Consider the following 72089-nt stretch of genomic DNA (forward strand, 5'->3'; position numbering starts at 1 on the left):
GTTTGCTCTTCAAAAGCAACTGAAGGCAGAGTTGGACAGGATGGAAAGCCTGAACGTGATTCGGAAGATAGATGAGCCAACTGAGTGGGTGAGTTCCCTCGTCGTAGTGGACAAAAAGAATGGAAAGCTCAGAATTTGCCTGGATCCAAGAGATCTAAACAGAGCAATAAAGAGAGAGCACTTCAAGCTTCCTACACGTGAGGAAATCATGGCACAGTTTGCAAATGCAAAGTATTTCAGCAAGTTAGATGCATCATCAGGATTTTGGCAGATGAAATTGGACGAAGCAAGTTCAAGACTGTGCACGTTCAACAGTCCATTTGGCAGATACAGATTCCTAAGGTTACCATTTGGCATTGCCTCAGCTCCTGAAGTGTATCACAAAACTATCCATATGATCTATGAGCACCTGGAGGGAGTTGATACATCAATGGATGACATCATAGTATGGGGAACCACGAGAACTGAGCATGACGAGAGACTGAAAAATGTGCTGGAAGCAACAAGGAAAACAAACCTGAAGCTGAATAGAGAGAAATGCCAGCTCGGGGTGACAGAACTGACACTCGTGGGAGATATCCTTAGCAGTGAGGGCATCAGACCAGATCCCAGAAAGGTGTCTGCCATTGAGAATATGCCAAAGCCACAATGCAAAAAGGACGTGCAGAGGCTTAATGGAATGATCAACTACATGGGGAAATTCATATCCAACCTCTCAGAAAAGATGGCGCCACTGAGAAGACTAACTGAAAAGAACATAGAATGGGAATGGAATCATGAGCATGAGAAGTCATGGAGCGATCTAAAGAAACTGCTCACGGAGGAACCAGTTCTGAGGTTTTATGACCCAGCGAGACCCATCAAGATATCATCAGATGCATCACAGAGTGGGCTCGGTGCCGTTCTTCTGCAAAAATATGACTACTGGCAACCTATTGCATATGCATCGCGCTCAATGACAGACGCAGAGACGCGATATGCTCAAATAGAAAAGGAGCTGCTCAGCATCACATACGCCTGTGAAAGATTTCACCAGTTTGTGGCAGGACAAGCAATCAGTGTAGAGACTGACCATAAGCCCTTGATTGCATTGTTCCAAAAGCCACTAAATAGCTGTCCGCTTAGAATACAAAGAATGATGATCAGGCTGCAACGCTATACACTGAATGTTGCGTACACCCCGGGTAAACTGATGTATACAGCAGACACGTTGTCCAGAGCTGTTGACCCAAGTGAGCCCGCAAACACCACAATGGATGAAAAAGTGAACGCCTACGTGGACATGATCACAAGTGCACTGCCCATAGCAGATGCAAAAATTCAGCTCATAAAGACTGAGACAAACAAAGATGAAACAATGAGACGACTGAGAAAAAGCATCTTGGATGGATGGCCCAACATGAAGCAAGACTGCTCACCTGACATGGCAGAGTACTGGAACTGCAGGGCGGAACTATCAGTGGTTGAAGACATCATCTACAAAGGAAGTAAAATAGTTATCCCAAAGAGTCTGAGAAAAGAGATGTTAAAAAAGATCCATGGAGGACATCTGGGAATCGAAAAGTGTAAGAAAAGAGCACGAGAGGTGATGTACTGGCCACGAATCAACCAAGATGTGACAAATGAGGTGTCAAACTGCACAATATGCCTGAAATATCGAGCAAGCAATCCGGTAGAACCACTAAAGCCACACCCAGCACCAGACAGACCTTACCAGAAGGTAGGCGCTGACCTATTCGTATGTCAAGGGAAGGACTATCTTGTAGTCACAGACTATTACTCCCTGTATCCAGAGGTTTGTAGACTGTACACCACCACTGCAGATGCTGTGATAACATGTATGAAAGCCATATTCTCCAGACATGGCATGGCAAGCGAGGTCTTCACAGACAACGGACCCCAGTTTTACAATGCAAGTTTCCGACACTTTGCCAAAGAGTGGGACTTTGTCCACACAACGTCAAGTCCTCACTTTCCATAGTCCAATGGTCTAGTGGAAAAATTGGTCCAGACAGTGGAAAGACTGATGTACATGGCAAAAGACAGTGGAACTGACTTCTACCAGAGCATGCTTGTATACCCCACAACGCCGCTCGAGTGTGGTATGTCACCAGCCCAACTCCTGATGGGACGTTGGCTAAGGTCAAACCTACCCATCCCGGAAAACCTCCTGAAAACAAAAGAGGGGGAGAAAGTGAGGAAGTTCAAAGAACAACAGAAAGAAAAGCAAAAGTACTACTATGACAGAGGAACACAAAACTTACCTGAACTCCACACTGGTGACCAAGTAAGGTTCAAAGACAAAAGAAACACATGGACTCAGAAGGGAACTGTCCTGAGTGAAGTTCAACCAAGATCATACACCATTCAGACAGATGAGGGTGCTGTTCTGAGAAGAAATTGTCGAGATCTTCTCATGGGACCAGCCACAGCAGGTCAAGAGACTGATACTGTTGAACAACCTGATCACACAGCTGAGAAACCATCATCTGAGGCAACAACACAGATTCAAGGACAATCAATCAGAAAATCCTCAAGACACGTGAAGCCTCCTGAGAGACTCATCGAGCAAATTTAAGGACTATTGTTATAGAAGGAAGTAATGTTATCTTATTCTTTCTTCAAGTTCTCGTGTATTGACATATTTCATATGAACACACAAAGCAAGGTTAAAAAACCTTGATCATGATAATGATAATGTAAGTTCATTAAGTGTTACAGTTAAAATGCAGATTAATACAAAGAAAACATGTTGTTAGTTAAAAATAAAATACTTTTGTTTTAAGAAAAGGAGATGTAATGATATCAGCAAATAGAGATGGTATTTGCCTGTTCGATTATGATGCCTTAACAGCATGTTTGCATGTATTGATTGCTTGTGCCTGACCAGCAGAGGGCATGTGACAGAGACAAGCAAGGCAGTTCAGTTTAGTTTCAGTTTCGTTCTAGATGCATCACTAGCATGATGTCTCCTGTAAATGCTGTATAAAGAGTTGAACAGACTTTAGATTAAAAGACATTCTCTTTCATAAATGTCTCGTCATTGAACCCACAAAGAAATCAATACAAACCCCTACTGAAGTTCTTCTGCCCTAAAAAGAGGACGAAAGTGTCCACAGATGCCTCTAAGAATGGATTAGGGGCTGTCCTTCTACAGGAAGATGAAGGAGAATGGCGACCAGTGGCGTATGCGTCACGCTCCATGACAGCTACAGAGTGCCGGTACGTGCAAATCGAGAAGGAGTGCCTTGGCTTGGCATTTGGGTGTGAAAAATTTCATACCTACATCTATGGTCTTCCCAAGGTTATCCAAAAATGAACCATAAGCCACTGCTAGGGATCGCAAAGAAGAATCTGTGTGACATGTCACCACGGATACAACGCCTAATGATGAGACTTCAATGTTACGATTTTGAGCTAACATATGTACCAGGGGGGCGGGACCAGACGCCATCTTGGCCATGCTTGAAGTACTGTACTAGGAGACACAGAGTCAGGACTGAATAAATGGCACTCCACTACAACTACTTGGGAGACTCGTAATTATGTTATTAAGATAACATTACACAGACCTTGCCTTCCTTGTACCAACAGGGGCTTTCACTATATCAAGGTGCTAGTCATCTCAGATTATTAAAACAGGATCGTGAATGGCTGGGTTCCTGGCAGTAGTCGTGATGCTGTAATTCTAAGGCAACCCATAGTCCCAGGATATGTGATGAAGAACAACTGCAACATTGGTTCCAATAGAACCTGAGCGACCCTCATGGGCCTTTACTCATGGCCCCTCTGAGGCAGCCACAGAAAGTAGCCAAGCGCAACAGCAAAAACAACAACAAACAACAACAACTTGTATTTATATAGCGCCTTTAACATAGTAAAACATCCCAAGGTGCTTCACAGGAGCATTATTAAACAAAATTTGACACCAAACCACATAAAGAGAAATTAGGGCAGATGAACTGTAAGGGGTTTTAGATCGCAGAGGTTTCTCTCTCTAGAGGCCTCTCTCTCTTGCACAGTAAAACCGTGAGTGGTTCGACCCACTCGCCCCTTAGATTCTGTACTCTGGACTTTGGGGCAGGAACTACAATGTAGAGAAAACTCTTATAGATCAAGTTTGATGAAACGAAATGGAATTTTATTGCATAAAGTAAAACAAATCAAAATGCAAGCAAATAAGAGGGTACATGGGAGGGGAAAACACAAACAAATCATAACGACACAGTACTAAGGCAAATACAGGCATATTATACTCTACAAAGATCATCATGAAATGGGGAAAACACACGGAACATCGAGGGACAACAACTCATGTTAATTATACCCTTAAATGTCCACCCCCTTAAACCTATCTAGATCCGATTAAGAAGGGCCAGAAACATGCTCACCAAGCCAACTAGGAAGTGTAAGGTTTTGAAACAGGTCTGCGTTTGATCCTTTCAGGTGCCCCGTCTCCACGTGGTTGGTGGAGCCTCAGCGAACTGCGCCACACCTCTCTCCTGAGGTGGGGGTCGGGGACGGCTGGACACCGGCTGGTCTGGATGTCGGCAGGGTCGGGGATCGTTTGCTCGACCCCGGTCAGAGGAGCCTCGGGCTGGCCCCCATCATTTTTTCTGTAGGTTTTAATTGTCTCTTCTCCCGAGCCGGAGTGGGTCGATGGCCTCTCATTTCGTCAACGGCCTGGGGTTGGTCGATGATCTCCCGATGTTTTACCCCGGGGCGGGACGCCGGCTCGAACTGTCTTCTTCTCCTTCTTCTAGTGATGATGCTACCGATACGATGGTAGCACCACGATGGCTTCCCTCGATGGCTTCTTTCCACGATGGCCGCTCTGTCTATGGCTTCCTCCGTTCTCTTTCTACCTCTGGGTTCCCAGATATACTTCTCATCAGAAGCCCCTATCTCGCGCCAAATCAGGTTAGTCTTTTGTTTTAATTTTGGCGGGCTGGGAGCACAACGGGGTAGTTATTATATTTTAAACTGTTCTTGGATGGCCGGCAACAGGCCATCTCTGGTCTGGAACGACCTTCATTGTTTTTAATGTCCTGGTGATGTCCTTAACGCTCTTCTCATGAATATGAAACTGTTCCCTTTTGTCTGGGTAAATATTTAGATGGCCTTTATCTACAGGCCGATCTTGACTGGATCTGCATCCAATCTATATGTATATGTGGGTGTCTGGTTTCGTTCTCTCAGAAACGGCTTCCAGAACTTACTGTGGGCTGAATCCACAAAGCTGTCTGAGGACTGTAGGAACCATTTTAAAGTATCCCAATAAGTTGGTCACGGGGTCTGGCAGCCATTTTGAATGCCCCTTTTTCCTAGGCTTCTTTTAAAACTGTCTTTAAAATCATGGCCTCTTCTGCCATTCGACCCTTTATAATATAAAGTTCAATTTTGCGAATCCTACAGAACAGAAGCTTGGTCAAAGAGGTAGGTTTTAAGGAACGTCTTAAAGGAGGAAAGAGAGTTAGAGAGACGGAGAGGTTTCGGGAGGGGATTCCATAGCTTAGGGCCTTGGCACCTTGGCACAGTCACCAATGGTTGAGTGATTAAAATCAGGGATGCACAAGAGGCCAGAATTAGAGGAGCACAGATACCTCGGAGGGTCGTGGGGCTAAAGGAGATTACAGAGATAGGGAGGGGTGAGGCCATGGAGGGATTTGAAAACAAGGATGAGAATTATAAAATCGAGGCGTTGCTTAATGTAAGTCAGCGAGGACAGTGGTGATGCGTGAATGGGATTTGGTGCAATTTCGGACACGGGCAGCAGAGCTTTGGACGAGCTCAAGTTTGTGTAGGGTACAACGTGGGAGGCCAGCCAAGAGTGCATTGGAATAGTCAAGTCTAGAGGTAACAAAGGGATGGATGAGGGTTTCAGCAGCAGATGAGCTGAGGCAGGGGGGAATCGGGGATGTTACGGAGGTGGAAATAGGTGGTCTTAGTTCTGGCACGGATATGTGGTCGGAAGCTCATTTCCAGGTCAAATATGACACCAAGGTTGCGAACAGTCTGGTTCAGCCTTAGGCAGATGCTAAGGGAGTGGGATGGAGTTTGTGGCTAGGAAACAATGCAGCCACCTCGATCATAATCAAACACATTATCGGTATCCTGGAAGCAGTGCTTCAGATGCCTGGACAGAAGGGTGTCATACTCTACAATCCTGCCAATTGTAATGTGCTGCATGGAAAGAGGTAGAAACATGAAGCAGCTGGAGGATGATGACGACAACCTGCAGCCAACAGTTGAACAAGAGGACGATGAAGAACTAGAAACTAAACCATCTTTGCAGGGAGCTAGGGCAATGCAGCAAGCCCCCATAAATGAGACCTTCACATAAGTGGCCCACCAATACTGTGAATTACAAACCTCTCCACATCTGTACCAGACAACACGCAAATATATCATCACCAATGTTGGCCTCTGCACTAACTGAGCTACCATAGGTCCCAGTCCTCTCATCTGCTAAATTCTATACTTCACCATTGCAAGGAAACTCTCTGGACAAGCGAAGCTCCCTATTTTGGAAGTTCCTGCTTTTCTAACCCTCTGTGTACGGTTGTCGGAGGAACACCTGGTAAGATTTGACCTACCTACCTGCTGAAGGGGACATGGAGCCCACCTGGGCATCCTGTTTCGGATCATGGCCTAGAGCCGAAAAAAAGGAAAATAATTTTCTTTTAATTAGTAAGATGGGCCACCGGGGGTATATTAAAGTCCACCCCAGTGGTCCTGGTTCCCCACAAAACTGCCAACCTCCACTGGCACAAGGTGAGTGCCCTGGTAGCATGGATGCCTATTATTGGTATTATGATCAAGGAATCCATCCTTGACCCCGCCAACTTTGGTGGGCTCAGCAATGGTAATCCCAGGCTGTTATTCCCATATGTGCCCTTGCCCCTGAACAACCCCCCCATCAATAAGTGTGGCAAGAGTGGTAAAGATATTGAAAGTTTGATGAGCTCATAGATGAGTGACAACCAAATGGTTACTTGTGTGAATAAATGAGCACTAACTCTGCAGATTATTTGTGTGGTAAGCGTGCTTTGTGTGGGGCCACCTTGCCAAATGGTCAAACAACAACAATTGCAGTTTTAAGTTTTGGCATTAATGTGTGTCTTACTGCAGTGCAGGCATGTATATGAAACTTGGAAAGAACTGTTTCTGGGGCCATTGCTTGCAGCCTCGGTCATGGTGTATCTGGATGACAGGAAGCTGTTAGTATTCTGCATACTTTGTTGATATAGTATAATACTGGCTGGATTTCCTCAGCAAACTTCTCCTTCTTTATCTTTCTTCAGATCCTCTGTATGTTGGAGACAGTAATTTGCTCTGTGAACCTCCTCCTGCCAAGTAGCACAGTTATTTTCTCTTCAGCAAAATGGTGTCCTGGGTGGCTAAAGTGGACATGTTTGTCACGATTTGTATAAAAGAACACCAAGCTTCCATCAGAAAAAATGTAGCTGACCTGCTCCTTACTGCATGCATTTGTTCCTCTGTGGCCAGCAAAAAATAAAAATCAGCCCCTTTAAATAGCAGCCACAGCCTTTAAGAGCCGCAGCCTTTAAGAACCATTTCCCACCCTCCAATGTCAGCGAGATCCCAGTACAAGGTCAATCCATGCTGGGAGGTAACTATTTTTGGGTCAACGCTGTACACTTGCCCTGCCAAGGTTCTAACATTTAAGCATTAGGACCAGAAAGCTCCTCCAGCATCCCCTGCGGAGCAAACTTACTCGAGCAAGCAGCACGGCAGACTCTGAGGGAAATCATTACAGTGCGAACCATCTGTTGAATGAGCCTGTTTGAAAATCCACTCAAGGCAGAGACAGAATGCACTTTAAAAGTGTTGTAGTGCCTCCTGGATTTAAAAAAAACACAGTAAAAAACTTTCCATTGCGTGCAATACTAATCAACTATTTTTACTCCATGTCTGGAATCACTTAGACAGTTATCAGTTTTTAATTAAATGCAGAACCATTCAAACATTCCAAAATCAAAACGAATTGAAATTAATGCTTTTCACTGATAATGACACTTCATTAATTATAGCTTGCAGTTTCCAGAGCCACAACACAGTTTGATCTGATGGCTACACAGAAGCATGTATTTAATGTAATCAGATACTCGCATCAAGGTGATTATAGTTTATAATAGGATATTTGAACCTAAATGATGGATAAATGAGTAAATACTGAAACAATTTAATATTACTGATCGATAGGGTGTTTCTCAATCTTAAATAACATTGTCAACTAGTATAAAATAAACATGCGTAAAGGAATAAACAATGCAGTATAGTATTTTTTTGCACTTAAGCTGTTTGATTAATAGCACAAAGATTAATAATGCTTTAAAGGAAAATAAGCACTTGCAGAGGTTTCTATGTCAAACACATGATCAGCAACATGGAATAAACAAACAAATTGTAGGTTTTAAAGAACATTGTAAATTTTCAGTGGTCTTGTACCCTTCTGTAAATCTGTAGTGCACGTATGGCCTGTGATATTGCAACTGGACTTTGGGGCACTTATCTCCTCGTTCAGCATTCCTTGGCAAGACTTCCTGTTGAAAAGCATGAGACACACCATTCCGGCTTGAAGGAGGGATTCTTGCACCATCGTGGGAGCACCAAGACCACAAGGACGGCAGCAGTTCAAGGAGAAGGCCACCAACCTCCACCACCTTCTCATTGCAACCAGGGATCACCAATAAATTCAACGCCGCCAGTGTTGCTCACATCCCGAGAGCTAAATGTTTCAAAATAATCCTTCTCAACATGGAGATAAATAGCTCTAGGTGTAATTAGAAAATATTTAAAAATCAACCCAGAGAATGTTAAGAAGAAATATCATAGGAATGGAATACTCTGATTGCGAGTGCATGCTGCAACTTTCTCTCCTTCATTAGGAGTGCCTGCTAAAGGCTCGAATGGGTGCTCCCAGTTTGTCTCACAGTAGTTTTTTAAACAAATACAAATGTGTAGAGAATTCTTTTTCAAAAGATTATTCAGAACGGGAATAAATGCCCCCATTTTGAAGACTTGAGTGGCCTCAACTTGAAAGCTTTTGTCAGAAAATCTAATGCGAATGTTACATTGTGCAATACCAGGATCCCTAGTCAATTGAGATGACTGTCTGAAATAGAGGGAAATCATTTCTAAGGAAGTAATAGACACATAGAACTACATATGAAGAGCGCTCACTACAATATCATAAGGTAATTACATGGGCCCATGAGAATCAAGGCTACAGCGTTGTCGCCCTATCATTGAGTCACACTTCCCACGAGCGCAATCCCCCCTGGAAGCACAGCGTGGCAGAATCAGCCCTCATAAGTATCTCAATAGATAGCAGAAGCAACTAGAGTTTAAATCAAAAACCTTTTGGGAGTGATTGGTGCATTGGATTAAAACAATATCCTTTCACCTCAGAGACCTGGGTGTGAGGATCCTATAGGTGCATTTATATAGCACCTTTCACGACCACCGGACATCTCAAGGCGCTTTACAGCCAATCAAATACTCTTGAAGTGGAGTCACTGTTGTAATATGGGAAACGCAGCAGCCAATTTGCACACAGCAAGCTCCCACAAGCAGCAATGTGAAAATGACCAGATAATCTGTTTGTTATGTTGGTTGAGGGAAAAATACGAAAATGCGAATGTTACATTGTGCAATACCAGGATCCCTAGTCAATTGAGATGACTCTCTGAAATAGAGGGAAAAACCAGAGATAACTCCCCTATTTTTCTTTGAAATAGTGCCATGGGATTTTTTATGTCCATTTGAGAGAGCAGATGGTTTACCATCTCATCCGAAAGATAGCATCTCCAACAGTGCAGCACTCCCTTAGCACTGCACTGGAGTATCAGCCTAGCTTTAATGTGCTCAAGCCCCTGGGGTGGGACTTGAACCCACAACTTTCTGACTCAGAGGTGAGTCTGCGACCCACAGAGCCTTATAATGATCTTTTAGCTTATATTTAAAATACTCTTTTAGATTGATTCTCCTCCCCTTAAAAAACAGAGCATTCCTTCTTTCACGAATCTAGCCAAACTGAACATTAAATTAATTACCGCTCCGCTAGACTCGGGCAGACTCTCCTGCAATCCCCATCTCAAAATTGAGTCCCACGGGGTTCCCATTCTCGCTCTTCGGTCCCCACCCAGCAAAAAAGCTTCAGACAACTGTCGAACATAGTACTTAAAGTCATTTAACTGCGGACATAACACCAGTAAATGGGACAGAGTCTCATCCCGTGTCCCACACACTGGGCAAGTTGCCGCCTCCACTCGTTCAATCTTACACAAGACCGTCATGGTAAAAATTCGGTTATGAGCCAATTTGAAATCCAGTTCAATCCATTCTGGACATTTAAAATTCACCCACACTCCCAAATCCTGTTGAAGTCCAGCTGTGGGTATATACTCTGCCAAAACTCCTGACCAGCAGGTGTCTTGAATCTCCATTCTCTAAACACCTCATAGAAATCTCGAGTATTACAGTTGTCAAATTGGACCAACTCTCCCTCTTTCTCCAGTACAAAGCTTGGAAAAGCAGGACGCATTTTACTTCCTTTGGAGATTTCCGCATTTATTTCTTCCATCTAATCCTGTGGCATTGCCCTCACAATCTTCACATACATGATTCCTATTGCTTTTTCCTCTACCTCCTGATCCTCCTCCCACACCATGTCCCTCACTATCGCTTCCGGCAACCAACCTGGAATTACCTCGTATAATACATCTTTCACAGATATAATCCCAGTTTTTATAAAAGCTTGATTAAATAAAACCTCTCCTTCGATGTTGACCCACCTGTTCAAAAATAAGGGCTGTCCTAAAAATTCCTCAGCCCCCTTGGGCATAAACTGCACATTTAAAAAAAATTGGGCCCAAGTCTCTCCAACCCCCTTATAAAACCTAGGGAGAAGTTTAATCGATTTCAAAAACATATTATTGTATTCCATATACAATATCCCCTGCCCTCCTATCCCACTTCGTTTTAAAAAATGCTCAAAACAACTCTTCCAAAAACTTGTATTTGACTTCTGAAGAAATCTCTTCACCCATTTGATTCTACAGGATTTTATCTTCAAATCAATATCTGGGAAATTGAGTCCTCCCTGATTTCTCCGCCCACTCAGGAATATCCTCCACCGTCAATAAGTACCATAGTGTGGCGGAGCCACTGAATGACTCTGGGCAACTGTATATAATTCCCTTTAACGATGTTCTAACACCAGCCTAAGCCTGTACCATGGTGTTAGACATTACTTTGTTTCGTATATAGTGTTTTGTATGTACGGGGCGTGGCCCCTTTAAGAGCGCGGGAAAACACGGGTAAACGCGATGATGTCACGTCGCAAACCACGTGACTGCCCAAGCAGTCCTCGTGGAATCTCCATCTTGTTAAGACCTGTTTTCATGGTTCTCCTGTATCGATCTCAACAAACTGTTTGAACTAGTTTAGTCTTACATTAAAGACCTGTTTGATTGATCTCCTGAGTTGACCTCAGTTATTAGTTAGGAATTCGTCAATTCCTACATTGATGACCCCGTTTTTTTGTGAACGTTTTTCGCAAAAAGGACACAACATGGAGGCCAATGCCGTTTTGCTGAAGCTACCGCAGTTCTGGGAGCAGCAAGCGACCTCGTGGTTCATTCAGGTCGAGGCCCAGTTCACCCTGAGGGACATCGTTGCGGATCAGACCAAATATCTCTGTGTGGTCTCCGCACTCGACAGTTCTACTGCCTCACGGATCGTCAGCCTCCTCGAGAACTCTCCAATGGAGCACAAGTATGAAACCCTCAAGGCGCGGTTGCTGCAAGTTTTCGGGCTCACTAAATCAGAGCGCGCCCGTCGATTGCTCGCTATGCCCGGGCTCGAGGACTCCAGGCCTTCAGAGTTAATGAGCCAAATGCTCACACTCCTTGACTCAGAACCGGAATGCTTCCTATTCTGTGAACTATTCCTCAGCCAGCTGCCGGAACAGGTGCAAGCTGCCCTGGCCAGATCCGAAGTTGAGGACTGCGCAGCACTCACGGCAGAGGCGGACAAAATTTTCGCGGTTACTCATCAGTACTGTGCCGCCACGAGGCGCCCATCCCCCACAGACGCCGCCCCAGCTCGTCAGCCTGCTGGGCTGTGTTTCTACCACGCGCAGTTCGGCGCAAAAGCGAGACGTTGCCACCCTCCCTGCAGCTTTCCCCCCCAAAAAATGACAACTACGACCACCGAGGAACGGGTCTAATGGGCGCCCCGCGGCCACGATGGCAATCGGCAACGCGGGCAAGTTGCTGTTTATCACCGATACTCGCTCCGGTCGTCATTTTCTGTGCGACACTGGAGCGCAGTGCAGCATTTTACCCGCGTCCGCCCTCGATGTGCAGACTGGGATTCACGGCCTCGCCCTTGAAGCAGCCAATGGCGGAGCAATTCAGACATTCGGCAGACGGCGAGTGCAGGTGTGTTTCGGGGGCCAACGTTTTCACTGGGAGTTTGTTACGGCTAAGGTTTCGCAACCCATTCTCGGCGCGGATTTCCTGTGCACCAACAGCCTCCTGGTCAACGTGCGGAACCGGCGGTTGATCAGCGCGGCAACTTTTCATTCTATCCCTTGTTACCGCAGTAACACTACGTCGCGCACCGTCGCCTGTGCTTTTCTGACTCCGGATGAGTTCGCTCGCCTGCTCGGTGAATTCCCCGACCTGACAAGACCCACGTTCTCCTCCACGGCCACGAAACATGGTGTGGAACACCACATCACCACCAACGGCCCCCCACTCTACGCATGGGCCCAGCGCCTGGAACCTGGCAAGCTGGCGGTCGTAAAAGCAGAGTTCGCGACCATGGAACGGTTAGGGATTATTCGCCGGTTGAATAGTTCCTGGTCTTCACCCCTCCACATCGTCCCGAAACCTGGCGGCAGATGGCGGCCATGCGGCGACTATCGACACCTAAACGACGCCACCACTCCTGATCGGTACCCGATCCCCCACATCCAGGATTTCTCCGCCCATTTGGAAGGGAACACTGCCTTCTCGAAAGTCGACCTCGTCCGGGGCTACCACCAGGTCCCAGTTCATCCCCAAGACGTCCAGAAGACCGCAGTCATCACCCCATTCGGCCTTTTCGAGTGTTTACAAATGCCGTTTGGGTTAAAGAACGCCGCCCAGGCTTTCCAACGCCTAATGGACTCCATGCTGCGGGACCTCAAGTTCTTCTTCGTCTACCTGGACGATATCCTCATTGCCAGTCCCACTAAAGAAGAACATATCTGTCACCTACGCACCCTTTTTCGACGTCTCAGCCAACACGGCCTGATTATCAACCCGGCCAAGTGTCAGTTTGGCCTGCATAAAATTGATTTTCTGGGGCATCGCATCACTTCAGAGGGAGCGGTTCCTTTACAAGCGAAGGTAGAGGCAGTGATATCCTTTCCACGCCCACAAAACATTAAGGCCCTGCAGGAATTCCTAGGCATGGTAAACTTTTACCACCGTTTCGTGCCTAAGGCATCACTACTCATGCAGCCCCTGTATGAGGCCCTCAAGGGCAGACTGGCAAGAATACGGTAGACTGGACGGATGACATGGCCCGGGCGTTCGCCGACACCAAAAGTGCCTTGGCCAACGCGACTATGCTGGTGCACCCGCTGCCAGGAGCCACCATCGCCCTCACCATCGACGCATCAGACTACACAATCGGCGCCGTGCAAGAGCAATGGGTGAACGGGACGTGGCAGCCATTGACATTCTTCAGCCGTCGACTACGGCGGAACGAGAGAGCATATAGCACGTTCGACCGGGAGTTGCTCACCCTTTTTCTGGCCATCCACCATTTTCGCTTCCTCCTGGAAGGACGTCCCTTCACTGCTTTTGTGGACCATAAGCCGCCCACCTTCGCCATGGCGAGGACCGCCGAACCGTGGTCATCCCGACAGCAACGTCAACTGACCTACATATCCAAATTCACCACGGATATACAGCACGTGGCCGGTAAGGACAACCTGGTGGCCAACTGCCTCTCCCGCGCGACCGTCAATACGGTGCATTTAGGCATCGATTACACCCTCATGGCAGCGGATCAAGCCTCAGACCCAGAAGTCCAAGCCTGCAGAACAACCGTCACTGGCCTCCAGTTGGCCGAAGTCAAGTTCCATTCGGCAGGTACCACGCTCTTGTGTGAAGTCTCCGTACGGGACCCTCGCCCTGTCGTACCGGTCATCTGGCACCGCAAAGTGTTCGACGCCATACATGGGTTGTCACACCCAGGAATGAAGGCCTCTCAGAAGCTGATGGCAGCGAAATTCATATGGCACGGCATGCACAAGGATGTCCGCGACTGGACCAACACCTGCGTGGTCTGCCAAAAGGCCAGAGTACAGCGTCACATCAAAGCTCCGTTGGCCACCTTCACAGTTCCGGAGCGACGTTTTGACCATGTCAATGTGGACCTGGAGGATCCACTCCCACCCTCCCATGGTTTTTCACACATCCTGACCATGGTTGACCGCACCACCAGAGGCCCTATCATCCGCTACTTCAGCGGACGTGGTCAGGGCGTTCATTTCCACCTGGGTCACCCATTTCGGAGTGTCCGCAGATATTTCTTCAGACAGGGGACCGCAGTTTTCCTCCGAACTCTGGAATGCAGTGGCCCAAGGACTCGGTGTCAAATTACACCGCACCACAGCCTACCACCCACAGGCGAATGGTCTCTGTGAACGTTTCTACCGGTCACTGAAAGCCGCCCTGAGGGCCAGCCTCCAGGACGGGCATACAAGCTACCGTGGGTCCTGTTGGGCCTTCGCACGGCCCCCAAAGAAGACCTTCACTCTTCATCAGCGGAGCTGGTGTACGGTCAACCGCTGCGAGTCCCAGCGGATTTCCTACCAGTATCGACGAAGCCTTGGTCCGCGTCTGACCAGCTTACTAGTCACCAGGAGGCGGCCAGATGTTTTGCGCCGGTGCCCACTTCGCACCACTGGCCGCAGAGTTCGCACGTTCCCACGGAGCTTCACAAGGCGGAATACGTCTTTATTCGCCACGATGCACATAGGGATCCATTCAAGGCCCCATACACTGGTCCCTTCCGCGTGTTGGAGGCAGGGGACAAAACCTTCACGGTAGCTGTCGGTGGTAAACCAGACCACATTTCAGTCAATCGCTTAAAGCCAGCACATCTGGACCTCGACCGCCCCGTCGAGACAGCACAACCGCCGAGACGAGGTCGGCCACCCATCACCGTTACGGCAGACCAAGCACAACCGCCCGCCAGACCGCCAGCTGCCCAACAGCCTCCACCTCAGGAGTACAGGAGTCATTCCGACAGGCTCATCAGACCCCCTCACCGTTTGATTTTGTCTGTTAAAGCGAATTCTGGGGGGGGCGCATGTGGCGGAGCCACTGAATGACTCTGGGCAACTGTATATAATTCCCTTTAACGATGTTGTAACACCAGCCTAAGCCTGTACCATAGAAACATAGAAGATAGGAGCAGGAGTAGGCCATTCGGCCCTTCGAGCCTGCTCCGCCATTCAATGAGATCATGGCTGATCATCCAAATTCAGTACCCTGTCCCTGCCTTCTCCCCATATCCCTTGATCCCTTTAGCCTTAAGAAATATATCCAACTCTTTCTTGAATATATTTAATGAACTGGCCTCCACCGCCCTCTGTGGCAGAGAATTCCACAGGTTCACCACTCTCTGGGTGAAGAAATTCCTCCTCATTTCAGTCCTAAATGGCTTACCCCTTATCCTTAAACTATGACCCCTGGTTCTGGACTCCCCGGCCATCAGAAACATCCTTCCTGCATCTAGTCTGTCCAGGCCTGACAGAATTTTATAGGTTTCGATGAGATCCATGGTGTTAGACATTACTTTGTCTTGTATATAGTGTTTTGTATGTACGGGGCGTGGCCCCTTTAAGAGCACGGGAAAACGCGAGTAAACGTGATGACGTCACATCGCAAACCACGTGACTGCCCAAGCAGTCCTCGTGGAATCGCCATCTTGTTAAGACCTGTTTTCGTGGTTCTCCTGTATCGATCTCAACAAACTGTTTGAACTCGTTTAGTCTGACATTAAAGACCTGTTTGATTGATCTCCTGAGTCGACCTCAGTTATTAGTTAGGAATTCGTCAATTCCTACAATAGCTTAGATAACAGGAGAGCAGACACCATTGTCGCTCTTCCTTGAACTTTCAACCACCTTCTTTCCCATCTTCCCAAAATCTTTTTAATTTTCATAACCTTCGGATCCCAATTTAATCGATCCACTTCATCCCTGTCTTTCTTGCACTCCATATGCACCCCCAGAACTTCCAAAACCTCCACCACCTTAAAGGGACATTCCCCCAACCATTCCCCCCTACCCCTCCCTTCAACCAGGCATTGTCAATTACTATAATTCACTCTGGCTCCTGAAGGTCTACAATTTTCCTCCACTACATCCATAGCTTTTCTCACTGACTCCCCATTTCTCAAGGTTGTGTCATCTGCACAGAACTGGGGACCACAATCCCAACTACACCTTGTTTCTTTCGCATCATGTAACCTAATGGTTCTGCTACCAATGTGTACAACAATGGGGACAGGGGACAACCCTGTCTCACTGATCTCTGTATCGGAAAATACTTGGATAAAAAACCATTACATTTAACACAGCTAAATATGTTTGAATAAAAAATCCTTATCCACTCAATGAAATTTCCCCCCGAAACCAAATGCTTCCAAAACCTTCAATAAAAACTCATGAGAGACTCTATCAAAGGCTTTCTCTTGATCTATCTTTAATACATAAGCCTCCCTCCCACTCTCTTCCATGAGCTCTATCGCATCTCGGATTGAGACCACAGAGTCTGCGATGTCCCGGCCTACGACTCCATAGGACTGAGAGGGCAAAACTACCTGCGGTAACATCTCCTTCAAACGATTTGCCATAACCCTCGCCAAGATCTTATAATCCACATTTAGTAATGTGATGGGCCTCCAATTCTTCAGATCCCGTCTATCCCCTTTATTTTTATATAAGCTAAGCTTATGATACCTCTCCTCATAGATGCATGGGCCAGGCTTCCCTCAATTTTAATTTCCTTAAAAACTTCTAAGAGCAATGGACTTAAAATCTCAAAAAATTCTTTATAAAATTCTGCACTTAGTCCATCGGACCCTGGGCTTTTCCCCCCCTTCATTCCACTTATTGCTACTTTTAATTCCGCTAATCCTACTTCTTTGTCACACATGCTTCTCTCATCCTCCTTTAAACCCTCTTCAATAAAAGCAGTAACCTTCTCCATCACCAAATTGGAAATGTCTTCTTTTGTATTTAACTCTTGATAAAAGCTGCTAGCCGCCTCTAAAATCTCCCCACTTTCATGAACGATCTTCTCCCCAACCTTCAACTCTTCAATTAATGATAATCTCCGTCACAGCTTCTCTTGCTCTAGAAAATATCTAGTGTATCTTTCGCCCTCCAATGCATCTCTAGCCTTTGCACGGAGAATGGCCCCCTTGCATTTTTTAGCTTGCAATAATTCCCACTCTTCCTTTAGCACCCAGAACTTAGTCTCCGCTCCCTTATCCCCTCCATCAACTGCTTTACAGACATCCGTAAACCTTTTATTTATATTCTCTTCTCAGCGCCGGTTAGCTGCCGCCCTCTTTTTCCCATAACGTACTGAAAAAACTTTTACCTCATCTTTGAAATTGTCCCACCAAACTCTTCTTTATTTCAAGAACAAAGGTTCCTTCCGAGCATTCTTTATTTTATTTCTAATCCCTTATTTATAAGCAATTTCTTTCAGGTATTGATTGTTTAAAATCCACACCCTGAACCGATCTTAACTCTGCTGTTCCTAATTCTAAGAACCAAAGCCGAGTGATCACTAAAAAATACTTTTTTTAATAAATCTCCATCACCTCAGAACTTAACCCTTCCCACATTAAAACAAAATCTATTCGGCTCTGTTTTAAAACATCACCCACCCAACCTGATCTGGAGAACTCCCTTTATGGGGTTCCGGTCCATCCATATATCGCTCAAATTTAAATTTGCCATCATTTTTACAATCATCCCTCTGGAGTTATCATCCTCAAAGGTCATCTGGGCTGAAATGTCCATCCAAGATAAAAATACATTAAAATCCCCCACTATACAAGGATTTTCCACCTCTGCCGCTTCAGTGAATAACCCCCGAAAAAACTCGCGACGCTTGCAATGGTCGTTCGTGTTACGTCCGTGTAATAATCAGACACAGACTGCGGAGAATGGTACAACGGTGTTTACTCAACGTGGCTCAGACTGCAACTGAAACAACAGATTACTACTCAGCATTATATACAGGTGTGGTCACTGCCGGTACTACAGTATACATGAGCTGTAGAAAGTAGTTCCCCCCTTAAAGGTACTTACATTACAATTCCTCCCCTTTTAGATTAACAGTACCATAACACTCAGTTAACAATTAAATATCAAACTTATTACAATTAACACTTTTAACATGCAACATTAGCTGAAAATAGTCTATTTATAAATTCAGTCTTTGAGGAGGCTTCCTGATCCTTTCTGGATAGCGCCTTTCCCGAGTGTCTTGCTCTTGCTCTGGCCCCCTGTCGTCGGTTGGTTCAGCAGCTTCCGATGCTACTGTTTCTGGGGTAGATGCTACCTGTACGTCGGGTTCATCACCAGGTACGTATGGGCGAGGCATGGGGTTGACTTGTTCCTGTGACTCTAGGATCTGGTCAGCATGGCATCTCACGATGCTCTCCCCAATGTCCACTGTGTACATTAGTGGGCCCTGCCGTGTGCATATCGTTCCTGGCTGCCATTTTTCTGTTCGGTAGTCGCGGGCCAAGACTGGTTGCCCTACATTGAAGCTCCTTGTTGGCTTCTCATGGATGTGCTGGAATTGCTTACTCTCAACATCTCTTCGTGCGTTTGGTCTGAGCAAATCCAGGCGAGATCTTAACCTTCGGTTAAAGAACATCATGGCTGGGGCCTGGTTGGTGACTGCATGTGTCGCATTCTGGTAGGCGAACAGGAAATTGTCCACCTTGTGCTGCAGCGGAATGTTGTCATTGTACATACCCTTTCTTGCCTTCTTAAAGGTTTGAACGAACCTCTCAGCCAATCCATTTGTGGCTGGATGATACGGGGCGGATGTGTAATGCCTTAACCCATTCTTTTTCAAGAACCTCCGGAACTCTTCGGACACAAACTGTGGTCCGTTGTCAGAGCAAATCTGCTCTGGCAAGCCATTCCTGGCAAAAATGGTCCGTAGGACTGCAATAGTTTTCTCCGTGGTGGTGGAAGACATTTTGATGACCTCAGGCCATTTCGAGTGCGCCTCCACGGCTATTAAAACCATTGAGTCCATGAATGGACCAGCAAAATCAATATGCACCCGTTGCCATGGAGATGAGGGCCACTCCCATGGGTGTAGAGGGGCCTGTGGTGGTGCATGTTGGACTTTCTGGCATCCTGAGCAGCTCTTGGTCAGGTCCTCGATTTGTTTATCGATTCAAGGCCACCACACATAAGCCCTGGCTAGGCTTTTCATTTTTACCCCTCCCAGGTGACCCTCATGAAGCTCATTGAGCACTCTATCCCTTAACTTGGGTGGAATTACCACTCGGGATCCACACATCAAGGTCCCCCGGCACACTGACAGCTGTTCTCTCCTTGTCGAGAATGCTGGCAACAGTGAGTCGTCATGTGCTGGCCATCCCTTCACCGTCAAATCATATACCCGAGACAGTGTCGGGTAATTTCGGGTTTCCTTTTCGATACAAGCGTTAGTTACCGGTAGGTATTCAACTATAGTCGAATGGAATATTTCGACAGGATCCACTGCTGGTGCTTCCTCCGCAGTAGGCAGTGGCAGGCGTGATAGCCCATCAGCATTTCCATGCTGTTTCGTGCCCTTATATTCAATCTCATAGTGGTGCGCCCCTAGAAAAAATGACCATCTTTGTAATCATTGCGCAGTCATCACCGGAACGCCCTTCTTCGGATTAAAAATGCAGACAAGAGGCTGGTGATCAGTCAGCAAGGTGAATTTCTGCCCGTGCAGATAGTGATTGAACTTTTTCACTCCCCACACTAGGCTGAGGGCCTCGCTGTCAATCTGGACGTAGTTACGCTCGGCTGAGATTAGTGATCGTGAGGCAAAGGCTATTGGCCTCTCTGAGCCGTCTGAGAATTTGTGCGACAGCACCGCTCCAATGCCGTAGGGTGACGCATCACATGCCAACCGAATTGATAATGCTGGGTTGTAATGGGCCAATACCTCTTTCAATGTGATTAGTGTTTTGCTCTTCTGGAAAGCTCATCTGCATTCGTCACTCCACTTCCATGGCACCCCAGTTTGCAGTAGGGTGTTCAGTGGGTGTAGTATTGTAGACAAATTTGGCAAGAACTTATGGTAGTAGTTTACCAGCCCGAGGAACGACCTCAGTTGTGACACATTTTCCGGTGCTGGAGCCTTGACTACTGCCTCAATCTTCTCTGGGGACTTATGTAACCCCTCTTTATCGATAACGTGGCCACAATACGAGATTTGTTTTCTAAAAAACTCGCATTTGGCGCGGTTAGCTCGGAGCCCATATTCCTGCAATCTAGTGAGCACCTGCTCCAGGTTGGCAAGGTGATCACTGTCATTTTTGCCCGTGACCAGGATGTCATCCAAATAACACTGGGTCCCTGGGATCCCTTGCAGGACTTGTTCCATTGCCCTCTGCCAAATAGCTGGAGCTGATGCTACCCCGAATACCAGCTGGTTTTATTGGTAGAGACCTTTATAGGTGTTGATTGTGAGGTATTTTTTTGATGCTTCTTCTACCTCCATTTGCAGATACGCCTGGGCCAGATCAATCTTAGTGAAGCGTTTCCCTCCAGATAGCGAGGCGAAAATATCTTCAATCCGCGGAAGTGGATATTGTACGGTGTGAAGGACCGGGTTCACTGTTACCTTAAAGTCCCCACAGATGCAAACCTTCTTTGGTTCCCCAGGCCTGCTGCTCAATGACTTTTTCATCACAGGGACGATGGGTGTAGCCCACTCGCTCCAGTCTACCTTGGACAGTACACCTGAACGTTCCAGACTCTCCAGCTCTGCTTCGACGGCTGGGCGGATCGCATAAGGTACCGGTCTGGCCTTAAAAAATTTTGGGCTTGCGTTTTCTTCTATTTTAATTGTCGCTGTCATGCCTTTTAGTGTTCAGAGTCCTTGCTGGAACACTTCTTTCGCGTCAGTTAGGATCTTTGACAGTCGCCCAGGTGTGACGTCGTCATCCTTTTTGTCAGCCACAGTCAGTGCCTGTATGGAATGCCAATCCAGTTGTATTTTCCAGATCCATTCACGTCCCAGTAATGGTGGTCCTCCATCTTGCAATACATACAGATCTAGTTTTGGTGTTTCCTTACCGTTATATATAACGGTCACCCTTATTTTTCCTTTGGGGTAGACTTTTTGCCCCGTGTACGTCTTCAAAATAATTTTTGTGTCTCTCAAGGGTAGGTGCGAGAATAGCCGCTCGTAGTCCCGTCGGCTTATGACTGTTAGGGCTGATCCTGTGTCCAATTCCATCTTTACCTGGACTCCTGCTATCTTGAGAGTGACCCAAATGGTTCGGTGATCCTCCGTTGTGATCACATTATGTAGTTTCAGACAACTCAGTTCCCTGCTTTTGGAGTCGTTATCACTCTTTTGTTCGTCTGAACTATTCTCCGTCATCTTATGTACCTTCTTGTACTTTCCTTTGGTAGGTTTCTTATTGCTGGTTTTCTTTCCCGACCTGCAGACTTGTGCTATGTGTCCTACTTTTCCACACTGTCTGCACACTTTGTCTTTGAACCAGCAATCATTCTGGTCGTGTGTTGTTCTGCCGCAGCGATAGCACTTCTCTGTTCCATATGACATTTCGTTTGTGCCATATTCTTGCGGTCTCTGTTGTATCTCTGCAGCGCCCCGTGCTGCTGCTTCATATGATACCGCAATGCTGAAAGCTTTTTCTAGCGTAAGGTCCTTTTCAGATAAAAGCCCTTTCTGGGTTCCTTCACTTTGAAGCCCACACACAAACTTGTCCCTTAAGGCATCTGTCAGTCCCGCTCCAAACTGGCAGTGTTTCGATAGTTTGCGCAGTTCTGTTAAATAATCAGCATTGCTTTCATCCTTGTGCTGGTTCCGTTTGTGAAACTTGAATCTTTCTGCTATCAGCAGCGGTGTGGGGTTTAAATGTTCCTTTATTATCGTTACTATGTCTTCAAAACTCTTTTCCATTGGCTTCGTTGGGGTTACTAGATTTCATAATAAACCATACGTCTTTGCACCCATTAAATTTAACAACACCGGCGCATTCTTGTCATCTGACACCCCATTTGCCTTGCAGTACACCTCTATTCGTTCGACATATGTAGTCCAACCTTCGACTTCATTGTCAAATGTGGTGATACTGCCACTCTTCGGCATTTTGGGTGTGGTTTAAAATGGCGTCTCCCAATGGTTTAAAATGGCATCTCCCGCACTTTCCTTCCTCCCCCGCTGCTGCCGACGCCGCTCCCGGTGGTTCTCGTGGCAATGGCGGTGCCCTGTAGGTTTTGCGCGCTTCTCTCTCCCTCTCTCCGACGCTGCTCGGCCCCTGAACACCGGCTGCGCCCTGTGCGCTCTGCCCTCTCTCTCTCTCCCCCGTCGACGCTGCTCAGGCCTTTGCTGTGCCACTCGGTCAGGCTCTAGTCCACCGCTGTCCGGGAAGGGTCTGCGCACTACCTGTTGCCAGCCCGTTTCGCTGGACCACCTCGACTGGAATGCCAAGCCTGGCTCTCGACAGCCTCCCCCGCAATTCTCGAGTCTCTGCTGGATGACTGGGTGGTTGCCCGTGGTCGACGCCCGAGTCTCTGGCCTTGACCTCCAATCCACTGATCTCCAGGAACGAATCCCCAGGAGGTGATGCAGAGTTGCAGGAAGGTTCGAAGCTGCCTCGTCGCCAATGTTACGTCCGTGTAATAATCAGACACAGACTGCGGAGAACGGTACAACAGTGTTTACTCAACGTGGCTCAGACTGCAACTGAAACAACAGATTACTACTCAGCGTTATATACAGGTGTGGTCACTGCCGGTACTACAATATACATGAGCTGTAGAAAGTAGTTCCCCCCTTAAAGGTACATACATTACAGTTCGGTGCATAGATATTAAAGAGATCGCAATTAAATCCCTCCATTTTTACCCTTAGCCGTAAAAATTGCCCCTCAGTGTCCTTGTCCACCAAGGCAACGTTCTCTTTTATGGATGGACTCACCAAAACAGCCACCCCTCTACAGTTATTGTTTGCACAACTTGCAAACACCTCTCCCTTCCAAAACTTCTGAACTCTTTCTTAGGATATCCTCATCCCAAAAGGTTTCTTGCAGACACAACGGCCCAGAAATTTGGGTCGGGGGCTTCCCGTGGGTGCAAGCCCCTGACCTGCACTTAACTTGCACGCCGGCCGTTGAGCTTTGGGCCCCCGTGTAATTCCGATCCGGGGCCTGGTCCAGCTGCCGGCGCGCAGTGCTTGCGTATCCCAGGGGCGCAGTTAGTTCGATGCGGCCCCTGGGATCACGTGGGCCATGGGGAGCCAATCGGAGCAGGGAATGCCCCATTCATACGATTGACAGGAAGAGCTGTCAAGACTTATAAATACTACGGCCCCAAAACAGCACTAAATCTTCAAATACATTAAAAAAAAACATATTTTTAAAATAAACTATAAATTACATGAAATAACTATTTTAAACAATAATTTAAATTTTTGAAAAAAGTAATTTTATTTTCTAACGGAGCTAAAAATAAACTTACCTTGCTTAAAATATTTAAAAATAATAAACCTGTGGAAAAAATGTTTTAATTTTAATCAATTCACCACTTACCTTGTAAAAAGCAGGCCTTTCGCCTGCTTTTTAAATGTCTATCTTCTGGAGACTTACCCTCCCGGGAAAACCTGTAAACAAAACCAAAGTTTGATGCGCACGCGCAGCCTCTCCCGTGCACGCGTTCGACCTCTGAACCCCTGCTTTCAGGGGAACGGAAGTGCCGGTTTCCCACACATGCGCAATGCATGCAGGAAACCAGCACTTCCATTGGGCTTACGGGTGAGTACCCCGTGCGTACTCACCCGTGGAGACCTGAATTTCTGTGCCATTAAGTCCGTACCTTTAAAACCCTGCAACAACTACTGCAATTTCTTATCATCCCTCAGTCCGTTCACATTAATCGAGACCAATGTAATCATGGCTCCAAAGAAGGGAAGTATGCCTGATAATCTCCCCATCATTTAATCTCTGGCTCTTCCCTCCTCACATGCTCCTTACCAACTTTTCGGCCAACTGTTGCTTTTTCCTGCAGCCTCCGACTCTTTTTCACCTCCTGTTTGAACCTTCCCTGCTGTTTCAGCCTCTTCCTTGCATTAAGTTTGAGAGGAGCTGACGCTTTCTCCCTCCTTCTGCCCCTCACTAACCTTTTGCCTTTCCACATGATGCCACCCCACCCCCGACTTCCATGTCTCTGTCCCCCTCTAATTCCTCACTCTCAAGCTCTTCTGCAACCCTCTGTGCCTGCTCCCCGTCAGATACATAATCCTGCTCCCCGTCAGATACATCATCTCCCATAGAGAGTCTTCCTGCTGTCACGGTTTCTCCAACAGTGCTGCTCCCTTCGACCTCATCTCCACCTCTGACCCTTGCTCCCTGATCCTTCTCTCTATGGGACAATGGTGCACCTATATTGTTCCCTTCTGGTGTCTTTGTCTCGCCGATCCTGTCCTGCTGCCCCTTTAAGGCTCCTGCCTCTTGCACCCTCTCCTTGTCTTGCCCCCTCCTGCTCACTGAGATATCCGACTCCCCGTCTTTCTTTGGAGTACTTACATTTACCACGCACCCCGCTCCCGCCTCCTCTCCCCCTGCGGACACCAGATTCTTTAGGGAGAGCTGAACCGTATTAAGTCTCGAGTCTGCACTCAACCCTTGCTGCCCGCTGCTGTCATTGTTCTTTTCCACTGTACTTGGGTGTGTTTTCCACCATCTCCATCCTGTTCTCTGCTCCGCAATTTTCTGCCTCTTCCTGTGCTCTTTTCTCCTTCAATTTACCAGCTGTGTCCTCCAACTGCTCCGCTCCTCTGGCCGTTCCACTCACATCTCCTGCTCCTTCTCCCATCTCCTCATCACTCATAGAGCTTCCTTCTGCCTCACACTCACAGTGGGTGGGGCCTTTATGACACACTCCACAGCTCGCCGCCTTGCAGCTCCGAGCAATGTGTCCAGACTCGCCGCAATTATAACAATACAAGTCTGGACAGTTTCTTACAGGATGGTCGTGTCCAAGACAATAATAGCAAACCTTCACTTGGTTATCATGCAGCACTCGAAAGTACTGCACTCCTTCCAGTGTCTCGAATTTCATGCTGTATGGTAATGACTTCACCCCCTCTGGGAACCGCACCTTTATGTAAGTGGTTCCATCTGCTACCCGTGTTCCTGGATAGTACCTCCTCTTTATTGCTGAGCAAATTTTAATGTCCCACGACTCCAACTTTTTGATTAGCACTTCATCCTCAATATAAACTGGCAAGTTTAAGAATGAGACCACCACCTCTTCTGAATATAGCAGAAATACCTCCAAGAACTTATCGCCAACTATCAAACTGAGTAAAAGTCTTTCCACCTTCTCTCGGCCACTGACCGTCACCTCGAACCCAACATTCGGCTTTGGTCGGCAGGCAAAGCAGCTTCCCTCGCCACAGTCCTCATGTACCACTTGGATAATATCCCAAGCTCGTATCTCCTTATCCTCGCACTGAACCACCACCATGTTTTCTTTTCCAAACCTCCTGGGGTCCCGGCCCAAATCTTTGGGCCTTTTTCTTTCCCTTCCAACCACAGTTTCTTCCCTAATTAAATTCCTCTTGGGAACACTGTCCTCTGAGGGGCCTGGCACTCCAGACCCCTCAGCAGCCATCTGGCTGTTTTTGTGGGCCAAAAAGGCCCTAACACCTGAAAACAAAAACCCCAAAACCCACCACCAACTTTTTACAAACTCACTCCAACTCCCTGCTGCAATCAGGCAACCAGTAACACCTGATTGACTCCTAGCCCCTCCCACCTAGAGAGTGCTACCAACTGAGCCACAGCTGACAAGTGAAACAAGTTTGAGAAGTTCAAGTTAAGTTGCACAGAACAGAAAGCTTTTTATTTTACATCTAACCAATGCTGTAAAATTTGTAACAAAATATAAATTCCACATGAATTTTAGCCCAATATGTCTTTTCTCTGTATTGTGTTCATTGCGGTTGACTCTATTCAACAACATATTTCAAGAAGCATCATTTGAACAAGACAGAAAATATTGTGTTTCTCAAAGACTCTTTGGCACTAAAGGAGATGTTCACCGATATGTAGATACATCGAATAATACAGCAGAGAAGGAGGCCATTCGGCCCTACATGCCTGTGCTGGCTTTTTGAAAGAGCTATCTAACTAGTCCCACTCAATGTTTTCTTTAAGCTACTTGGCCACGTGGTTGCGCAGCGATCTGCAGCTCCTGTGCAGCCGGCTCACTGGCTTTTAAATCCAAAAACAACGCATGCACGGATTTTTGAATTGGCCGCACAGCCCATTAAAGGGGCCACGCGGCCCCCCCAAAAAAAGAGGGTCCCACTCCCCTACGCTTTCCCCTTAGCCCTGCAACTTTCTCCTTTTCCCTTTTGAAAGTTACTATTGAATCCGCTTCCACCACCTTTTCAGGCAGTGCTTTCCGGATCATAACAACTCGCTGCGTAAAGAAAATATCTCCTAATTTCCCCCATTGATTTTTTGCCAATTATCTTAAATCTGTGTCCTCTGGTTACCGCCCCTCCTGCCAGTGGAAACAGTTTCTCCCCATATACTCTATCAAAACCCCTCATAATTTTGAGCACCTCTATCAAATCTCCCCTTCACCTTCTCTACTCTAAGGAGAACAATCCCAGCTTTTCGAGTCGTATGTGGATTCACAGAATCACAGAAACCCCACAGTGCAGATAGAGGCCATTTCGGCCCATCGAGCCTGCACCGACACATATCCCACCCGATCCCCGTAACCCCTACACCAACACATATCCCACCCTATCCCTGTAACCCCACGTATTTAATCCCCCTAACACTAAGGGTCAATTTATCATAGCCAATCAACCTAACCCGCACATCTTTGGACTTGTGGGAGGAAACCGGAGCACCCGGAGGAAACCCACGCAAACACGGGGAGAATGTGCAAACTCCACACAGACAGTCACCCGAGGCCGGATTCGAACCCGGGTCCCTGGTGCTGTGAGGCAACAGTGCTAACCACTATGCCACCATTCTTTGAAATCTGCAATCATTTGATGTCTTGGTAAAAATCATATTCACATTCTAAACTGTTATCCATGTTTGATGCAATAATGAAATGCTGAAGTCTCTTTTTAAAGTTTCCCTTATCCTGCTATCTTGTTCCATGCAAACTTACTCCAACAGTAAGAGGAACAGCATTTGTTACTGTAACATTTAGCAAGCAAAAATCAGAACATTCAAGATTCTTAATATCATTTAATGAAATGTAACTTCAAAGGGCCAAGTACGTATAGATTGTGATATCTGCATTCAGATTCCTTAATATGTCACACTTCAGCACAATTTCATACTTTTATGAGCTGCCCTAACCAACCTCCAGTAGCAAAACCATGTGACCGAGCTGTTTGGAGCTTTACATAAGAGTTTCTTTTTTAATTTGCCTTTGCCTCTTTGTCACATAATACAAATTAATTAAAAAAAACTCACTGTTCAGCAATGTAGAAGAGCAACAAGAACTCACATCATCTTTATCTAACTGTGCCACCGGCAGTGCACAAAAACATTTTCACTTAGACGTTGTAACGTCGCAGCTGTAGGGCCTAACTGTTCTGGACACCTTTGCCAACTGCTGGCTTCTTACCATTGAAAACAATAAGTTGGTGTGAAGATTTAATTCCTCCCTTTTCTTCTGTCCATTGCGGGTAGTCTTGGCAATTGTCACAAATATGCCAACGCTTAGTTTATCTGAGGAAGTCATATTCGTCAAGGTTTAGAAACGTCCACTGTGCTCTTATTTTTCTGCCGTTGACAGAAAACAGAACTTCTGGAATATTCTAAAAATGTGCCGCTTTGGTGGTAACATAGGAATTTACAGACATAGTTTATTTATACAGTAAACTTTCAAAACCGATTGCTATTTGCCAGAGGTCAGCTCACTGTTAAAGAGGCAGACTACATTTAACTCCTTTGATTTTGGTGTCCTCTGGGCTTGCATCTTTCTTCATTCTCCCTCCTCATGGCTGCTTATGTCAATACTTCTCCTTCTGGCTGCAAGAATGAACAAACAAGGCAAAAACGTTTCTTTTTTTAACTTACAGTGCCTTACTGAGAGATCCTATTCAAGAAGACTAGAGGGCTGGCATGTGTTGAAAAAATCCTTAGGCCATTATCTCTGGGTGAGATAGTGAAGGCAAAGCATCGCAAGAAGATTAGTAACTTTCCCCTGTAGTCGTCTAACTGTATATTTTTTATACAGTGCCTGGACCACTCAGCCAACATGAGTTACATCCTCTACTTGACAAGGGATATACATTGTCACCTGTCACTATCTGATGATAGGGATTTGCTTGACAATCTTGCTTATAACTGGTAAATATACAGGTCCTGAAATTTCATGGGACCAATTATGCCACTGAGCCAGGTCTTGCCCCTGTCGATCCTCCTGCAATTTGTGGAGTCAGGTTATTTAAATATCCATCAGAGATTATTTAGCACAAATCCCATGTAAAACAGAAGCAATGAGCTGGGAGTGCTTGGAAATTAGTGCCTTTAAGAAGATAAGTCATGTTGAAGATAGCAGCAGCAATGCTAGCAGAGCAGCGGGTAGTGGTAATTTTGACTTTGCGTGATAAGGTAAAGCAGGCAATATCGATTAGCCACCTGATATACAAAGAATCATAGAACCATACAGCACAACGGGAGGCCATTCAGCTCATCAGGTCTATGCCGGCTCTTTGAAAGAGCTATCCAATTAGATCCACTCCCCTGCTCTTTGCCCGTTGCCCTGCAAACTTCTCCTTTTCAAGTATATTTCCAATTCCTTTTGAAAGTTACTGTTGAATCTGCTTCCCCACCCTTTCAGGCAGTGCATTCCAGATCATAACAACTCATTGTGTTAAAAAATTCTCCTAATTTCCCCCTGGATCTTTTGCTCATTTTTGTCAATTCACATCAATGAAAATGAAAATTGGGAAATGTGTGTAACAAGCGGCTGAATCAATGTCGCACGTTTCACACTAGCGTCCAATGTCCAAATTATCCCCCTTGAGTTGACTGTCGCTCACGTGCGATTTTGTGTCACTTTTCTTGAATGGTTTCCATTGGAGGATTTGCCGGAGACAGCCAAAGAGCATTTTCCCCCCCGATTCCCATTGACTTCAGTTTTACTAGTGCTCCTTGATGCCACACTCGGTCAAATGCTACCTCACCTCTGGAATTTAGCTCTTTTGTTCATGTTTGGACCAAGGCTGTAATGAGAACATAAGAAATAGGAGCAGGAGTAGGCCATACGGCTCCTCGGGCCTGCTCCGCCATTCAATAGGATCATGGCTGATCTGAACCTAGACTCACGTCCACTTCCCTGCCCTCTCCCCGTAACCCCTAATTCCCTTATCTGCTAGGAAAATGTCCATCTCCATTTAAAATTTATTTAATGTTGCAGCTTCCACAGCTCTCTGGGGTAGCAAATTCCATAGATTTACTACCCTCTGAGTGAAGAAGTTTCTCCTCATCTCAGTTTTGAAAGGGCAGCCCCTTATTCTAAGATTATGCCCCCTAGTTCTAATCTCACCCATCAGTGGAAACATCCTCACCGCATCCACCCGATCAAGTCCCCTCACAATCTTATATGTTTCGATAAGACCGCCTCTCATTCTTCTGAACTCCAATGAGTAGAGTCCCAACCTACTCAACCTTTCCTCATACGTCAACCCCCTCATCTCTGGAATCAACCGAGTGAACCTTCTCTGAACCGCCTCGAGTGCAAGTATATCTTTTCTTAAATATGGAAACCAAAACTGCATGCAGTCGTCTTGGCGGAACCCAAACTGGGCATCAGTGAGTAGGTTATTGGTGAGTAAGTGCTGCTTGATAGCACTGTTGATGACACCTTCCATCACTTTGCTGATGATTGAGAGTAAACTGATGGGGCAGTAATTGGCTGGATTGGATTTATCCTGCTTTTTGTGGACAGGACATACCTGGGCAGTTTTCCATATTGTCAGATAGATGCCAATGTTATAGCTGTACTGGAACCGCTTGGCTAGAGGTGCGGTTAGATCTGGAGCACAAGTCTTCAGCACGACAGCCAGGATGTTGTCGGGGTCCATAGCCTTTGCTGTATCCAGTGTGCTCAGCCGTTTCTTGATTTCACGTGGAATAAATCAAATTGGCTGAAGACTGGTTAATATGATGGTGGGGACCTCAGGAGGAGGCCAATATGAATCATCCACTCGGCACTTCTGGCTGAAGATGGTTGCAAATGCTTCAGTTTTGTCTTTTGCACTCACGTGCTGGACTCCACCATCATTGAGGATGGGGATATTCATGGAGCCTCCTCCTCCCATTAATTGTTGAATGGTCCACCACCATTCACGACTGGATGTGGCAGGACTGCAGAGCTTTGATCCAATCCGTTGATTGTGTGATCGCTTAGCTCTGTCTATAGCATGCTGCTTCCGCTTTTTAGCATGCATGTGTTGCAGCTTCCCCAGGTTGGCACCACATTTTTAGTTACGCCTGGTGCTGCTCCTGGCATACTCTTCTACACTCCTTATTTAACCAGGGTTGGTCTCTCTGACTGGGTCCCCTCTTTATTCCATTGTATTTATTTTTTTACATTCTGCCCCACTGCAACAAGAAGGTAGCAGAACACTAATTAACTGAACCATTTTCACATTGTTTTTACTTGTCTTTTATTTCATGTTGTATTTATCTTTTCTTTAAGCTGGAAGTAAAACGACTAGGCTTTGAAAGCACAAATCACGGAGAGAGACTGTCAGTGTAAAACCGGTGACGAAGTTACACAGACACCTGGAAGGCAAAATGTAACAGGTCTGTGCCAATGGTTGTTGAGAATTAAAACTTCACCTTAATACGATGCTCAAGAAAAAGTTACCATGCAGCACATTGAACATTTGGAAATGGTGTTATTGTAGCGGTTCGAGTGGATCGCCACTAAATAAGAGAGTTTGACTTCGACGAACTATTAACAAGTTGTTTATTTACAGGAACAGACTAATTACATCAGGTAAGATGGCAGGTAAGATGGCTGACTGTAGGAGCACCGTGGTATAGGTCTTGTCCCAGCGGGGACTCCACGAGGACTAACTGTAGGAGCACTGTGGAGAGCATGATGACGTCATCGCGCTCTGCTGTGTGTTCCCGCGCTTTGGGCGTCACGTGACCGCGTCATGATGTCAGCACGTTCGCGTGCGCTTAGGCGGTCCCGTGACCTGCGCCGTTGCTTCGGTGCATCTCCCCGGTACGGAGGCTGGCCGTTGAGGCCGAGGTCGCGAAGCCAGGCTGTGCCGGTGCTTGCCGCGGGAGCGGGAGATCGCGTCGCTCCCGTCGGCTGGCCGATGCGGCCAAAGTTGCGGTACGCCGGGCTGTGCCGGCGTCCGTCTTGGAAGACCGAGTCGGGCCGGCCGCCGGCGCGCGTGCGTCACGTGATGCGTGACGTCAGCGCATTAGGTCGCCTCTTAAAGGGGCAACGGCCCAACAGGTAAGTTAAAGGGGCAACGGCCCCAACAGGTAAGTTATACATACATAAGTAAGTTAAGTACATACAGTTAGGTAAGTTAAAGGGAATTATGTATATATATCTATATGTAAGGGACAACCGGTGGTACCGCCACATTATACTGCAAATTCTAAAACCTTTAGTTTTCGTTAATCTGGTGAAAATGATCGGTATCAGCATTCTTTAGGTTCAGTGTTACTTCCTGTGCCATCACTCATTCTCTCTCCAAACGATCACTGAGTCACCTTAGTTGGATGTACTTACCCACTCAAAAGTGTTTATCAGTCCAGAAATTGTACACAAATGAGCATTAACAAGCTACCACTCATGGTAAATCTGCGTTCCTACAGTTTGGTGCTTTTTAACTGCCATAACTGACAGTTAAGTTAAATTTTTAAGTAACCACTAAGGTATGTTTTGGTGGGGTTTAGACCAGATATGCGATTGTCATTGCCAGTAACAAAACTGTAATGTCAAGTATATGGTAAATGGGGACCAGTCTGAACTTGTTAAAAAAAAGTTGTGTGTGCGTCGTGCATATGCCTCTTGTTCTCTTCCCAAAATACCATACAAATACATTTTACAGCCTTAGATATTACAGAATCCAATTAGGTCGGACTAAAATGCTCATGCTTTTGTTGGCCTTATTATTAGCAGCATTTAATTAGGAAATCAGGAGCAGGTGCCTAATTCCACGTCCTCCAGCAACTAATCGATAAAACGAGTGTCAACATCAACAGCTGTCCGCTCTTATCGAAAGGTAAAGAATGAATGAACTTGCGTTCATGTAGTACATCCTCAGGAGTTCCCAAAGTGCTTCATGGCCAATGAAATACCTCTGAGTGCAGTCAATATTGTAGAGCATGTGACTCAAATTGAACGCAACAAAGTCTCATAAACAGCAATTAAATACATGACCAGATAATCTGTTCAGGAAGTCCCAAAGCGCTTCACAGCCAATGAATTACTTTCAGACTGCGCCCACTGATGTCACATAGGTGAACGCAATAGCCAATTTGCAATTAGCCACAAACTATGAAATGAATGAGCACTTAATCTACTTTGGTCATGTTTGAGGGATACATTTTATTTTTGTTCTCAGAATGTGGGTGGAGTTGGAAAGGCTGTATTAATTGTTCATTCCTAGTTGGCCTAACAACTGAACAGTTTGTTAAATCACCTCAGAGGGTATTAAGAGTCGACCACACAGTGAACCAGTTGGGCTTTACAATAATCCATCAATTTCCATAGTCATTTTCTGGTGCGAGTTCACAAATTACCAGATTTATTAAATTCAGTTTCACAATTTGCCATGGTGGGATGTGAACTCACGGCCCCGTTCTTTACTGGGGCGGAATTTCCAAGTATGTACGGAGGAGTTCTGGTTGGGTAACCTGGAAGTCCGGGTTTCCCTGAACGCTGTGGAGTTTCAGCGCGCATGTTTTTTTTTAAACAGGATCCCCGCCCGGAGGTCAGCCTGCTTGACAGGCTTCGCTCCATGTCGGGCAGGCAGTGCTGCACCAGAGGCCGGAGCCCAGCGAGGGGGGTGGGGTGTTACAGTGTGGATTGGAGGGGCAGGAGGTGATCATGGGCGGGGTGGGAGAGAGATTGGGGACAGAGATGGGGGAGTCGGTGATCATGGGGGTGTTGGATCGTGGCAGGGGGGTCACTGATCGCTGGGGGCTGTCAGTGATCAGGGGGAGAGGGGTTGGTGTTGGTGGGGGGGTCCTATCATGGTTGGGGGTCAGTGTTCGTGGGGGGAGGTGTCCGATTGTGGGGGGGGGTCGGTGATCGCGGGGTCAGTGTTTATGGGGGGAGGTGTCCGATTGTGGGGGGGGGTCAGTGATCGTGGGGGGAGGTGTCCGATTGTGGGGGGTGTCGGTGATCGTGGGGGTGTTGGATCGTGGCAGGGGGTCACTGATCGCTGGGGGCTGTCAGTGATCAGGGGGAGAGGGGTTGGTGTTGGTGGGGGGGTCCTATCATGGTTGGGGGTCTGTGATCGCGGGGTCAGTGTTCGTGGGGGGAGGTGTCCGATTGTGGGGGGGTCGGTGATCGCGGGGGACGGGGTCAGTGATCGTCTGGGCGGTGTCCGATTGTTGGGGGGGTCGGTGATCGTGGGGGACAGGGTCAGTGATCGTGGCGGGGTTGACAGATTGTGGGGGTGGTCGGTGATCGTGGGGGACGAGGTGTCAGTGATCGTGGGGGGTGACTGATTGTTGGGGGGGCGGTGATCGCGGGGGACGGGGTCAGTGATCGTGTGGGGGTGTCCAATTGCTGGGGGGGGTCGGTGATCGTGGGGGACGGGGTCAGTGATCGTGGGGGGTTGACCGATTGTGGGGGGGGTCGGTGATCGCGGTGGGGGGGGTCCGATTGTGGGGGGGGGTCGGTGATCGCGGGGGACGGGGTCAGTGATCGTCTGGGCGGTGTCCGATTATGGTGGTGGGGGGTCGGTGATTGCGGGGTGGTGTCTGATTGTGGGGGGGTAGTTGATTACAAGGGAGTTGTCTGATCGTGGGGAGCTGGTGATCGCAGAGGGATGTCCGATCGCTGGGAGGGAAGCAGGTATTCTTGGGAAGCTGGGAGAAAGCACTCCTGCTCCTCCTGGCCCACAAGCAGTGCTAGAAAAAAACTTACCTCTTCCACACAGCAGTCCTCGGCTCCCTTTAGCTGCCGGGTTGCCCGATGTCTAGGAAACCTGACAAGCCAGTGTTAACCCTGGAAGAGCAATAAAATAATGAGGCACACGGCCTCATTGTAATATTGAAATATCCAACCCACCTCCTGGACGTGAGCGGGTTTGAGGCAGAATGGGTTCGGGTTTGAGATTTAAAATTTTTTAACATCCCACCTGACCCAAACCCACCCGTTTTTAGGGATTACCTCTGGATGCTAGTTTATTACCATATCAGAATACTACTCTAGCTTAAAACACCTGGATCACTTCCTGCTCTTCTTCTTCAAAAACAGAATGCCACGGGATCTCTTGTGTCCACCTGAACAAGCAGGTGGGATTGGATCACAGAATCACAACAACCCCACAGTGCAGATAGAGGCCATTTCGGCCCATCGAGCCTGCACCGACACGTATCCCACCCGATCCCCGTAACCCCTACACCAACACATATCCCACCCTATCCCCGTAACCCCACGTATTTAATCCCCCTAACACTAAGGGTCAATTTATCATAGCCAATCATCCTAACCCGCACATCTTTGGACTGTGGGAGGAAACCGGAGCACCCGGAGGAAACCCACGCAAACACGGGGAGAATGTGCAAACTCCATACAGACAGTCACCCAAGGCCAGATTCGAACCCGGGTCCCTGGCACTGTGAGGCAACAGTGCTAACCACTATGCCACCGTGCTGCCCACTTGATTTGACTTTAACAGCCTGGGAAGGTAAAATCGGGTGTGATCCAGCCAGTTTCCTGCCCGGCAGGTTAAGTTAAAATTACCTACATTGTCCCACCATAATGACAGTACCTGCAGCAATGCAGCAATCCTGGAGTGGAGCTTGAACCTACAACCTACTGCTTCAGAGTTCAAACTGCTACCACTGAGCCAAACTGGCAAAATTCATTCAGAAAACAAGGACTCATTGGCAAGAGGTAAATCAAGGCCTTTAAAATAAAGCAACAAATAACAAAACCACAATTAACGTGGAAAACTGATCAACGGCACGGACTCGATGGGCCGAATGTCCTCCTTCTGTGCCGTTATGACTCTATGACTAAGTCAGGTTCATGTGGGAGCTGTTTTTCCACAGGCTGTTTAATTGTTATAACATTATCATTGCCTATTGTAATGGAGGACAGAATATAGCCTCCAATTAAACTTGGGGTGGGAATTAGGTGGGCAAGGCCCAAGGCGGGCGGTAAATCCACTCGCTCAAACCCGCAGCTGGCCAGCTGCAAGGGGCACAATGTCGGGCAGGAAGAGGCTGGTGCTGGGAGACCAAAGGTCAGAAAGGGAGGGAAATGGAATAGTATCTAATTGATTTCAGTGCCAAAGAATGAGCATCCAAAGGTGAAAGCAGCAAATGGATATGGTAACATAGTGGTTCTGTTACTGGACCAGTAACCCATGAGGCCTGGACTAATGATCTGTGAGACTGAGTTCAAATCACACTACAGCAGCTGCAGAATTTAAGTTCAATTAATATAAATCTGGAATAAAAAAAACTAGTACCATAAAACTGCTGGATTGTCATGAAAACCCATCTGGTTCACTAACGTCCTTTAGGGGAAGAAATCTGCCATCTTTACCTGGTCTGGCCTATATGTGACGCCAGACCCACAGCAATGTGGTTGACTCTTAACTGCCCTCTGCCACTCAGTTATATTCAAGAAGATGGCTCATGACAAATTTCTCAAGGGTAATCAGGGATGGGCAATAAATGCTGGTGATGCCCACATCCACCTCCTTTAAAACGCTCCTTAAAACCTACCTCTTTGGCCACCTGCCCTAATTTATCCTCATGTGGATCGGTGTCAAATTTTGTTTGTCTTAAAATACTCCTGTGCAGCGCTTTGGGATGTTTTGCTACATTGAAGGTGCTATATAAATACAAGTTGTTGTTGTGTACGTCCAGCATCATTCTGTTTTCATCTTAGATAGCCAGCATTTGGAGATTTCTGTTCTTTCCATCTATTTACAAAATGGGGCTGTGTGAGTTCTGATGAAGGGTCCCAGACCTGAAACGTTAACTCTGTTTCTCTCTCCACGGATGCTGCCTGGCCTGCTGAGTATTTCCAGCATTTTCTGTTGTTATTTCAGATTTCCAGCATCCGCAGTATTTTGCTATTGGATTGATTCTGTGTTGTCTAGATGGTTCACACTGGAATGAGAAACTTCCAAAAACGAACACCAAGCAAATTATTCTCATGAAGAAGATTTCAGGGAGGCAGTGGAGGGAGAGAAGGGAAATTCTTCCTCAGCGGCACTGGACAAAACGGCATCCTTGGTGCACCAGATATTTTATTATAGCTTTAGTAACGTTTGTATAGTGTCGAAGCCCCACAGACTGAAAATTATAATTTTGTTCCTTTTGTAGAAAGAAGTGTTGAGTACTGTGCTGACATGGTGCCAACAGAAACTGCAAATATCTCATTGGGCCCATTGTCCTTGTTCGTAGGCAACAAAACAAAAATAATCTGGTACCGTCTGCTCTGCCATCTGATGAATATGTTCGGAGTTACACCCACCCATTTAGTCACACCAAATAAATACCAGAAACATCCGCTTCAATCTGGTGGTTTAGAATTTTTTTTGTCAGAACAGGTATTCGAAATCCACCCGACAGTCTTGCATGAGTTCACAAAGTGACGAGCAACAAGAGGATTTTAAATCCATTTGGGTGACAGGACGTTTTAGAAAAAAGGATGGGCCAGAGGCAGGGTCACAACCTTCAGTTGCCAATGTACACAGCCATTTTAATGGATTATCTATCACTGGGGCTTGAGGTTTCAGGCATCAAAATAATATTGAAGTGTTGACTGCCCAAGGGTGCATTCAATGAAATTAAACATATCTGCAATGCCCACAACTAATCAAAACTAATTAAAAACAGAATTCAAACTGTGATTATTGCTAAAATTATAACAAGGTTAGCAATATGAAATTTCCCTTAGCGCAGCTATGATTTTTTTTTCAAATAAGCTCCATTGCAGATCAATTTGTTAGTTGCATGCTTTGTTAATATAGCTTGCTGAGGTTATTAAAGGTGACTGTGGTGGACCAGATATGAAGGATTTGTAAATTTGCAAGTACATAAGCACAGTGAGACATCCTGGTGTTTTACCGTCCAAAGTGTGAATCTGTTGGCAAACTGATGAGGGGCTTAAGCTCCTTCACCTGAAAAGTTGTTCAGCAGGAGTTTTGTCTGGTTCCTCACCTGCCTCTTGCTCAGCTATTTGCTGTAGATAGTCATCTCCCCCTCCTCCTGTGCCATGTTCTTGTCTTTTTATACAGCACACGATGATGGCCTTAGAGACCTTGGCAGGGCTGCATTGTAAAACACTCTCTAATCTGTCTCAGCGTCTGAAGCACTGCTTTGAGGATATCTATTGATGATCATTTAACAGATGTTTATTTGAAAGTTGAAATGCAATCTCGGGTTCCCAATAACAGTTTTTAAATATATTACAGGTTTCAAGCATAATTCTAGACCTCTATAATTCTTTATAAATCAGGTGGTTACATCCAAAATGGCACAGAACTGAACAATTGAACTTCTTAAGGGCCATTGCTTTCACACAAGTGGTTGTACAATCAGGTTTTCATTTATAAACGTTTAATCACGCTGCCCAAGAATAGTAACCAAAGTGTTAACACTTTAATATGAAATTCCTCTGTCCACTATTTAACCTGTTTATTTTAAGTGCATATTTTACCAAGATCACATGGCCACAAAAATTGATGGCATTCGGTGTGAAAATTCATCCCGTCATTTTTGCGTGTTATCATAAGAAAAACGATCCACAGATCCTCGGGCCCTTCTCCCCCAACCAAAAAAAAGATTGTTTACCAAAAACTCTCATGAAGACAGAGCTCCTTCATAATATACTAGCATTGCCTACATACATCACTGAAACCAGCTTCAGACTGCCTGGCCTGGTTTAAGGCCTGCACATTTCTTTATTTAAAAAGCCACATTTGAAAATACAACTTAAAAATCTTAAAGAATTCAAGTTGGAGGCAATTTCCTCTGTAGTCTTTAGAGATTGAAGTGGTTCAGCAACTGATGTCGTGGTAAATCAGCACAGTAACTTGGCCTGGGCTAGATGTTAGAGTAAAGATTTCTATCCCATTCTGAACTGCATGCGGGTCACCAACACTGATTTATTCAACTTGGATCTAGGCTCTGCAGTAAAAGTGGTGGCCAGGATAAATATTAGGACTTTTTGGGTTAGATTTTCAACTTGCTGCCCGGGGGGGTAAAACTGGCGTCATTATAGAAAATGCCCCAATTTCCATTTCCAGCCAACAAGTTGAAATCTACCCCATGTTACCATACTAGCTGTACCAGTGGGAGCTAGAAGCCATATGTGGGATGATGAAACAGAATGGGACTGCTGCCAATGTTAGTGCTCATTTATGAAAATGATTCATGAAAATATTATGCAGAGGGACAACACTCCTGTATAAACTATGCTGATAAGAGGGAATTCTATCTCTTTGGAAAGCTTAGTCTCTGGACTCCCTCACCAGCTATTAAACTGCTTGGCTCCGTTTCTTAGCATGAAAAGAAGCATGGAGACAACATTCTCTAGATTGAGATAACTCCCTTTTATCAACATTTAAAAAAATAATATTCACAGGTGTTGTTGCTCTGAAAATGGTAGGTTCTGTTTCTCATTTTTTTTAAAAACCCTTTCTTGCTGTTAGCTGACCCCATTACACTTTAGTCTAACATCAGGATGTTGTAATCTGTCACTGATGCAGAGTCACAGGGAAAACCCAACACCTGCAAAAGTATCACTTTTGCTGTAATTATACTCCCACTCTGGCATTGAACTGCAATGGTTCCCCTTTGTATCGGTGCAAAACCGGGGTGTCTGATGGATGCTGTGACTCATGAGCGCATTACAGTGGGAGGAGTGAAACCTATTATGCTGTGGGGGTGTTGCAGTATATCTCCAGTCTGCTTCAATTGTGGTGCAGTACAGCATCTTGGAGGGCTGCACCACATCAGTCACATGGGCCCAGGTATTCCGATCCCTACGGGTGTGTACGCGCTCTGTACCCACCCGTAGGGACATCGGAAATGCCGGTTTCAGGCATGCACAGCGCATGCGCTGAAAACCGGCATTTCCGATCTGTCAAGAATGGTCTTGACAGATCCTCCGGCTGCCCTGGAGAAGGGCCTCTGCGGGCGGATAGTTCTGCTTTTTGGAGACCCTCCGCCGGCAGAAAACACTTACAATTCTTACGCCTGGTAAAAGCAGGCGTAAGGCCTGCTTTTACCAGGATAAGAGTTGAAAAAAGTAAAAAAAAAAATTCCACTGATTTATCATTTAAAAATACTTTTAAAAAGGTTAGTTTATTTTTAGCCCCGTAAAAAACTTTAATTTTTTTTCAAAAAATTTAATTTTTGTTTAAAATACTTAATTTATTGTAATTTCAAGTCATTTTAAAAATGTGATTAAAAATTTTTTTTTTAAGTTTTGCTATGTTTTTGGGGTGATCTCCATTCATATAGGGAGAAGGGAGATTCCCTTCTGTGATTGGCTCCCCATGGCCCATGCGTTCCCAGGAACGCTGCGAACTACATGCACCTCTAAGATACGTGGGCCCTGCGCATTTGGAGTTTGGAGAGGACCAGGAGTGGAAGCGTGTGCATCTCGGGAGCCCTCAAGTAAGGGTGCAGATTTTTCCAGATTGCAGGCCTCCGCCCACAGGAGGCCTGCGATCGGAAAATACGGGCCATGGTTCATTTTTTGAATTAATTTTGCTGTAATGTTTGTAACATTTATAAAGTTTCTGCAAAGTTTCTTCAAATTTAAAGAACAGTTCTTCAGTCCACCAACGTCTCGATTTTAATAGTCTCATCCTCGTATTCAACTTCCACCATGGCCTCACCCCTCTCTATCTCTGTATCCTCCTCCAGCCCTACAACCCTCTGAGAACTTTATGTTCCTCCAACTCTGGCCTCTTATGAATCCCCACTTCCTTCACCCAACCATTGACGGCCGTCTAGGCCATAAGCTAGGGAATTCCCTCCCCAAACCTTTTTGTCTCTCCATCTCCCCTTCTTTAAGATGCTTCTTAAAGCCTCTCTCTTTGACCAAGCTTTTAGTCAACCATCCTAATCTCTCCTGCTTTAGCTCGGTGACAATTTTTACTTTCCTGTGAAGCGCCTTGCAATGTTTTACTGCGTTAACGACGCTATATAAATGCCAGTTGTTTTTGTTGATGCGAATATGTGTGCAAGAATATTCAACCTCATCTTCATCATCCTGCTGAAGTCAATGGGATACCCATGGCCAGGTATCCAGCAATGGCTTTCTGAGTGCAAAGAGGGGATCCAGTCAGAGAGACAGTATGGCGACTGGTGTATGCTCAAACATGCACCAGTGTCCGATTGCTGCATGCAATACAAGTGCAACCTCAGTGATTCCTGTAGGTGACCAAGTTCTAGATTCAAGGGTGAAATTGGTCTTCAGCAATAGTGCGATTGATCGCGAATTGGCAGCCCGTTTTACATCCGACCAATTTTCTTTACCATCAGCGAAGACCAAATTCACCCCCCACCCGTGTCATATTAGCACCTGATTAGCTCAAATATCAAATCTGTAGAACAGCAAGCAATAACAGCTAATGGATCCTATCAAGGAAGTAGAAATTTTAAAATTACATAAATTAAGAAATTGCATTTATGTCGCACCTTACTACAATCCAAAGTACTTCATATCCAATCATTTACCTTTTTGAAGTGTAGATACCATTGTTAAATAGACAAAAGTAGCAGCCAGATCACACACAGCAAGATTCCACAAATAGAAAACGAGAGGAGTGACCAGTTATATTGGCCCAGAAATTTGGGTCGGAGGCTTCCCGCAGGTGCAAGCCTCCGACCTGCAGTTACCTAGCGCGCCGGCCATTGTGCTGTGGACCCGCATGGGATTCCGATCCTGGGCCTGCTCCAACTGCCAGCGTGCAGTGCTTGCGTATCCCGGGGCGCAGTTAGTTCGAAGCATCCCCTGGGATCACGTGGGCCATGGAGAGCCAATGGTAGCAGGGAATCTGTCAAATCTATGAATACAATTCAGCCCCAAAACATAACTAAAACTTCAAATAAATTTAAACAAAAAACATCACATTTTTAAAATAACTAAATTACATAAAATAACTATTTTAAACAATTTAAATTTAAAAAAAATTAATTACAGTTTCTAACGGGGCTAAAAATAAACTTACCTTTCTTTAAAATATTTAAAAATAATAAACCTGTGGAAAAAATGTTTTAATTTTTATTAATTCACCACTTACCTTGTTAAAAGCAGGCCTTGCGACTGCTTTTTAAAAGTGTAGCTCCTGGAGACTTACCCTCCCGGAGAAACCTGCAAAAAAAATGGAAGTTCCAGGCGTACGCGCTGCCTCTCCTGCGCACGCGTTCGACCTATGAACCCCTTCCTTTAAGGGAATGGAAGTTCCGGTTTCCTGCGCATGCGCAGTGCATGCACGAAACCGGCACTTTTGTTGGGCCTACGGGTGAGTACCCAGCGCGTACTCACCCGTGGGGACCCGAAGTTCTGGCCCATTATTATATATATATATATATATCTATGTTTTTGGAGGTGTTGTTTAAGGGAGGAACGGACATTAGGAGAACTCTCTGCTCTTCAAATAATGTAGTGGGATCTGTTATGCCCACTTGATCCAGCAGAACGGACAGACAGGACCCTGATATAATGTTCAGACTCACTCTCTGTGTATTGCACTGAAAGATCACTCTCTCAGTATTGCACTGAAATGTCAGCCTAGGTCACGTGTTCAAGTCCTCGAGTGGGGCTACCAACTAAGCCAAGCTGCAACTTGAATAAAAAGCCAGTTATTTCCTATTGGTTTCTTCTGACCTTGGAGAGGAGTTGGAAATTTCCGAGCAGATTCCCATCTACAGTGAGCAAATTCTCCAGCAACAGCAATTAGCCTCTAATCGATCTTTCGATGTATTTGTTTGCAGCAGTTTGACCTCGGGGCCCGAAAGGACCAGGCTGGGTTACACACTGCTCCACCTTGCCAGCAGAATAATGCAGTGTGCATCACATGGTTTAATGTTTCTGTTCTTACAAAACCATGCATCTGTTGACTTAATGTGAAAATTACCACAGGAAATACACATTTAAATAATAAAATGTTTAGATGTTTTGTATTGGGAGCTGTAATGCTCGCAGGGTTCAGACAATTTAAGTCAACGACTTCATCATTACCGCATTATCCGAGCCACTGGAAGGTGTTGCTTCATTAAACAGTCCCAGCCATTATTTTCTAGAATTACTTAAGAGGCTCTTTGTCCGCTTCCAGCGCATATCAGAAAATTGCATACACATTGTCCAGGGTTTTCTATCCATTGCAGTGAGGCCTGTCAGAATTCTCCACGTTAATGCTCCTTTCAAGAAAAAGGTTCTAAAACGAATTATAATTAACTTAATAGCTTTTTGTATTTTTTTCAAACATTTTTATTTATACATCAAGTTCTGATGATATCATCTGGGGAACTGGCCAGTGTGTTGGAGCTGCACTAGATTAGTAGACTGTTAGTGACATAAGTTATCATTGATAAATATACAATCCTAAACCCTGGGATAATTGAGCAGCAGTATATGTTAACATTATTCCCCTGCATAGTTGGGATAATTGAACCTTTCAGATGTTACCGGTGACCAGTTTTTAAATACAAATGTTAACAATTTGCTAGGATGGACAGAACAAAGTACAATATATTAATACAATAGCAAAATACTGCGGATGCTGGAAATCTGAAATAACAACAGAAAATGCTGGAAACACTCAGCAGGTCAGGCAGCATCCGTGGAGAGAGAAGAACAGAGTTAACGGGCTGGATTTTACCAGCCCTGAAGAGATGGGTTTGGAGGCGGGACTGCTAGGAAAGTCAAAAAGAATGGAAGCGGGTCCCGAACCCGCTTCCAACCCGCCTCCAACCAATCTTCCCGGGAGTCAGGTCCCCGATTTGCGCAGGGATCTGACTCCTAGCAGCGGGAACAGGATTATAGCCACTTAACTGCCTGTTAACAGGTAGTTAACAGGCAGTTAAGAGGCTTTTTCCAATATTTAGACTTCTGCTGCAGGCTTCCCGATGTCAGGGAACGCCGCCAGGGTAAGTGAGGCGTGCTGTGGGTCTGTTGTTATTTTGGTGTATAGATGACAGCTGCAGGAGTGGTGTGAAGGATGCAATGTTACACTGGTGAGTATCAGAGGTAAGAAAATGTTGGGAAAGTCATTTTTAATATGTTTAGATTTTTCTGTAGGTGACAAACTTTGAAGTGTTTATGTGGCCTCACCTCAATGGGAGAAGTGATAGATTGCTTCTGTACCCTCACCTGCAGCTGTCATCTGTTTTATCCTAAGGAGAGAGTCACTGGAGAGCCTGGGTGCAAGGGCTCACCTGTGTACAGTGATTGTCAGTGTTTGACAGCACCTCAATGCTGTCAAACACTGTCAAATCATCTGTCAAAAGTTTATGGCCTTTAAGAAAACCGGCAGATGAAGCATCATCAACTGACGTCATCTGACATTGGCTTTCCCTTAATTGGCCAGCAGGCCCGTAGGGCGGGCTTAACAAGGCCAATCAGGGGAAATAGCGTCTGTGTGTCTGACGTCGCTGGGGGCGGGACTAGAACCCGTAAAGCAGCAGTACCACCCCCAACGCGTCTCTGTGAGTAAAATCCAGCCCAACGTTTCGGGTCTGAGACCTTTCGACAGAACTGGAAAAAGATAGAGATGTAACATTTTTAAGCAAGTGTAGGGGTAGGGAAAGGAAGGAGGGGAGGAAAGAACAAAAGGGAAGGTCTGTGATAGGATGGAAGGCAGGAGAGATTAAAAGCTGCCATGTGCAGCCGTTGATGATTATTTATTTATTATTTTTTTCTCATACATGGCAGCTCTCTTCAAAGTGCCTGTAACAATTGAATGAATGAAAATTGGATTCTGCATACATAATTTGATAAATTTTTTAAATATTTTGGGATGTGTGCATTGCTGGCGAGGCCAGCCTTTATTTTCCATCCCTAATCATCCTTATAAGGTGAGTTTTATTCTTGAACTACTGCAGTAGCTGCGGTGAAAGTACTCCCACAACACTGTTAGGTAGGAATTTCCAGGAATTTTACCCAGCGACGATGAAAGAACATTGATATATATTCAAGTCAGGATGGTGTGTGACTTGGAGGGGAACTTGGAGGTGGTGGTGTTTCCATGCACCTATTGCTCTTGTCCTTCTAGGTGGTGGAGGTCATGGGTTTGGGAGGTGCTGTCAAAGAAGCCTTGGCGAGTTGCTGCAATACATCCTGTAGATAGTATACACTGCAGCCAAGGTGCACTGGTGGTGGAGGGAATGGATATTTAAGGTGGTGGGTGGGCTGCTGATCAAGTGGACTGCTTTGTTAAGGTCTTGTGAATCTGAACTCACAAATCCCTCTCCTCTTCCACATCACCTAGCTACCCTCCATTCAAAGTATAATTATTACATTTAGTTTTCTTATCAAAATGTACCACCTCATAGCTACTGACATTGAATTCCTTCTGCCACTTTTTTGCCCATTCCACCATCTTATCAATATCCTCTTCCTTTGGGCCTGAGAATTAATAACTATGCCAATTATTGATACCGTCTATGTTACATCCGTGTAATAATAAGAAAAGGACTGCAGAGACGGTACAACAGGTGTTTACTCAACGTGGTTCAAACTGCAACTGAAACAACAGATTACTACTCAGCATTATATACAGGTGTGGTCACTGCCGGTACTACAGTATACATGAGCTGTAGAAAGTAGTTCCCCCCTTAAAGGTACATACATTACAATTCCTCCCCTTTTAGATTAACAGTACCATAACACTCATTTAACAATTAAATATCAAACTAATTACAATTAACACTTTTAACATGCAACATTAGCTGAAAATAGTCTATTTATAAATTCAGTCTTTGGGGAGGCTTCCTAATCCTTTCTGGATAGTGCCTTTCCCGAGTGTCTTGCTCTTGGTGCGGAGGCGATTCTGGCCCCCTGTCGTCGGTTGGTTCATCAGCTTCCGATGCTACTGTTTCTGGGGTAGATGCTACCTGTACGTCGGGTTCATCACCAGGTACGTATGGGTGAGGCATGGGGTTGACTCGTTCCTGTGACTCTAGGATCTGGTCAGCATGGCGTCTCACGATGCTCTCCCCAATGTCTACTGTGCACATTAGTGGCCCCTGCCGTGTGCATCCCGTTCCTGGTTGCCATTTCTCTGTTCGGTAGTCGCGGGCCAAGACTGGTTGCCCTACATTGAAGCTCCTTGTCGGCTTCTCATTGATGTGCTGGAATTGCTTATTCTCAACATCTCTTCGTACATTTGGTCTGAGCAAATCCAGGCGAGATCTTAACCTTCGGTTAAAGAGCATCATGGCCGGGGCCTGGTTGGTGACTGCATGTGTCGCATTTCTGTAAGCTAACAGAAAATTGTCCACCTTATGCTGCAGTGGAATGTCGTCATCGCACATGGCCTTTACTGCTTTTTTAAAGGTTTGTACGAACCTCTCAGCCAATCCATTTGTGGCTGGATGATACGGGGCAGATGTGTAATGCCTTACCCCATTCCTTTTCATAAATCTTCGAAACTCTTCGGACACAAACTGTGGTCCATTATCAGAGCAAATCTGCTCTGGCAAGCCGTTCCTGGCAAAAATGGTCCGTAGGACTGCAATAGTTTTCTCCGTGGCGGTGGAAGACATTTTGATCACCTCAGGCCATTTCGAGTGCGCATCCACGGCTATTAAAAACATTGAGTCCATGAATGGACCAGCAAAATCAATATGCACCCATTGCCATGGAGAGGAGGGCCATTCCCATGCGTGTAGAGGGGCATGTGGTGGTGCTATTTGAACCTTCTGGCATCCTGAGCAGCTCTTTGTCAGGTCCTCGATTTGCTGATCGATCCCCGGCCACCACACATAAGCCCTAGCAAGGCTTTTCATTTTCACCCCTCCCAGATGACCTTCGTGAAGCTCATTGAGCACTCACTCCCTTAACTTGGGTGGAATTACCACTCGGGATCCACACATCAAGGTCTCCTGGCATACTGACAGCTGTTCTCTTCTGGATGAGAATGCTGGCAACAGTGAGTCGCCATGTGCTGGCCATCCCTTCACCGTCAAATCATATACCCGAGACAGTGTCGGGTAATTTCGGGTCGCCTTCTCTATACCAGCGTTAGTTACTGGCAAGCATTCAATTACAGTTGAATGAAATATTTCAACAGGATCCACTGCTGGTGCTTCCTCCGCAGTAGGCAGTGGCAGGCGTGATAGCCCATCAGCATTTCCATGCTGTTTCGTGCCCTAATATTCGATTTCATATTGGTGCGCCCCTAGAAAAAGGGACCATCTTTGTAGCCGTTGCGCAGTCATCACCGGAACGCCCTTCTTTGGATTAAAGATGGAGACAAGTGGTTGGTGGTCAGTCAGCAAGGTGAACTTCTGTCCGTGCAGATAGTGATTGAACTTTTTCACTCCCCACACTAGGCTGAGGGCCTCCCTGTCAATCTGGGCGTAGTTACGCTTGGCTGAGGTTAGTGACCGAGACGCAAAGGCTACTGGCCTCTCCGAGCCGTCCGGGAATTTGTGCGGCAGCACCGCTCCAATGCCATAGGGTGATGCATCACACGCCAACCGAATTGGTAGTGCTGGGTTGAAATGAGCCAACACCTCTTTTGATGTGATCAATGCTTTGCTCTTCTGGAAAGCTCGTTTACATTCATCACTCCACTTCCATGGTACCCCCGTTTGCAGTAGGGTGTTCCGTGGGTGTAGTACGGTAGACAAATTCGGCAAGAACTTATGGTAGTAGTTCACCAGCCCGAGGAACGACCTCAGTTGTGACACATTTTCCGGTGCTGGAACCTTGACTACTGCCTCAATCTTTTCAGGGGACTTATGTAACCCCTATTTATTAATAACGTGGCCACAATACGAGATCTGCTTCTGGAAAAACTCGCATTTGTGGCGATTAGCTCAGAGCCCATATTCCTTCAATCTAGTGAGCACCTGCTCCAGGTTGGCGAGGTGATCACTGTCATTTTCGCCCGTGACCAGGATGTCGTCCAAATAACACTGGGTCCCTGGAATCCCTTGCAGGACTTGATCCATTGCCCTTTGCCAAATAGCCGGAGCTGATGCTACCCCGAACACCAGCCAGTTGTATTGGTAGAGACCTTTATGAGTGTTGACCGTGAGGTACTGTTTCGAGGCTTCTTCTACCTCCATTTGCAGGTACGCCTGGGCCAGATCAATCTTAGTGAAGCGTTTCCCTCCAGATAGCGAGGCGAAAATATCTTCAATCCGCGGAAGCGGATATTGTACAGTGTGAAGGACTGGGTTAACTGTCACCTTAAAGTCCCCACAGATGCAAACCTTCTTTGGTTCCCCAGGCGTATTACTCAACGACCTCTTCATTACAGGAACGATGGGTGTAGCCCACTCGCTCCAGTCCACTTTGGACAGTACTCCTGAACGTTCCAAACCTTCCAGCTCTGCTTCGACGGCTGGGCGGATCGCATAAGGTACCGGTCTGGCCTTAAAAAACTTTGGGCTTGCATTTTCCTCTATTTTGATCATCACTGTTATGCCTTTTAGTGTTCCGAGACCCTGCTGGAACACTTCTTGTGCGTCAGTTAGCATTTTTGACAGTCGGCCAGGTGTGACGTCGTCATTCTTTTTGGCATCTACAGTCAGTGCTTGTATGGAATGCCAATCTAGCTGTATCTTCCGGATCCATTCACGTCCTAGTAGTGGTGGTCCTCCATCTGGCAATACATATAGGTCCATTTTTGGTGTTTCCTTGCCGTTATATATAACGTTCACCCTTATTTCTCCTTTGGGGTAGACTTTTTGCCCCGTGTACGTCTTCAAGACAATCTTTGTATCTCTCAAGGGTATATGTGAGAATAGCCGCTTGTAGTCCCTTCGGTTTATGACTGTTAGGGCTGATCCTGTGTCCAATTCCATTTTCACTTGGACTCCTGCTATCTTGAGCGTGACCCAGATAGTTTGGTGATCCTCCGTTTTGATCACATTATGTAGTTTCAGACAACCCAGCTCCTTGTTTCCGGAGTCTGTATCACTCTTCTGTTCATCTGAACTACTCACTCTCCATCACCTTATGTACCTTCTTGTACTTCTCCTGTGGAGATTTCTTGCTGCTGGTTTTCTTTCCCAACCTGCAGACTCTTGCTATGTGTCCTACTTTTCTACACTGTCTGCACACTTTGTCCTTGAACCAGCAAACATTATGGTCGTGTGTTGTTCTGCCGCAGCGATAGCACTTCACTGTTCCGTATGACATTTCATTTGTGCCATATTCTTGCGGTCTCCATTGTATCTCTGCAGCGCCCCGTGCTGCTGCTTTGTGTGATACTGCAATGCTGAAAGCCTTGTCCAGCGTAAGATCCTTTTCTGATAGAAGCCATTTCTGGGTTCCTTCACTTTGAAGCCCACACACAGACTTGTCCCTTAAAGTATCTGCTTGTCCCATTCCAAACTGGCAGTGTTTCGATAGCTTGCGCAGTTCCGTTAAATACTCAGTATTACTTTCATCTTTATGCTGGTTCCTTTTGTGAAACTTAAATCTTTCTGCTATCAGCAGCGGTGTGGGGTTTAAGTGGTCCTGTAGGATTGACACTAGGTTTTCAAAATCCTTTTCTACTGGCTTCTCTGGGGTTACTAGGTTTCGTAGTAAGCCATACGTTTTTGCACCCATTGAATTCAACAATACCAGCGCTTTCCTTTCTTCCCCGCTGCGGCTTAAAATGGCGTCTCTCGCGCTGCTGCCCGTGCCGCTCTCGGTGGTCCTCGTGGCAAATGGCGACGCCCTGTGGGTTTCGTGCGCTGCTCCTGCGCTGCTGCCAATGCCGCTCTCTGCGGTTCTCATGGCAATGGCAGCACCTCGCTTTTTCCTGCGCGCCTCTCTCCCCCCGTTGACGCTGCTCGGCCCTTGACCACCGGCTGCGCTCTGCTCTCTCTCGCCTCTCTCCCCCATTGACGCCGCTCGGTCCTGAACACCGGCTTCGCCCTGTGCGCTCTGCCCTCTCTCTCTCTCCCCCGTCGATGCTGCTCGGCCTTTTTCTGTGCCACTCGGTCGGGCTCTAGCCCGTCGCTGTCCGGGAAGTATCTGCGCAGTACCTGTTGCCAGCCCGTTTCGCTGGACCACCGTGACTGGAAAGCCAAGCCTGGCTCTCAACAGCCTCCCCTGCGATGCTCAAATCTCCGCTGGATGACTGGGCGGTTGCCCGTGGTCGACGCCCGTGCTTCTGGACTCGACCTTCTTCCACTGTTCTCCAGGAGTGAATCCCTGGGAGGTGATGCAGAGTTGCAGGTAGGTTCGAACTTGCTCGTCGCCACTGTTACGTCCGTGTAATAATAAGAAAAGGACTGCAGAGAACGGTACAACAGGTGTTTACTCAACGTGGTTCAAACTGCAACTGAAACAACAGATTACTACTCAGCGTTATATACAGGTGTGGTCACTGCCGGTACTACAGTATACATGAGCTGTAGAAAGTAGTTCCCCCCTTAAAGGTACATACATTACAGTCTACAAATTTCAACATCACTCCCTGTAGCTAAATCATTGATCTGCACAGTGAACAGAAGCGGTTCCAGAGCAGAACCCTGTGGGGCACCACTATCTACTTCAAACCATTCGGAGAAAGTGCCGTTAGCATCTGCTGTTAGGACAACAGTCCTCAATGTCACCTCAGTGTTTGTAGGTGGACCCTGGGAGTTTGTCAATATCTACAGGGGATGTCCTGGAAACAAACAAAGTTTGAAAAGAACTGATTTACAGGGCTATCCCACTAACCGCACCACGAGCCTCAGCAACTGCTCAATGCACCACACCCCCATCACTCACCTACCAACAGTCTCCATCAAACAGGACTCATGCCTCACACTCATAGCTTCACCTCAGCTGCATTCCTTCCAGTGAGGGTCAGGACTTTCTCAAACTTTGGACTGTCCTGGGGACTGATTTGAAGCCATTAAACCGTAGGGGAAAAAAAAAACCACTCCACCAGCTGCGTATACTGTGGTTCAAATCTAAGGACTGAATTTAAAAAAGTAAGTTCCATTTATGCGGCCTATGAAGGTAGTTTGTCTTGAAGAAAAATGCAGCAGACAGGGGCTCAGCTATTTAGAACTTGAAAGAATTGATTATAACCTCAGTGGTGAGTGACAGTTGACTTAATGTTTATAAAACTTGGCATCCATTAAGAATCACATCACTAAGAAAATAAGCTGTAAATGCCTCAATACATAAGAATTTTGGCAGATGAAATGGCTCGTTTAAAAATGTTAAACTGCCCTATGCTGGAGACATTGCAGCTTTTATATATATATAATATATGATACAAAGATATTCTCAACAACCATGAAGTTGGCTTGGTTGAGTTTTGCCACTGTTGATTTTGTTATCCAAGAACATGAGTTAATCTGTTTGGCATAAGTGCATTGGTAGAGATAAGTACCAGGACGTAGCGAAAAGCCATATTTCCACAGGCGTGACATTACAATGAAAAAGCAGCACCATAGCTTTGACTGATTTTGAGCTACAAAAACGTGTTTGGTCAATTGAAAAACTATTCTAAATAAACTATTAAAAGAATATTGTGGCTAGCACTTGTGTGGTCACCATATCATCCTGGCTTGGATCAGAGGCAGCACTCTTGCTTCTGAGTCAGAAGCTTGTGGGTTAAATTCCCATTCTAGGATATGAACGCATAATCTAGACTGACACTCCAGTGTTGAGGAGGTGTTTTTGATGTTGATGGTGCCATTATTTGGATGCAATGTTGAACTGAGTTCCCCTTGGCCTGTTTCAGTAGATCAAGTGGTTGTTAAGGATCCCATAATACTATTCAAAAAAAGAGCAGATAGTTTGCCTGGTGCGCTGGCCAATACTCCTCCCTCAATCAACAGCACCAAAAAAAAATTAACTGGTCATTTATCTTGTTGCTGTATGTGAGACTTTGCACAAAATTGGCACCACGCTTACTGACACTACAACAGTCACTGCCCTTCGAAGCGATTCACTGTATGCGATTCATTTTGGATCTTGAGGGACCTTATTAACGTGCTTTACAAATGTAAGTTCTGCTTTCTAGAATGGAAAATCAGGACTGTGGTCTTATGATTTCCCAGTTGGTGCTCTGTGCAAGCTCTCCTCCTCACCAGGAGTCTCCAAACAAGGAAACAGCCCGATTAATTCATCTGAGGTGCAAGCAGTGCAAACTACACAGTTGCTAATTTTTTTTAAACACTGGCAGTGTTGCCAACATTCGCGATGCCAAAATAAAAGTGATGGCTACAGCATCCAAGAACCAGTCTTGATGTAGCACTGAACCAGAGCAGGAAGACTAAGGGAGGTGGTTTTTTTTTACATTTTGTACAGGCCTTCAAAATTACTGCACTTCACCTTATAACACCTCTGAGTGAAGTTGATCATTTGGGAGTAATTTCTCGAGTGTGCGGTGGTAGCGGTCAATTGTCTGATTCGCACTGCCAACAGCTACAGTTGTTCATCCCTGGTGGATTCTCCCTCCCACCCCCTTTGTGTAAATTATGAATAGTTTTGTGAGGTGGATCCATGCCCACTAGAAAGTAAGCTGAGGCTCCCCAAACTCATTTCAGATAATACCTTTTTGGCCTGCAGAGAGATTTTCATTGCGTCTGTTTGGGCTGGAGTTGAAGCCAGATAGCAATGAACAACATGGAACCTCACTGTGCTAACCAATCATCCTATCCCATAATTTCAATCGTCTCAGCCCTTTCCAAAATGCTAACTCCAGCCTCCAAGCATTCGCTTGCACAAAGTTAGGCAATAGTTTCTTGGACTTTTCCCTAACTGCACTAAAATTAATTTGTGTTGCAAAAGCGATCTTAGTGCTGTTGTAAGATATGCAAATCAAGTCCTTAATATATATAAGTATCACGTTACTTCATCTTGTACTGGCTTATAAGGCCAACTGCCACTTAGTTTGTTTTCAAGTGTGTACTGAACAAGTGTATAAGGCCTCAAAGCTTCATGTTGCCTGCTGTGTGCAAAGCTGATGTTTTTTCTTTGAATCTAGTGTTATTTTTTTTTTACCATTTGTGCTTCTCTCCACTGCTGAGCTTATATATCCTTGGCTGCGATCTTTATTCCTTTGGTCATGGTCTCACTTCCCCTAGCTACAACCGTGCTTCCCTTGAACAGGATTTTGTTCCCTTGTCGACAGCCACTTTGAACAAAATGGAAGTCGGTGCTTCAAAGCATTGTGGTCCTCCAGAGATAAAGTTTGTTGCTGTGAGTTATGGGTTTTATTTCATCCCTAGAACATTTCTGTTAAAATATTAATAATGTCTAATCATTTGGTAATGTGTAACAGAGAACTGTATCTGTTCACCTAAGGGACATGGCTTTGCATCTAGCTCAGAATGATTAGTTTGAAAGTCTTATTATGAATGAAATTAATTTGGACACTTGTCCACTGAGCAAAAGTCCTCTTAGAAAACTGCCCAAAGCTCAGCACAGGGCAGAAACAGATTGAAAGCCTAACTCAAGGGCCACCGAGAAATCAAAAATTCACACCACTGCAGTAATTCAGTCTTCTGAGGTTGGGAAGAAATTGTATGGAGAAATATGGACGGAGCTTCCACCTACATCTGGTTCATGCTGTACTTGACCTGGGACTATTGACATTGGGCGCAGAAAGTGGAAAATGATTCAATTCCCTTTTATAACCAGACCTCACTTTAGTGACCACAAAGCTTGAATTGTGCCTTTATTTGAAGAAACAACCGTGTCCTTTGCTACAAAGTTTGCTTAAGTTAATATAGTGGGTTATTTTTTTACCTTTCTACAAATGTTTATTATTCTACTTGTGCACAATGATATTTGCTGTATCCCACCATAAGTTTCTCTACGAGAATGCCAGCAGAAGATGTATATCTGGAGCCACAGTGACAAAGGCTTCTTGTTGAAAATAATAATTTGATACGCTTTGGCGGTTATGCATCTGTGTTCTCTGGCAGTCTTAGTGGTCTGAAGGTATGAAGTGAGGAAACTGATGGTAACTATGCATCCAATTCATGGTGTGTAAGGAAACTGTATCGATGTCTCCTGGATAGTTGGAAAGCATTGTGCGCTGACTGGGCTGTTGGGATTGGGCTTTGGATTTGTGGAACAGTCACATTTCCAGAAATCTGAACCCAAAGCCCTGAAACTCATTCATAATGTTTAAATTCTAAACATCATTGTATGCCGAATGTTAAATTGATGCAAAGAAAATAGTGTAAATGCAGCTATATTTGAAATAAGAGATTGTTCATTTAGTGAAAAGAAAAATATGTATGGTGAATAATGGATTGGTTAACTGGTTGACCTAATCAGGGGGTAATGGATGTTTTGCTAAAGAACTCGGAGCAAAAAGCTCACCCAGTGACCAAGTGGGTAAATGTAACATTAAGCCCTACAGATCAGAAAGTCCTAAGTCCCGATGAGATAGCAGGTCTCAATTTAGGCAGCAATTACTGTGTAACAATTAAGCTGAAAAGGGAAAAAAAAATCAGTCAGGGTTCCAGCTCCTGCTCCTTGTCCATTGTCCCCTACTTGATTTCCTGCCAACATTCACTGTCTTGACTGACACATGAAGAGTGACTACTTCAGAGAGCAGACTGGAAGGGGAAATTTGTATGTACTGAATGGTTTTTGCTGCTATTAAGTTTGTCGGCATTTGTAGCTCTTAACAGCTGAAACATATCATTCATGTATGAATGATAGAGATTTGTAAGGACTAAGATGAGGTTATTAAGAACTGACTCCAGGGTGAATGCTTTGTAATCATTTTCTTGTGCAATAAATCATGTGAAGTAGCTGCCGAGGAGGTCACATGATACATACCCATGGGTCAAATGTAGAAACCTATAATCAAACACAGCAAATGCAGATACAGCAAATGGATATAATATATGGCAAAGAGAACTAAAACTACCAAATCAAAGGCATTGCCATGTAATTGTAATGGGACAGATTTTCCTCTTTAGTACTTGGTGTAAAACATCATATGAGTTGGGCACATAGAGGAAAATTGGGCAGAGATGATTGCATACCCATAATGTAGCCCTCCCAATTTCCTTCCATTAACTTCTATTGACCGAAAGTCAGACGGACTGTGTTAGGGGCATGCAATTCTCCCCATCTGATTTTCCTCTATGCACTCCACCCAAGTGCTAACAAGGAAAATCTTCCCCAGTATGCATTATATTTCTGTCATTTATCTTTGGCCTTGGGATCCAGGACTGTTTCTGCCACGACTTGATTCTAAAATCTTCAAGCTAGTGCAAATAGTCCATAATTTTAATTGCTAATGATCTTATAACAGAACTATTACAAACGCAATCACCCCAAAAAAGATATTTGAGGTGAGATCAGACTGTGATAATACTGTAGCATACATAGGGGGAAAAATTCAGTTGGTTTGCGCCTCCCATTAGCGCCTTTAAGAGGGTGCTAATGGGTGCAAAGCAACTAGCGCCCGGGCGCGGCGATATCTGTGCCACTCGCGAAATTGAACGGACGTTTTGCGGTGGCGCTAAACAATACCATCCGATCTCCTGCGCACGCAGATCTTGAAGTCATTTGAGCGTGCAACGCCCTTGGGGCGCCTCGGAACGGAAATTGAGTGGCGCCCCCCTCCTTTCCGCCTGGCGCACCCAACGACAGGTAGACTGGAACGCTTCCCCGTCACTGTGGGGCTGGAGGGGTGCTATTTAAAGGGGGCCTCTTCCTGGCTTTTTGTGTGGTAGTCATTTTTGCACCACTCGTTCTGAGAGAGAGAGAAAGATTTTGAGAGAGACAAAGAGAGACTTCTGCATTGAGCCAATGCTGTGTGAAGTAGTTTTGGCTACTGAGCATAAATTTGCAGATACTTTGGTTTTTGACCTTCATTACTTTGATTGCCAAGAGACTTTGGGGGCTGCACTAACTGGGGGCGTCGTCCTGTGCCAGCAGAATCGGAGGCCACAGAGATGCAGAGAGAGAGTGGCAATCATGGCCAGATGGAGGAGGGCCAACAGGCCTCTGTACAGGAGATCTTACCCTCCCAGAGTATTTCGCCAACAATTCTCCTACATTAATTTGTCTGAGGAGCAGTGTTTGCGCAGGCTGCGCTTCAGCAAGGAGGTGGTCACTGAGCTCTGCCACCTGCTGCAGCCAGATCTGCAGCCTCAACTGAGGAGCAGGACGTCTCTGTCGGTGGCAGTGAAGATAACAATGGCTCTCAACTTTTATGCCTCTGGCTCATTTCAATCAGCTACTGGGGACATCGCCAATATCTCCCAGTTCGTGGTCCATTGCTGCATCCGTCAGGTCACAAATGTCCTCTATAAAAGGAGACGAGAGTACATCACTTTCCCCATGACCCCGGCCAAGCAGCATGAACGCGCTATGGGCTTTGCGAGGATAGTGGGCTTCCCCATGGTGCAGGGCACCATTGACTGCATGCATGTGGCTTTGCGAGCTCCACATGAGAATGCAGAGTATTTCTGCAACCGAAAGGGGTTCCATTCCTTAAATGTGTAGTTGGTCTGTGACTACAGACAGCTGATACTTACTGTCAATGCCTGTTATCCTGGCAGCAGCCACGATGTATACATCCTGCGCCAGACTACTGTGGCAGAACTTTTCCAGGCACCGCATCACCCAGGTGGTTGGCTTCTCGGGGACAAGGGATATCCACTGTGCACCTGGCTGATGACACCGCTCCATATGCCCAACACCCCTGCTGAGCTGCAGTACAACGAGAGCCATCTCGCCACCAGGAACATCATTGAGCACACAATCGGTGTGCTCAAGCAATGGTTCCACTGTCTGGACCATTCTGGAGGAGCCTGTAGTGATCAATAGCATGTCATTCTATAGTGGACACTAGGTGGAGCTGTGTAGAGCTGTATATAGCTGTATGTTTAAGACTACATTACCCATGAGGCACTAGGCTACCCAGAAGGCAACAGTCAAGATGGCAGCCTGCAAACAGGAGCACACATGGAAGCCTCTACAGATACTGTACCTAGAGAACGTGTACTGAATAAATAACTAGCTAGAAGCTAGCTGTGTTCATAATAAGAATGTCTAGTTATTAATGAACATAACATGGTACCAGGGAGGTGAAGATCTGCTGAAAATTGTGAAAAGCGACATGGAGAATTTGAAGCCACCAGGAGGTTTGAATCTTGAGGGAAATGTCGACTACAATTGGCGGATTTTTAAACAAAAATTCGAACTCTGCATTGCAGCCATCGGATTCGGTACGAAGCCAGACGCAAGGAAGATAGCGTTGCTGCTTACGGTTGCAGGCTCACAGGCGATAGAAGTATTTAATACATTTGTATTTAATCCAGCGGAGAACAGAGAAAAATTAGAAGATGTGCTAAAAAAATTTGATGCACATTGCTCTCCCAAAAAGAATGAGACGTATGAAAGATACATCTTCCGTTCTTGGACACAGCAACAAAATGAGACTTTTGATAGCTTTATAACTGATCTGAAACTGAAAGCACAGACATGTAATTTCTCTGAGCTCAAAGCAGCCATGATTCGTGACCAGATTGTGTTTGGTATTCATGATAAAAAAGCCAGGGAACGTCTGTTGAGAGAAACCGAACTAAATTTGGAAAATGCAGAGAAAATATGCAAAGCCAGCGAGCTAGCTCGAAATCACGCGAAGACTTTCAGTGAAATCAATAATGATGCGAATGTAATGAGTGATAATGCTGCTGTCGGTGCTGTGCCCTACAAGGGGAAGAAACGTGGGCAGAACAGAAATGAAAAGCAATCGGAGGATGAAATTTTAAATTGTAAACGCTGTGGTTACAAACACCAGTTAAGACAATGCCCAGCGTTTGGAAAAATGTGCACAAAGTGTAATGGAAAGAATCACTTTGCCAAACAATGCTTTTCAAAAGTAAAAACGACGAAAGGGCAACGAGTTAATGTGATTGAGGACACTGATGTAAGTGAGACATTTTTTGTAGGAATGGTGTCATGTGACGATATCAAAAAAGATACAGAAAATGTGCAGCCCTCAGAAATAGACAATGCTGAACATAAAGTTAATGCAGTAAAAGAGGACAAATGGATGATCCCACTGCAGATAAATGGAGCATTAGTTACATTGAAACTGGACACTGGGGCAAAAGCAAACTTAATCAGTATGAGTGACATTAGCAATATGAAAGAAAAGCCCAAAATACAGAAAAAGTCAGTACTACTGAAGGACTATAATGGACAGAAAATAGATAGCTTAGGTGTATGCAGACTTAAAGTGACAGTCAAAGACAAAGTGCATCATCTCATGTTTTCTGTTGCGGCTGAAAGGCTTGATTCACTACTGGGTGACAAAGCTTGTGAGGACTTAGAACTGGTCAAAAGAGTCTACCGTATAAACTGTGCCATAAGCAGACCAGATGACTCGGTGGATTCTGTAGTGAATAATTTCCAGGATGTGTTCAAAGGATTTGGAGTTTTACCATTCACTTACAAGATCCAGCTAAAGCAGGATGCTCAGCCAGTGGTACATGCTCCATGGAAAGTTCCAGCACCCCTGCGTGACCGGCTCAAGAATGAACTGGACAGAATGACCACACTAGGAGTCATCAGGAAAGTCGAAGAGCCAACAGACTGGGTTAACTCCATGGTATGTGTAAAGAAAAAGAACAATGATCTAAGAATATGCATGGATCCAAAGGACTTAAATGCAAACATAAAACGTGAACACTACCAGATTCCCAAGCGAGAAGAAATCACCAGTGAAATGTCAGGTGCCAGATACTTTACAAAGCTCGATGCCTCACAAGGATTTTGGCAACTAAAACTGGATGAAGAGAGCACCAAATACTGTACCTTTAACACACCATTTGGCAGGTATTGTTTCCTCAGAATGCCTTTCAGGATAATATCTGCATCTGAAATCTTTCATAGAGCGATGGAACACATAATTGAAGGTCTGGAAGGAGTTCGGGTCTATGTTGATGACATCATCATCTGGGGCTCCACACTGAAAGAACACAATGAGAGACTGACTAAAGTGCTACAGAGCATACGCCAGAATGGACTGAAGCTCAACAAAGCCAAGTGTCAATTTGGCGTCCAGGAAGTCACTTTCCGAGGAGATAATCTATCTGGTAAAGGAATAGAGCCAGATATGGAAAAAGTAAACACCATACTCAAAATGCCCCGACCCACTGACAAAAAAGGAGTGCTACGCATCATGGGGATGATAAACTTCATTGGAAAGTTCATTCCTAACTTGTCAGCCAAGACAGCCTGTCTGCGAGACCTGCTACATAAAACAAATGAGTTCGCATGGACAGAAAGACATGAACAAGAGTGGATAAACCTCAACAGTGCTGACAGCCACACCTGTACTCACCTTCTTTGACCCAACCAAAAGAATCAAAGTGTCAATGGATGCATCAAAAGATGGCCTAGGTGCCGTCATGCTACAAGCAGATGGTGAAGATTGGAAGCCTGTTGCCTATGCCTCCAGGTCTATGACTGATACTGAGTGTCGATACGCCCAGATTGAAAAGGAATGTCTAGGCTTGGTAGTTGGACTAGAAAAGTTTCATGGCTACATATATGGACTTCCCACCTTCACAGTTGAGACAGACCACAGCCCTCTGGTTGCCATCATTAAAAAAAACCTGAATGAGATGTCTCCAAGGATTCAACGACTCATGATGAAGCTGCAAAGATATGACTTTGAACTGATCTACACACCAGGCAAATACATAGTGTTAGCAGATGCACTATCCCGAGCACCCACAATGAGTCATGTGAGCTCTACTGAAGAAGACGTGGATGTTCATGTGAGTATGGTCACTGCTGCGCTGCTCGTGTCAGACACAAAATCAAAGCAAATAGCAGAAGAAACAGTAAAAGATACAGGCCTAGAAATTCAGTTGGGCGCGCCAGCCGTTAGCGCCTTAGGAGGAGTAGACCTCGAGCGCTAGGCGCTTAGCGCCCGGGTGCAGCGCGATCTGCGCCTCGCCCCAACTTCAGTACACATTTAGCGCCGGTGCAAAGTCTTAGCGCGCGCCCTGCTGCGCGCGCAGATCATGACGTCATTTACTAGTGCAACGCCCTTTGTGCGCCCCGAACCGGAACTTCACTCGCGCCGGGCCATTGTGCGCCGGGCGGCCCTAACGACTGTGAAGTGGAACGGTACACAGCCGAGGCGGGCCGCGGGGAGCGCTAATTAAAGGGCACTTACCCTGCACTATAAAGGCCAGCCATTTTGCAGCATTCACTCTTGTGCAACGGTTTTTTGGAGAGAGACCAAGGAGGAGAGCTTACTGGTTTGGACCAACACTAGGACAGGTATTTTTGGCTCAGGCCAGAGCTTAGCAATTATCTTTGCCTTCATTGAGAGCTCATTGTTTGCCAGCATATAATGGGGGCTGCATTGGGTGCCAACGCTGACTTTCAGCCTTATGCCAGAAGGGCTTACAGATGCCGTGAGAGAGTGGCAGCCCTGGCTAGACGCAGAGGGGGCAACAGGCGTCGCCAACTGAGGCCTTACCCACCCAGGGTATACCGCCAGCAGTCCTCCTATCTGACCATGTCTGCCGCGATGTGTGTAAGGAGGCTGCGATTCAGAAGGGAGGTGGTTGCAGACATCTGCCAGCGGCTTCAGAGAGATCTGCAGCCACAGCTGATGCGCAGGACGTCTCTGTCGGTGGCAGTGAAGGTGACGGTGGCTCTCAACTTCTATGCCACCGGCTCCTTCCAATCCGCTGCTGGGGACATCGCTAACATCTCCCAGTTCGCCGTGCATTGCTGCATCCGCCAGGTGACCGAAGCCCTTTTCAGAAGGAGACATCAATTCATCTCCTTCCCCATGACCCTGGACAAGCAGCAGCAGCGTGCAGTGGGATTTGCAAGAATAGCGGGCTTCCCCATGGTGCAGGGCGCCATTGACTGCACACATGTGGCTTTGCGGGCACCTCTGGAGCATGCCGAGGATTACCGCAACCGGAAGGGCTACCATTCCCTCAATGTACAGCTGGTGTGTGACCACAGGCAGCGCATCCTAGCTGTCAATGCACGCTTTCCAGGCAGCAGCCACGATGCCTTTATCCTGCAACAGACAACTGTGGCTGACATGTTCCAGGCACAGCCTCCCCCAAGAGGATGGCTTATCGGGGACAAAGGCTATCCTTTGTGTACCTGGCTCATGACCCCGTTCCGCGCGCCCACGACCCCTGCTGAAGAGGCATACAACGAGAGCCATCAAGCGACTAGGAACATCATAGAACAAACAATCGGTGTCCTGAAGCAATGGCTCCGCTGTCTCGATCGCTCCGGGGGAGCCCTCCAGTATTCGCAGGAGCGAGTCTCCCAATTCGTCGTCGTTTGCTGCATGCTGCACAACCTGGCTATCCGCAGGACTCAGGCACTGCCACCTCACGTTGGACCCCCACCTCAGGAGGAGGAGCAGGAGGAGCATGAGGAGGAGGAGGACGAGGAGTACCAGCCCAGGAGGGAGGCACAAGGTCCAAGGGCCGCCCGTCGGCGGCTTATTGAACGTCACTTCTAGGCCCCCTGTCAGGGAATGGCTTGTGCCAATGAAGGAACATGATTGCAGCCGCTCCGCAAGCCCTCAGCCGGTTAAGGCAACAAACACTTCAAAGATCAAACATGGACAATGTTAATAAATAAAATGCTTTATTGTACAAACTCAGGGCCCTTCCCACATGAAAACCAAAAACAGACGAAACCCCCAAAAAACACTCAAACACATTACTCGCTCCTACAACCTGGAGAGGATTAACAAAACAGTGCAACTAAAATGGCCGTCATCCTCGGCCTTCGTAAAAAACAAACATCACATCCTCGGCCTTCAAAAAACAAACATCCAATTCTCGGCCTCAAAAAACAAACATCCAATTCTCGGCTTCCAAAAACAAACATTCAATTCTCGGCCTCAAAAAACAAACACAACTGGCCACACATTCGACGTTTTGGCCCGCTAGGGCGATGCCTTGGCCATCTTTGTGTGGCCCCTGCCCGCCCTGCTGCTCCTCCTCAAAGTAAGGCCATTGGCTGCTGCAAGGCTGGGGGCAGGCTCCAAAGGGGCAAATGTTGTGACGGCAGATGCCCTTGGGGGTCGGCCTAGTCGAGGTCTGGCCGTCGAGCGGGCGGCTGTTGAATGCTGCAGCTGTGGCTGGCCAGCATCAGTCACTGCAGCAGCTCCTGGCAGCTCCACTGGGGGAGTGGCAGTGGCGGCTGGAGGAATGGGGGCAAGCTGGCGGATGGCAGGCGCTCGCTGGTCGCCTGAGACACTGGCACTCGCCCGGGCCAGCACTGCAGCATGCGCACCAATCTGCCGAGGGACAGACCGCTGTGCTGCTGCAGCGCGCCGGGTGCCCTGGCGATGCCTGGCTGACACAGCGAGTGTGGCAGCAGTGAGTGCCCATGTTGACCTGTTCAGTGACCTCATCAGAGCACCCAGTGACTGCACGGCACCACTGATCAGCTGCCCACTCGCTGCCTGAGCTGCCCAGAATGCCGCCCGACTCGCTGCCTGATCTGCCCCGAATGCCGCCCGACTCGCTGCCTGCTCTGTCCCGAATTCCGCCAAACTGATGGCCTGTGAGGCCCCGACGTCAGTGACACTCCGAGAGAGGGACTCGATGGCCTCAGGCAACCGTGCCACTACCCCCATGAGCTCCGTGTGCCGGCGCTCCGAGTCCGCGGACAAGTCCTCGAGGCGTTCCATCTCCTCGGCGAAGACCATCTCCGGACTGGAGGCCGGACTGTCCCTCTGGGGAGAAGGCCGCCGAGCTGGCCGACCCTTCCTGCGTTGCTGGGCACCGCTGGGCCCAGCAATTGGACTCCCCTCATACCCTTCACCCCTCTGGGGAGAAGGCCGCCGAGCTGGCACCCCCCTCCCACGTTTCTGCAGGCCGCAGGTCGCATGAGCTCCCCTCCCCTCCGACACTTCCGCGACGCTCCCCTCCAGGGAAGACGTGTCCCCTACATTGGCATGGGTTGCCACGGCTGAGGGTTCCCCTGATGGGCCGCCTTCCTCTTGCTCCTCCTCCTCCTCCTCCTCTGAGGGGCTGTCACTGGCAAGTTCAGGGACCTCCTCCTCACCATCTGAAAGCAGGAAGGCACAAGAGTAGCTTTAGAGTGAGGAGAGGGCGTCAGCAAGGAATGCATGAGTGGTGGCATTCAGCGCATTGGTCGGACAGTGGCAAAGGATGTAGATCTGATGCGCAAGTGGGACGAGAGAGGTCCAAACGTTGATGTCCTTACCATTGGTGCCCAGAACAGGGTCGGCATCTCCACATGCAACGGGGCCAATCACCCGGCCACCCATGATGCGCTCCACGCGATGTTGCAGCTCGGTGAGCGGCTGGATCTGGGGTCGGCCTCCCCCGGTCGCAGTCTGGCTCTTCTTGTTATTGGCCAGCTTGGCCTGCAAGGGAAAGGACGGCCTCTAAGTACAGTGTGTAGCCCTGATCTTGTGTGCATTGCCTCCCATGGTGGAATAGCCTGGCCAGTGTGCCGCCCTGATCTTGTGTGCACTGCCTCCCATGGTGGAATAGCCTGGCCAGTGTGTCGCCCTGATCTTGTGTGCGCTGCCTCCCATGGTGGAATAGCCTGGCCAGTGTGTCGCCCTGATCTTGTGTGCACTGCCTCCCATGGTGGAATAGCTTGGCCAGTGTGTTAAGTGCAGAATGTGCAATTGATGTTCATGCCTGTTCCATAGCTGCTGGATGAGGGCTGGCCATTAGGGCTTTCAGGTCCCTTTGCCCATAATGTGAGGTGCACATGCAAGGATGAGGAGGTCACTGGAAAGGGTACTCACCCTGACAATCCGCATGAGGTCATTAAACTTTTTGTGGCATTGGACACCGGTCCTGGGGACCTCGCTGTTGGCTGACACCTTGCTGGTGACATGCCTCCAAGCTCTCCGGTAGGCGCGGACCGGCGCCTTCCTGCCATTGTCCGGGTACAAAATATGGCGCTTCTTCTCCACACCACCAACCAGCACACTCAGATCATGCTCTGAGAAGCGCTGCGCTCGTTCACGGGCCCTCTGCATGGCTTCAGGCGCTATTTGGGTCCAGCAGCAGTGTTCAGGCCTAGCTGGAGGGCTCCACTATCCAGGGCGTGGCAGCAGACAAAGTCGACCCTTCCCCCTTAAGAGCTGGCCGGCGCCAGGGTGTCTGCTGTCAATCACGAGATGGCCGCACCTGCGCTGCGCCCGGCCTGGGCGCTCTCGCTCAGCACCTCCGGCTTAGCGCCTAAAGAGAGGCATCCAGCGCCAGTTTTAGCGCTCGAGCAAACTCTTAGGGCGAAGCTAATGAATATCGGAGAAGTGGCCTCGATTTGGTGGCGGGCGCAAACTTTAGCGGCCGCCCGACTTTAACGCCCCAAAAGTGGCTACAATGAATTTCTAGGCCACAGTATTACAAACAGTAATAGAGAACATTCATCATGGTTGGTCAAAAGGTTCCTGTCCAAAATATTTTCACAAGGTCAGAATTGAGTGTCGCAAGTGGACCATTACTAAAACAGAACAGAATAGTCATTCCACAGGCTCTACGTCAAGAAATGCTCAAATGGATTCATGAGGGACACCTCGGAATTGAAAAATGCAAAAGGAGAGCAAGAGACTCTGTTTATTGGCCTGGCATAAATAAGGACATTGAGAACATGATAGGCATATGTGAGACATGTCAGAAACACCAAAACAAACAAGCAAAGGAACCAATGATAGTAGCTGACATACCAACAGCAGCATGGCAAAAGGTTGGTATGGACCTTTTTCATTTAAATGGTAAAGGCTATCTAATAGTGATTGACTACTATTCTAACTATCCTGAGATGGCACTGCTCTCAAGCACCACAGCAAGCAGTGTCATAATACATGTGAAATCCATCTTCGCCAGACATGGAATTCCCAGGATTGCCGTTAGCGACAATGGTCCGTGCTTCAACTGCAAGGAGTGGCAACAGTTTGCAGCACAGTATGACTTTCAGCACATCACATCCAGTCCTTTGTATGCTCAGTCAAATGGTAAGGCAGAGAAAGGTGTTCAAGTTCTCAAGCAGCTACTGAAGAAAGCGACAGAAAGCAAGTCTGATCCTTATCTCGCCCTGCTGAGCTACCGAGCCTCACCTTTAGACTGTGGTTCTTCACCTGCTGAACTACTAATGGGTCGCAAGTTGCGCACCACGCTACCCTGCTGTGCAAAAGAACAGCAAAGTGAGGAACTGAGATAGAGACTTCAACTGTTAAAGCTGAAACAGAAATCATACTATGACAAGTCATCCAAAACTCTAAAACCATTGACAAGGGATGATGTTTTCAGGATTGAGGATCCAGATGCATGGAACAGGAAAGCTACAGTTCTTGAGGAAGTAGGACCAAGGTCATACACTGTTAGAACTGAGGAAGGACAGATTCTCAGGAGGAACCGCCATTCCCTCCTAAAAACACAAGAGACTATTCAAGAGCAGATTGATGACAATGCCGCTACTGCATCTTGTCATTCACCGTCAGAACAATCTCATGAAGACACATCAGACTTACCCGTGTTGAGAAGATCCACACGTGAAGTAAAAGAGCCTGATAGACTTAGTCTTTGAGTACAATGTAAAGCTTTGAAAATGTGTTGACTGTTTTGAAAATGTTTATGTTTATAGAGCACTAACAAAAGTGTTACTGATATTATCTTTATTGTTTTCTTTAAAGTTGATTGGTATTGATTTTGTTAAACCTCAAAGAAAGGGGGATGTAGTGATCAATAGCATGTCATTCTATAGTGGACACTAGGTGGAGCTGTGTAGAGTTTTATATAGCTGTATGTTTAAGACTACATTACCCATGAGGCACTAGGCTACCCAGAAGGCAACAGTCAAGATGGCAGCCTGCACACAGGAGCACACATGGAAGCCTTTACAAATACTGTACCTAGAGAACGTGTACTGAATAAATAACTAGCTAGAAGCTAGCTGTGTTCATAATAAGAATGTTTAGTTATTAATGAACATAACAGAGCCCTGCAGTACTCGCCTGAGCGAGTCTCCCTCTTCGTTGTTGTGTGCGGCATGCTGCATAACCTGGCAATCCTCAGGACCCAGCCAATGCCACCAGGCCTTGGAGCACCACCAGAGGAGGAGGAAGAGGAGGAGGAAGAAGAGGAGGATGATCATTAGCAGCACCAAGGCGGGAGGGAGGCCCACAATGTAGAAACTGGAAGGGCCGTCCATCAACGGTTGATAGTAAGCCGCTTCTAGGCCCCGATGAGGAAATGGCTTCTGCCATTGAGAACAACATGAATGAAACCAACCCGCAACCCCTAAGCCGGCCAAGGCAGCAATGATTGCAAAGACCAAACATGTACATTTTGAATACAAAAACTTATTTATTTTTCAAACTCTGTGTGTGTCATTTCCTCATGACAAACTAATAGAAAGAAACACAAAAAAAAACAGTCATTAACATAACTGGTTCTCACAACCTGGAGATAATGTCCAAAACACTAAACAAAAGTCTGACCACGAACCTCGGCCTTTAATAAAAAAAAATTACCAACATTTTGTCACACCTCCTACACTTGCCCTTCGAGGGTGATCCCCTTCCCTTGCGCACTTCCCCCCCTTCCCACCCTACTGCTCTTCTGTAATGGGACCCCAGTGGCTGCAGCAAGGCTGGTGGAAGGCTGCTGATTGTTAGAACCTGAGACTGCAGATGCCCTTGAAGGATGGCCTCGACCAGCTCTGGGCCTGGAGGGCCTGGCTGCAGACTGCAGCAACTCTGCATGGGCGGCAGCAGTCTGTCTTACAAGCAGTGGGAAGTGCAGTTCAGAAGTGACAGTGGTGGCAGCAGGAATGCTGTCATCTTGAGAGAGGACAGCAACTCCCTGCTCGACCAACACACTGGCACTCCCACGGGGCATCACTTCAGCATCCGGAGCAATCTGCTGGAGCGCGGTGAGAGCCCCAGGGAAATGTGTCCGAACCAGCGAGGATGGCAGCAGTCAGTTCTCGCGTGGCCTCAATCTGGGTCTGCATGAGAGCAGTCAGAGATGGGGTCATGGCAGCCAGTGACTGAGTTACAGCACTAAACATTTGCGTGGCATCCACCTGTGCTACAGCGAAGTGCTCCACATTCCTTGCCAGTGATTCAGTGCATTTGGGCACCCTTCCCACTGCACCCATGAGCTCATTGTGCATGTCCACCGTCTGGGTGTTCATTTCAGCGATGAGCTGCTCCTTCTCTGCGTCCAGTGCTGCAGGACTCGCTGGCATACTCTCCCTCTGGGGAGAAGGCCCCCAAGCTTCCCTACCCCCATCGCGTTGCTGCAGCCCGCTGGGTCCTGGAGCTTCACCCTCATCCGACCCTTCTCCTCTGCTCCCCTCCAGGAAAGGCATGTTCCCAGTGTGAGCATGGGCTTCCTCGGGAGAGGGTGGCGCTGATGCTCCGGCTTCCACTTCCTCCTCGCCTGCAGCTTCACTCCCACTGTCATCTTGAGGGCCCGTCGCCTCAGCTGGTGAATCACCATCTGAAAGCAGGGAGGTACAAGAGTGGCTTTAACGTGAGGACAGGGTGGCAGTAAGGGAGGAATGAATGCAACGATTTAGTAAGTTGGATTGAAAGTGTCAAAGGCTGGTGTTGTGAGGGACAAGTGGAAGGAGAGAGGACAAAAAGGTGATGATGACCTTACCATTGCTGTCCAGAACAGGGTCGGCCTCTCCAGTGGCGACGGGACCGATCACCCGGCTTGCCACAATCCTCTGGACGCGCTCCTCAAGATCGCTGAGGGGTTGCAGCTGAGGCCGCCCTCCACCCGTCCGTGGCAGCTGTCTCCTATTATGAGATAGCTTGGCCTGCAAGAAAAAGGACGGCGTCTGAGTAAATATACAGCCACGGTCTTGCCTGATGTTCCTCCGATAATTGAATAGCCCTTACTGTATACAGCCATGATCTTGCCTGATGTGCCTCCCATAGGTGTGGAATGTGCGTGTGTGTTTCATGAGAGGGCCATATGTGTTGGATGAGTGTTGGGCATTGGGGTTTTAAGACCCTCTGACCATAGAGTGAGGTTGTTGAACTTTTTTCTACATTGTATATGGGTCCTGGGCACCATGCTCCTGGAGGAGACGCTCTGTGCCTCCTCTCTCCACACTCCTCTGTAATCGCACGGCAAAGGCCTCCTGCCACTCTCTGGGTACAGTATTGATCTTCTGCGCTCCACCGCGCCAACCAGAGCCTCCAAGGTCCGCTCGCTGAAGCGCTGTGCTCGCTCCCTGGCCCTCTCCATAGTCAAGATTTAGGCACAGGTCTCTCCAGGCCGAGATTCAAGGCTCCAGTGAGCAGGGTGTGGCTGGAGAGCAAGATCGACCCTCCCCTTTAAGAACTGTCTGGCGCCAGTGTGTCTGTGTTCCATCGCTAACTGACATCACCTGCGCTGCGCCCGCGCTCTGAGGTAACGCCTCTCCCCTCGGCCTTTGCGCCTTAAGAGAGGTGTGTAGCGCCTGATTTAGCGCTCCAATCAACTCCGGGGGCGATAAACGCCAAGTTTGCAGTCGGAGGCGATAATTAGCGCCAGGCGCTAAACTTTGCGCACGGCCGATAATCGCGCCCCAAACGGGGCAATACCGAATTTTTCCCCCATATGCTTTAAAATGGGTAGATGCCTTTTTTAAAGAGCGGACAAAGGAATTTCGTGCAAAATGTTAACATGCTCATGAGCTAATTTTGAACACTACAATTTCAACGCAATCAGTTCTAATCCAATTCCACTTTGAGTAAAAATACAGATAACTGGTTAATATACGGGGAAAAGTTGGTTATTCGCTGTACAGCAAAAGTGTTCTAGATGTTCCCTTTTGGTTGTGGATTTCCTCATTCTATGAATGTAACTGAATTCCACACACAAAGTTCACCATTATCTTACCAAGGACAGAGTCCTAAAATTGTCTTATGCCAGCACAGGCAGAAAAGGATAAGGGATGGGCTTGTTCGACCTAAAGATTTGTTTACAGTTCAGAAAGCCTCTTCCATTCTAAGTTGGGGAAAAATGTCTACTGAGAAAACAGAGAATGCTGCAGGAGACTTTACTCGCTAGTTAAAGTGGGAAATGGGAATCATGGGCATAGAAAAAGCTAAAAGAACGCAATGAAATAAATACAGGCTCAGCCTCGGATCAGATCAAATTGCAGTCCCTAAACCTCTTCAATGTTACAGCAACAACAATTTGCATTTATATAGCATCTTTAACGTGGCAAAGCATACCAAGGTGCTTCACAGAAGTGTAATCGAATGACAAAACAACACCGAGCCCAAGAAGCAAACATTAGGAGAGGTGACTAAAAGCTTGGTCAAAGAGTGGGTTTTCAGTAGGCTCTTAAATGGAGGAGAGAGAGCTGGAGAGGTGTAGGGAAGGAATTCCAGAGCTTGGGGCTTTGACGGCTGAAGGTACGGCTGCCAATGGTGGGGGGCGAAGGGATTTCATCATGCACAAGAGGTCAATGTTTTAGAAACACAGGGCCAGAAATTCAGTTAGGCCCCGCCAGCTCGCTTGCGCCCAGAAGTTACCGCTGGGCGCGGAGCCACTCGCGCCCGTCGGATATTCAGTTTCAGCGCCCCAAGTCAAAGACGGCCGCTGTTCAAGGGTGTGGCCGCCCCCGCTTGGGGCGCTGAAACTGAATTTCGGCGCGCTAGTTGCCGCAGCGCCACCCGCTGCGGAGCGGCAGGCTGCGGTACTACAGGCCTTCCTCCCTCTCTTAAGGGGGAGGTGCCTGCAACAGCGAGATCGCCGCTCGTTAGTGCCGGCAAATGAGCCCGGCACCACGGAGAAGTGCCGGGCTCCCGGAAAACAGCTGGCAATGCCGCGGGGGTGGGGGGTGGAGGAGGCCGGGGAAGGAGGTGCGGGCAGGCGGCCGCCGAAAAAGCGGCCGGCCGCACCTCCACCTTAACTCGCCCCACTAAGGCTGCAGTACGGCCCCGGTCTCTGAACGTTGTTTGCGGCCGCTACGGAAGAGGCGGCCGCTACTCAATATGGCGGTCAGGCTGGTATCGGGGCGGTAGCGGGGCACTGCGCACGCCGATGACGTCATCGGCGGCGGCGCAGCGCTACTGGCTAACGCCGCCATTACCGCAGCGCTGAATATCGGCGCAACCTCATCAAGTGGCGCAAAAGCCCTCTTTGGGCGAAAACTGGGCGCAACGCCTACTGAATTTCTAGCCCACAGAGTTCTCGGAGAGGTGGAAAACAGTCTACCCCTTAAGGGTAATTTTTGTACCTTGCGCTGGCAGTAGGGAATCTCATCTCCTGGGAGCACAGACTGAAAATTCAGTAACGTGCTGCCCATGATATTCTTAATTGAATGCGCAATGTGCCCTCAAAAATCCGATGGGCAATGCCAGCAGGCAAGGCTCCTCACCAGCAATGCAAAGTTGGAAAAATAGTCCTATAGAGTCAATATTTTAAATTATGTGCAAAATTACATCACATCAAACTATTTAATGGCTTGTTTGTACATTATTCTACTTGATATTTTGTTGTCATTTTCCATAAGTTATTCATATCCAAGGGAGAAACCTGGGGCAGGCAACCAAAATCTTCTGTTTGTTGTGTCTACACATACAATTGTGCACTGTTCTATTTATTTCTCCACTTATGCCACGTAAATCAGTAAGGATATCATCACCCTTGTTGTCATACTCTTTGCAGCCACCCAGGGATCTTGTTCTGTTAGTTCTTATAGACTATCACCAGGAACATGGAAGTGAAGAGAATAGTTCAAGATGGTTTTTCAATAACTTAATGAGGGAATGAAACCCTCATGAGCTTCTTTGAAACAAACAGTATCAACTTGACTTCATAATTAGCAACTATTCCAGGAACCCTAGATAAAATACTCTCGGGGAGAAATTCCTGTTTGGGGCGCTAAATCAGAAAAGCTGGAAAAGTTAGCGCCAGGCGCTAACCTCTTCCAGCCTCTCTAGAATTCCCATTTTTTGGTCCAAGAGGGAAGTGGAGCACTAAATCAAGCACTCCTCTTCCTTCTTGGAGCGCAAGAGCGGGGGAAGTTCGTGACCCGGGGTGCACCCGGGGCGATGTGCTCAGCAACGCTACCAGTGGCCAAGCGTGGCGGTGCTGCGTTGCAGAGGCTCTTCCCTGAATTAAACGGAAGGGCCCCACGTTGCAAACTCTGCAGTTTTTTTTAAATGCTTACCTGGACCACCGGGGAGAGGGAGTGCCGGGCTGACTGATCGCAGCACGGATCCCGCGTCCAGAGGTGCAAAAAAAAGTTATTAAAAATCCGACTTTTTTTCAGGGCAGCCGGCCACCTCAACTTTAACTTCCACCCAGCTAGCGGCTGCCCGCCCTGCTCGCGTCCCCTGCAGCAGTCCCTGCCATCGCCCGGCGCTGCTGCAGGGGGCGAAGGGGAATTTTTGTGCCGGGGCATATGCGCCCGGAGATGACGTCAGGATCTCCGGGCGCATGAGAACGGGGCGCAACCCAATAGTGCCGCTGCTAACCTCGCGCAGAATTTGGCGGGAGGCGTGGTCAGCACCACGCCCGGGTGAAAGGCCTTCGTGCCCCATTAGCGCCCCCCACGGGTGGCGCAAAGGAGAAGAATTTCTCCCCTTAAATGCCTTGGAATCATAACTAAAGCTAGTGAGCAGGATAACTTCACCATTTTATTCCTTGTCCCAGGGCCCTCAAATGATGCCTTACTGAAGCAACAAGGAGCAGGAAACATTTACACAAGTAAAATGTTTTTTTAAGGAAATCTTTCGGTCACATATGTGTTATTTAAATATTTTACGCAGAATTGTGAAGTGGAACCTCTCATTGGATAAAGTCAGGGTAAGTTTGAGAAATCTGGAACAGTAAGTCTTATTTTGGTTTATGCTGTCAAGCTAGAGGCCTAATTTACCCCATTAAACACATCTCAAATTAATATTTTCTCTCACATTTGTGGCCTGCTATTTTACTAGAATGATACCATAACTGAGAGGTTATACCTGTCAGGAAAGATTGAAAAGGCTGGGGCTCTTTTCTCTAAAAAGAGAAGGCTGAGGGGTGACCTGATAGAGGTCTTCAAGATTATGAAAGGGTTTGATAGGGTAAATATAGAGGAAATGTTTCCACTTGCCGGCGAGGTCAGAACTAGGGCCATAAATATAGGATAGTGTAGGAGTCGCTGGAAATAAACAAACTGCGAGACTTTCATAGCAGCAAAGAAAACCGCGTGTTAACTTTATTAACTCTCCGCATGGACTGAGGGACTCGGCCTCATCGCAGGGCTATGACGTCATCACACAATCGACGACTCTTAAAGGGACCCTGCCCCGATAACCCAACCAAGTTCCGTACATAACGTGGAGCGATAACAACATTGGTTATACATAGTGAATTGTGTTACTGTCCCT

This window comes from Somniosus microcephalus, chromosome 12 (assembly GCF_052327205.1).
Source record: "Somniosus microcephalus isolate GS21.2 chromosome 12, FLI_Smic_1.0, whole genome shotgun sequence".
Classification (NCBI taxonomy): Eukaryota; Metazoa; Chordata; class Chondrichthyes; order Squaliformes; family Somniosidae; genus Somniosus; species Somniosus microcephalus.